General features: G+C 41.7%; 1 protein-coding gene across 3 annotated transcripts; it reads right to left on the bottom strand.

Moving 5' to 3' along the window:
• Positions 1-16,486: 16,486 nt before the first annotated feature.
• Positions 16,487-48,532, bottom strand: bmp4 (bone morphogenetic protein 4). 3 transcript variants are annotated; one of them, XM_068039156.1, is made up of 4 exons: positions 48,401-48,532; positions 19,163-19,282; positions 18,185-18,543; positions 16,487-17,529 (listed from the first exon to the last, which is right to left on the bottom strand). In XM_068039156.1, exons 3-4 carry the CDS (start codon positions 18,534-18,536, stop codon positions 16,691-16,693), a joined length of 1,191 nt encoding a protein of 396 aa, XP_067895257.1. In that variant the 5' UTR covers positions 18,537-18,543; positions 19,163-19,282; positions 48,401-48,532; the 3' UTR covers positions 16,487-16,690. The 3 variants fall into 3 exon arrangements, with proteins under 3 accessions (XP_067895257.1, XP_067895256.1, XP_067895255.1); XM_068039155.1 differs by lacking the exon at positions 48,401-48,532 and adding an exon at positions 21,071-21,221; XM_068039154.1 differs by lacking the exon at positions 48,401-48,532 and adding an exon at positions 20,099-20,184.
• Between the last annotated feature and the right edge of the window lie 23,557 nt (positions 48,533-72,089).

A 72,089-nucleotide genomic window follows, 5' to 3' on the forward strand; every position in this document is an offset into this window, starting at 1 on the left:
GGCAGTCTTGGCATCCCCATATTGGCTCAATGTCAGGGTCTCGACCCCTGATGGAAAATTCAGCCCATTAGCTCTGTTTCTTTCTCCACAGATGCTGCTTGGCCTGCAGAACATTTCCAGCATTTTCTGTTTCATTTCAGCTGTCCATCAGCTGCAGTATTTTTCTTTTGTATTAATGTTTTTAGTGATGTTGGTTGAGGTTTAAATGTTGGCCAGGACATGAGGAGAACTTCTTTGCTCTTCAAGTTAATGCTACAGATCTTTTACGTCCACCAGACAGGGCAGATAGGGCCTCGGTTTAACGACTCATTGAAAAACATCACTTCTATCAGTGCAGCACTCCGTCAGTACTGCACTGGCAACATCAGCCTGGACTATGGGCTCAATCTCTGGCGCGGAACTCGATATAAAATGGGTCCATCATGGACCCGAAAAGTTTCATGTAAATGTATTATTTCATAACGTATTTTACAACGTTGTTGAAGTATAAATCCTCCACAAATGTTTTAGAATCAGCCAATGAGATGGCAGCCTTGTGACTAATTAAGGCGCCATTTTTCTCATACGAACATACGAATGAGGAGCAGGAGTAGGCCACTCAGCCTTTCGAGCCTGCTCCGCCATTCAATAAGTAAATGGCTGAACTGATTACTCCATATTTCCACCTACCCCCGATAACCTTTCACCCCCTTGCTTATCAAGAATCTATCTACCGCTGCCTTAAAAATATTCAAAAACTCTGCTTCCACCACCTTTTGAGGAAGAGAATTCCAAAGACTCACAATACTCTGAGAGAAAAAATTTCTCCTCATCTCTGTCTTAAATGGGCAACCCCTTATTTTTAAACAGTGACCCATAGTTCCAGATTCTCTCACAAGTGGAAACATCCTTTCCACATCCACCCTGTCAAGACCCCTCAGGATCTTACATGTTTCAATCAAGTTGTCTCTTACTCTTCTAAATTCCAACTGATACAAGCCTAGCCTGTCCAATCTTTCCTCGTAAGAAGGCCCATTCCAGGTATTAATCTAGTAAACCTTCTTTCTACTGCCTCCAACGCATTTACATCCTTCCTTAAATAAGAAGACCAGTACTGTACACAGTACTCCAGATGTGGTCTTACCAACGCCCTGTATAACTGAAGCATAACCTCCCTACTTTTGTGTTCAATTCCCCTCGCAATAAACGATAACATTCTATGAGCTTTTCTAATTGCGTGCTGTGCCTTCATACTAATCTTTTGCGATTCATGCACTAGGACATCCAGATCCCTCTGCATCTCAGAGCTCTGCAATCTCTCACCATTTAGATAATATGCTTCTTTTTTATTCTTCCTGCCAAAGTGGACAATTTCACACTTTTCCACATTATACTCCATTTGCCAGGTCTTGGCCCACTCACCTAACCTATCTATATCCCTTTACAGCCTCCTTATGCCCTCTTCACAAGTTACTTTCCTACCTCTCTTTGTGTCATCAGGAAATTTAGCAACCATACCTTTGGTACCTTCATCTAAGTCATTTATATAAATTGTAAAAAGTTGAGGCCCCAGCACAGATCCCTGAGGCACACCACTCGTTACATCTTGCCAACCAGAAAATGACGCATTTAAACTAACTCTCCGTTTCCTGTTAGCTAGCCAATCTTCTATCCATGCCAATATGTTACCCCTTACACCATGAGCTTTTATTTTCTGCAGTAAGCTTTGATGTGGCACCTTATCAAATGCCTTCTGAAAATCTGTGTACAATAAATCCACTGGTTCCCCTTTATCCGCAGCATATGTTACTTCTTCAAAGAACTCCAATAAATTGGTTAAACATGATTTCCCTTTCACAAAACCATGTTGACTCTGCCTGATTACCCTGAATTTTTCTAAATGCCCTGCTATAATGTCTTTAATAATAGCTTCGAACATTTTTCCTAAGACAGATGTTAAGCTAACTGGCCTCTAGTTTCCTGCTCTCTGTCTCCCTCCTTTTTTGAATAAAGGAGTTACATTCACAATTTTCCAATCAAACGGAACCTTCCCCGAATCTAAGGAATTTTGGAAAATTAAAACTAACCCATCAACTATCTCATTAGCCACTTCTTTTAAGACCCTAGGATGAAGTCCATTAGGACCCGGGGACTTGTTAGCTCACAGCTCCAACAATTTGTTCAGTACCACTTCCCTGGTGATTGTAATTTTCTTGAGTACCTCCCTCCCTTCCATTTCCTGACTGACAGCTAATACTGGGATGTTATTTATATCCTCTCTGTATAAATATGGGTCAAACTTTCAGATACACATACAACAGTCAACAAGAAATCATGTATACTGAATCATGAGAGGGAAAATCTTACAGCATTGCCCACAAGCTGAAAATTGTCACCCAGATCAAGGAAAGCGCTACGTACACATCCATTTTGAAAAGAATTGGGACCACTGATTTAGCGCTTCATGTGCGGCTTAAAGATGAAGAGAAGTTGAGAAGGGTGTTGATGGAGATGATGCAGGTGGCCAAGCAAGAAGGAAAGCCTGAAATGCCAACAACACACCTCTCAACAAGGCCGTATACATGTGGTTCACCCAACAGAGAGCCGAAGGCATACCCGTATCCAGTCGTTATTCAAGTTCAGGCTGAGAGATTTTGCCACCAAATGAAAATCCCAGTCAAATTTGGAGCTAGCAAAGGATGGTTAGCAAAATTCAAGAACTAGCTTGGCATTTCGCAAGTTACTATATGAAGACAACAACGATCAGCGAACCAGCCATCCGCACCATCATTTCCTACCAAATTAAAAATTTTACACGAAGAAGGATGCACCGAAGAACAAGTCTACAACTGTGACGAGACAGCCCTGTAGTACAAAATGTTAACAGAGAAGACACTGGCGACAAGAAATGACATCAACAAACACCCGGATTTAAACAGATAAAGACAAGGCTGACCCTCATCCTTTGCTGAAACAAAACTGTCTAGACAAGCTGACTCTGCTCGTATTCAGAAAATCCTCCAAACCATGTCGCTTCCATCATCTAAACCTAAAATCACTACCATGCCAATACTCAAGAAGCGCCAAAGCCTGGATGACCTCATCAATTTTCGAAGACTGGCTCCATGAATTCAGACCAAATGTTAAAAAATATCTCAGACAGAACAAATTACTGAAGTAGGCCATCTTGCTGCTTGACAACTGCCCTGCAGACCAACTCCCAGAGAACCTGGTATCCTGAGATGAGAACATCAAATGCGTTTCAGGTCCTTACATCTGAAACATTAACTCTGCTTTTCTCTCCACAGATCCTGCCTGACCTGCTGAGTATTTCCAGCAATTTCTGTTTTTATTTCAGATTCCTAGCATCTGCAGTATTTTGTTTTTATTACATCAAATGCGCCTATCTGCCGAAAAACACGATGTCAAAAATACAGCCCATTGACCAAGGCATCATATCGACCATCAAAAGCAATCACAGAAGAGTAACTGCTACAACGCCAGGTCCGTACTTGGAGCCGACTTAGATAATGATGACATCAATGCATGGCTGAATAGCGACACCCAAGAAGCTACCAGGAAATGATGTCAGATGATCAAATATTGGCCAATGTAACAAATCTAAAACCTAAAGATGTCCAGCAAGCTGAAGATGATGCTGATGATGATGACGCCAAAACCGAGCCACTACCACCATTCTTACAGTTATCCACAACCTAGAAGAATCACTGAGAAGGTTGGAAGCCAATGAAAAATCAACTGCTGCAAGTGTGACACAACTTCAGGACATTCTACATCTAGCAAAGGCTGAGACAAGGAGTAAATGCGAACAGTTAAAAATTACTGGTTTCTTCAACATTTCCATCCATTCAATAATGACTGATAGTATATGTATATACACATCTATGTTACCAGAAGAAATAAAATTTAATTTATTTCAATTGATTGTCTTCATTTTGCTTGTTTTATTATTCTGGCTACTGGCTTGGTACTTTTGAAAGGAACTCATTATAATGTGGTCTCATCTATAACACAATTTTGTGATGTGGACTCCATGGACTGCGTTTATAGCGGGATCCCAGTGTACAACACAACAACAAAAGCCTGATGTCAAGACAGTCAATCAGAAGTGGACACCTCTTCATACGGGAATGAATATGGAGAATCTCAGTTGCATATATTGAGACTAGGATCATATTCCTAGCATCAAGTGCGCAGATACAGAATTAATGGCACTGCTCTAGTATATACTCATGCTCTTTTAGTTAAAGTCCTATGGTATAAAATAGATATATGTTATTGTGATATTTATTAGATATTGTGTGTATGTATGCAATATGTCTACAGATTTTTTTATGCTGTGGTAGGTGTAATGGCAGTACAGGGAGGTGAGCTGGTTGATAGTTGAGGGAGTGGCACTGGAAAGGTTTTCAGGGATTTGGTGCTAGTTTATACTGACTTGCATTTATGCACATTTAGTTCAGCACCAGCATGAGACCATCCCTTGGGATGGTTCTTGTTTTCACTGTTGCCAGTTTAAAGCTCAGAATTTACTCTGTTTAAAGTAGCAACAGGAGAAAATGACAGACACAAAAAGACCCTCTGGTTCAACACACCATTTCCACACCATGTGTATCACAATATATACACTCCATACTGCACCTTGGAGAGGTGATAAAACAGTTAAAAACCCAGTCCAATTTTGGGGGGGGAAATCTGATGATCTAATAATTCTATTCAGTACCTACCTTTTGTTAAATGTGATCTCCACCCCAGTCAAAAACAGGTCCAGTCCTCACTTGAAGCAATTCAACAAATTGACCTCCACCAAAAAGCTGGCAGCCTGTTCCAGAGGAACTCTAGAAAAAGATCCACCTCCAGACATCTGACATAAATCTGCCCTTATACAATTCAAACTTGTGACAACTGGTCCTCCCTAACTTATTTAATTGGAACAAACTATCAACTCAAGCACATTCTATTTTATTTATTCATTCACAGGATGTGGCATTTATTGCCCATCCATAATTGGCCTTGAGAAGGTGGTGGTGGCAACTGAGTGGTTTGCTAGGCCATGTCAGAGGGCAGTTAAGAGTCAACAACATTGTAGAGGGCCTGGAGTCACATAAAGGCCAGACCAGATAAGGACAGCAGATTTCCTTCCCCAAAAGACATTAGTGAGCTAGCTGGGTTTTTGCAACAATCCAGTAGTTTCATGGTCACCATTACTGATGCTAGCTTTTTTATTCCAGATTTATTTAATTATCTGAATTCTAATTCCCCAATTGTTATGGTGGGATTTGAACTCACATGCCTGGATTATGAGTCCAGGCCTCAGGATTACCAATCTAGCAACATAACCACGATGCTACCACCCAATGTAAAGGACTGAATTGCAGAAATGGGATCTATTTCCTTCATCATCTTATAAATCTCAATCAAATCACTCCTAAGTCTATACTTCCAGTCTATGGGAAACTGTCCTAGAGTACAGTGAGCAAAAAGTATTAAAAGTATGGGCAAAGAGCTTGCACAGTTAGTGTCCCATCCCCCTGAGGACCCTTGGGTGGATATCATCCAGCTAGGTTTCTCTATCTACTTTCAGGTTCTTAATTCTATCAAAAACAATATGTTCATCTATGTTAGCATTACTGGTTTTATTATCATCATTAAATTGTAACAGTTGAGCATTATCTTCCAAAAGTGAAGACTGATGTAAAGTTCTCATTTAATATTTCTGCCATACTCATTCAGTCTTCGTAACCTGTCCTTGACCACCCTTCAATGACCCTATACAGTCTTTGCCTGAAAGAGTGGTAGAGGCAGAAACCTTCATAACATTTAAAAAGTACTTGGATATGCACTTGAAGTGCTGTAACCTACAAGGCGATGGACCAAGAGCTGGAAAGTGGGATTAGCTGGGATTAGGCTAGATGGCAACTTGTCGGCCAGTCTGGATATGATGGGCTGAATGGCCTCCTTCTGTGCTGCAAATTTCTATGATTCTATGATAGTCCTGATTTTTCTTAAACTTAACTCTGCCCAGTTGAGTATTAGATATCTTCAGATTGTAGGAACATTTTTGTTTACATGGAATCATAGAAAAGTTACGACACGGAAGGAAGCCATTCAGCCCATCGTGTCTGCACCAGCCAAAAAAACTAGACGCCCAATCTAATCCCACCTTCCAGCAGCTGGTCCATAGTCTTGCAGGTTACAGCACTTCAGGTGCACGTCCAGGTACCTTTTAAAAGAATTGAGGGTTTCTGCCTCCACCACCATTCCGGGCAGTGAATTCCAGACACCCACCACCCTCTGGGTGAAAACGTATTTCCTCATGTCCCCTGTAATCCTTCTACCAATCACCTTAAATCTGTGCCCCCGGTAATTGACCTCTCCGCTAGGGGAAACAAATCTTTCCTGTCTACTCTACCTAGGCCCCTCATAATTTTGTACACCTCTATTAAGTCACCCCTCAGCCTCCTTTGTTCTAAGGAAAACAACCCTAGCCTATCCAATCTTTCCTCATAGCTGCAACTTTCAAGCCCTGACAACATTCTTGTAAATCTCCTCTGTACTCTCTCCAGAGCAATTATGTCCTTCCTGTAATGTAGTGACGAGAACTGTACGCAATACTCCAACTGTGGCCTAATCAGCGTTTTATACAACTCCAGCATTACATCCCTGCTTTTGTATTCTATACCTCAGCCAATAAAGGAAAACATTCCATATGCCTTTTTCACCACTCTATCTACCTGTCCTGCCACCTTCAGGGATCTGTGGACATGCACTTCTAGGTCTCTCCCTTCTTCCAACCCTCTCAATATCCTCTCTTTTATTCTGTATTCCCTTGCTTCGTTTTCCCTCCCCAAATGCATTACCTCACATTTCTCCGGATTGAATTCCATTTGTCGCTTTTCCGCCCACTCAACCGAACCATTGATATAATTCTGGAGTCTACAGCTATCCTCTTCACTATCAACTACATGGCGAATTTTTGTGTCATCTGCAAATTTCCCAATCATGTCTCCCACATTTAAGTCCAAATCATTAATATATACCACAAACAGCAAGGGACCCAACAATGAGCCCTGTGGAACACCACTGGAAATCGCTTTCCATTCGCAAAAACATCCGTCGACCACTACCCTTTGTTTCCTATCACTGAGCCACTTCTGGATCCAACTTGCCACATTCCCCTGTATCCCATGGGCTTTCATTTTTCTGACCAGTCTACCATGTGGGACCTTGTCATATGCCTTACCAAAATCCAGGCAGACCACATCCACAGCACTACCCTCATCAATCCTCCTTGTTACTTCCTCAAAAAATTCAATCAAGTTCGTAAGACACGACCTTCCCTTAACAAAACCATGCTGACTATCCCTGATTAATCCATGCCTTTCTAAGTGGCAGTTAATCCTGTCTCTCAGAATCAATTCTAATAATTTACCCACCACCGAGGTCAGACTGATCGGCCTATAATTACTTGGCCTATCCCTCACACTCTTTTTAGACAATGGTACAACATTCACAGACCTCAAGTCCTCTGGTACCTTGCCTGTATGTAGTGAGGATTTGAAATTAATCTTCAGAGCATCTACTGTTTCCTCCCTGGCTTCCTTTAACAACCTGGGATACAATCCATCCAGCCTTGGTGATTTATTCACTTTCAAGGATGTCAGATTCTCTAGTACTTCCTCTCTCATTATGCTTATTGTATCAAATATTTCACACTCCTCCTTTTTTGCTACAGTGTCTGCATCATCCCTCTCCTTTGTGAAGAAAGAGACAAAAAACTCATTAAGAACCCTGCCCACATCTTCTGCATCCACCTTGTACATCTCTGATAGGCCTTACCCGTTCCTTAGTTATCCTCTTGCTCTTAATGTACTGATAAAACACCTTTGAGTTTTCCTTGATTTTACCTGCCAATATTTTTTCATGTCCTCTCTTTGCTTTCTAATGTCATTTTTTACTTCACACCTGCACTTTCTAATTGCCTCTAGGCTTTCTAAAATATTGAGTTTTTTGTAACTGTCCTCAGCTTTCTTTTTCAGCTTTATCTTACCCTGTCTGCTACTATATACCAGGGGGCTCTAGATTTGGCCATTCCACCCTTTATCTTTGTGGGGACATGTCTACAGTATGCCTAAGGAATCTTGCTTTTGAATGCCTCCCACTGGTTTGCCACTGATTTTCCTTCCAAGTAACTTTATCCATTCCACTTTCACCAGATCACCTCTCAGCTTCATAAACTTTGCCTTCCCCCAATTTAGAACTTTTAAACCTGTTTATCTTTGTCTTTTTCCATACGTATGCTAAAACTAACTATATTATGGTCACTATCTCCAAAACGGTCACCCACTGCTACTTCATCCACTTGCCCAGCTTCATTACCGAAGACTAAATCTAGAATTGCCCCCCTCTCATTGGACTTGGACTTGTTATGTGCTGGCTAAAAAAGTTCTCTTGAATGCAATTCAAGAATTTTGTGCCCTTCACACTGTTTGTATCCCAATTGATATTAGGGTAGTTGAAATCCCCAACTATTATTGCCCTATATTTTTTGCACTCAGAAATTGGCCTACATATTTGTTCTTCTATCTCCCTCCCAGTATTCGGGGGGTCTATAGTACACTCCTAGTAGTGTGGCTGCCCTTTTTTTATTTCTGAACTCAACCCATATGGCCTCATTTGATGTTTACATTTGTTTACATCTTATTTGTCTTTGTACAATAAGATTTCAAATGACATGGGAGTGGGAGAGGTGTTAGTCTGAGCTCTTCCAATTGTTCTCAGTACATGCTAAATCTGATGTGGCAGTGAACTATACATTCTCGGCGAGTCCTACATTTGACTTCCAATCTATGCTGAATGTTGAGTTCTCAACTAGAGCTACAGTTAGCTGTAGCATCCTTGACTTAGGAAAGAGTGAAATCAATCAACATCCTTGCTCCTGATTGAAATTCAGGCTTGAAAATGCACATCTACAAGCATCAAATGAAGATAGGATCCACCTCAGCTCTGATACTCCATTTTCACCATTTACACTCTAGCTTCATACAAACAGAATAGTCATTTGGGTGAAATACTGGATGGCTGCAGGCACCATTGGAACTGAACCACAGCATGAGTCAGCACTTAGAAGAGAACACTACAAAAAATGATGGAGTAGAGCAATCTGTTTGTTCCCGTAAATATGCTATCAAACAGAAGGATTAGAAATCCATTTAGAAAGCTGAAGAAGAAATAAAATGTTCATTTAAGAAATCCAAAAAGAGTAAAGCAACAATCCAATAAATTATGCATAATTTTCAATGCACCAAGAAATTCTTTCAATTATGATTGGATGACTATTGTGTTAGAATTCAAGTTCAAATTCACCCTAATCTCACAATCTATTTCAGCTGATCCAATGGGCAAATCTCATTGTTCCTTGGCCACACTGCTGATGATTTTTTTAAAAATCTTGGATCATTTGATGTCAAGTGGAGGATAAAAGAGTCAATAAACTCCCAACCTAAACACCTTGCCTTTTGAACAACAGGGAACTGCATTATTTGTGATGGAGATACCAATATTTTAGACATCTCACCCTCCTGGATTTGAGATGAAAGGCCAACCAAAATTAAAATTATAGAATGGAAAGTTTTATTTTTTTATTCCACAAAAAGAGAAAATTATTGCTAACATACTAGTTCCTGTCATTTACTTTTTCACATGGTCTTTAACACTAAAGAATGTCCATTCATAATATTTCAAAACCCTTTGCCAGCAATGTTCAAGGGCAACTTCAGATAGTTGGTTCTGAATTCCTGACATTGATTAGATTGTGCAGAATTTTTGCCTAAATAGGCTCCTTTCTTAAAATTAAAACCTTATCTACCACCATTCCATCTGGAACATTTATACCCACTATAAAAATTCTCTCAATTTTTACTTTTTTTGCTATTGTTATAGAGTAAGGTAGTTCACCCTTAAATGACCAGGGGCAGCTTCAGTGTCTATCCACAGGTGTGCTTTTTTTTTTACCTTTATACAATGAACTGGCAGAGAAACCAGCTCATGTAGCAGGGTATTGCAAAATCATGCAGACTAGGCTTCACGTACAGTTGTAGTTCTACAATATATTGTTTTATTAAAGACTCCTTATTCACAAGATAGTTCAATGGATTTTATTTTTGCTAATTGTTAATGCTGGATGACCAGAACTTAACATAATACCTCAATGAGATGAAGCCGATCAAAGGCAGTCTGTAAACTTATCAGTTTGTTTTCCCCTGATTCTTCCTCTTATGAAATGAGTGACTAATGCTTGGTTATGACCCCACCATTACTGGCAGTAATCCCCTACCTTTCTGATGTATGCCCTAAATAATGAGTGTTGACATACTATCTAATTATGGAGGGGCATCACAGCTGAACCTGATCCTGAACTCACCCAAAGTCAATTCCACCAAGGTTCAGCAGAAAGCAATCAAGAGCCTGACCAATTTTTCCTGCTCTAATTCACAAGACTGAAGCTGATGGTAGTAGCTGAACACCATATTGGTTGAAACTGGCTAACTCATCACAGATTAGGGGGTCAAACTTGAACCTTCTGGGATGCATGGTACCACGCCATACCATACCTTGGAGAGAAATGTTTCTATTTGTGATGTAATGATTTTGATAGTATTATCGCATCAGCCTTTAGTTATTTGGCCAATAACAAGACCATTGTCATAAAATTGTCCTCTTAAAAAGGAATACTACCATTTGTAACCACAACTTTCATGCATTTGAAGGAAATGCTTGTTTAAAAAGAGCATTACAATATATATCCAGCTATATAATTTCTAAGGAACTAACTGTAAATTATATTTTTCAAAATAACAGCAGGAATAACCTCAAGTATGGTAACCCTTTAGTGTGAATATCATTATGCATCAGTGAAGAAGTGCACTGGCAGTCAGCCAGTATCCACATAAACAATTCTTGCCAACACAAAACTGAATACCACTCTAACACTTGTATGGAGTAATTTCAAGGTAGTGATCTTACCTTTCAGTTCAATTATAAATGAAGTGAGCAAAATTGTGATGTCTTTTGACCCTCGTAATTACATTTCTATTTCTACCAGTCTCTATAATATTATACTGTTTACACAGATTGTATCATCCATACATTGTTACAATGTATTTATAGTCTGCACATAATTGCATCAACAACACTTTTAATGTCATAAAACATCCCAAGGCACTTCACAGAGGCATTGTTAAAACAAAATATGACACTGAGCCACATAAGGAGATATTGGGAGAGATGGCCACAAGCTTAATCAAAGAGGTAGGCTTTAAGGAATGTCTTAAAGGAGGAAAGTGAGCTAGAGAGACGAAGAGATTTAGGGACGGAATTCCAGAACTTAGGGCCTAGGCAGCTGAAGGCAAGGCTACCAATAGTGGAGTGATTAAAATTGGAGATGCTCAAGAGGCCACAATTAGATGAGCACTGATATTTCGGAAGTTTGTAGGGCTAAAGGAGATTACAGAGATAGGGAAAGGTGAGACCATGGAGGGATTTGAAAACAAGGATGAGAATTTTAAAATCAAAGTGTTGCATAACCAGGAGCCAATATAGGTCAGTGAGTACAGGAGTGATGGGTGAATAGGATTTGGGGCAAGTTAGGACATGGGCTGTAGGGTTTTAAATGACCTCGAGTTTATGGCGGGTAGAATTTGGGAGGCTGGCCAGCAGTGCATTAGAACTGTCAAGTCTGAAGGTAACGAAAACATCAGAATATTTCCCAGTAATTTTTCCATTTAAGATGTCAATCAGTTATTGTGAGTTGTTTGGCATCAAAAGCCCATCATTCTCCAATATTAACTGACTTTTTATTGCCATGATGCAAGAACAGCCATTTTTCCCACAAGAAATTGATAGCAAAGTGTTTTATATACATTTACACAAAATATCAATGATCTGGGGATGTATTGCAAGCATTGGTTTTAGTCTGCCACTAACAGCAAAAACCTACCAAGAACCACATACATACTTGAAGTCCACCTCCAGCCATCTACCATTACCCTATATAAATTCTTATCAGCAAAGAATTGTCAAAAGACAAATGGTGCTTATTTTATTTAAAATGGCTCATTTATTTACTGACTCATAAATATGCATGTCATTAACTCACACATACTTTTCTAATCCATTTTTCACCAAAATGAATAACTGCAGGCATTTTGTTATGTAATCCATCATGTGGATTTGAATCCACCAAATTGGAAATTTTTAAATAACAACTAACAAAGACAATCATTTTATAGGTACTATGTTATTCATTTTTGGTCTATAATGTATGTATCATTGGCGCTGCATGAGATATAACTGGAAATGTATCATGCAGGCATTGCTTTCTCTTAATATTTTGTAATTTGCCACAAAAGGAAAATGTTAACAAATTAATATTGGTATAGAATTTAGTCAAAACACAACACAGAGGATCTCCCACAGTGAAGGCTGGTGAAAACTGAACTGAATGTAGGTCTGTACATACAGCTGCCTCTAGATATTGAGAATAACATGTTCATGAATAACTATGGCCACATTTTGCATCCGACACGACCGCTTCACTGCAACTGTTATCTCAAATCTGTATGAATAGTATTATACCACGTGGCTGGAACTCCAATTATTCAGCCCAGGAAAAACCTGGTACATGTGTGGTTACAAGCATGTGCCGGGCTCCTCTCCAATAGCTAAAGCTTAAACAATTAGAAATGGGGAACGTTGCAATGTCAGCACCGCCTGATCATTTAAATTTACTGCAGTTAGTTTTAAAAAGTGTCCTTAAGGTCCAAGGTACCTTCCAGGAAAGTTTTTACATTTGGTTTGATATCACACTAGAGTTATAAACCAGGCTTTACATTACTGTTTAAGATTCATCGAAACTGCTGGCGTTGAAGTTGTTTTCCAACTGAACTTAACAGTCTTGAAAATAAAATCTAAGACCTGATATTAAATAGAAGAAACTAAAGACTAATTATTTGTGGGATTTTGACAATTTACATGTAAAGGTTAAATTAAACAGAATTGGTGATATTTGACTGCATTCATCCAGATCCCTCAACTTTATTATCTGCAAGATCTCGGTGAAGCCTGATAAAATGTATCTCCAATTCATGCACAAAATTGTGGAATGCCATATACCCTTTCACCTCCACTATCATTATCTCCAGATCTAAACTCAATCCCAAACCATGTTTTTTTTTAAACAAAGGTGATAACTATTGTGTGATATTACAATTAAATAAAGGATGCTGCAAATTAGAGCATTTGTTTGCATTCTTCTTCGAGAACAGGGACAATATTTTCCCTGTTGGAAATGTAGCTGTTTAACAAGGGTGCTCTTGTTTGTGTTTGGATTAAACTCCAATTTTGGAATTACTTCCACCTTATATTACAAGAAAGTGATTTGTTGTTTATTGTTCATTAATTATGCAAATTAAGTTATCCGTGATAAAGGTCAGTCGAAAAGTAAGCTTAATTTCAATGCGTACTAATAATACAAGATTGTGCATCTAACATGTTATCAAGCAAATATTTCCCTGCAAAAGTCAACTGGGACAGTTTATAGTAACTTTGAAAGGAACCAACTTTCTGCATGTTGGAGCCTGTTGAATGGAATCAAATTGGAACAAAGGAGCGATTTTGAAACTGAAATGATTTGCAAACTAATAATTTGATTTGGGTGTACATATTTCTGTAGGCAAGACTAGGGAAAAAAATGAAACTCGCGCAGATATAATTTAACGAAGGCCAAAGCTGAAATACAAAAGTGTAATGTTACAATCAGTTAATAGCTTCAAACGTTTGCTTATGGCGCTAAGAAGTCTAGAGAGGTATGCACATATGCAGGAAGGCTGTCGCTTCATTTCCTGAAGCGTTTTAATAAATGTGTGCTTGTTTTCCATGTAGCTCAGAGAATTGAGTGTTTGGGGTAATGAGCTACCAGACAATTACCATTCCAGATTTTGTAATGGCAGGGCGATGTTATCTGAATGAAGCGTATCAGTTGAAATGTGTGTAATTGCACTGTCAACCAGCTGAAAAGCACTCCCCTTCAGCTTATTGCCACTTCAAAATGAAATTCTTTCTTCGGCATGGTTATGCCTGATATGCAGGCGTCAAAGAGAAGGCAGCAGGTCGCAGCCTCGGGCCATTCACCTTTCTAAGAGATAGTACATGACTGTTGGGCAGAAGGGAGAAATTATTCCTTTCCGGCCGTTTTTGAAACATTAACACTGTAACCTATAGGCTGGCTTCAAACAAAAGAAGCCATCTTCCTGGCACGGACAGTTGGAGATGATGGGCAACATGGATTTCAGTAGTGAGTGGCCCTCTTGCGCTGAAAGTGTCCTAGGAGGCTGAAATCTGGGGAGGCGTTGCTGGCTATGCAGCTGGAGCAGCTGTGGCAGGGTGGGTGTTCTCGCTGCTCTTATTCAGTGAAGCGGCACCTTCTGGATTGTTTCTGTTTGTTTTGGAGAAGATGATATATATAATTGTAGAAATAAGGAGCGGGGGCACCAAGGAAAAGAGGCCATGTTTGGAGATCGTCATCACAGGAGGGGGGAAGGGGGGGAACTGAAAACGCTTCTATAAAATTCAATTGCAACTAAATTTGACACAAGAATTAATTCTGACCCCCACTCAGTTTCCAAATCCATTGAAAATAATTTCGCTCCTATATTTTTTTATTCTAGACAGAAACATCAGGAATCAAAATATACTCTCCGGCATTGTAGGAGAGATCAGCAACAGTAGCAGGCCTGCAAAATGACTTCAACCAAGTTTTGGATTAAAATCTAAGTTTACAAGCTGGCAATCAGTGGGGTTATTGTCCTTGGAAACAGACATTCCAGAGCCGTTCATCTACAAATAAAAATGATTAGCCTGTTTACTAGTTGTTACTAAATATTTATAATTCATTATTTAAAAGTACGGCCGGACCACACACAAACTTTGAAGGTAGAAACCAAGAAGACGTCAACACAGAAAAGACGTCTTTCCTCAATCTCAGACTGCAAGCGGGTACTTAAGCAAACCAACTCGGCATTTTAAGTCCAGTCCTACCGTATTTTTATCTAACAAAGGCTAGAATTTGAATTCCTTTTAAACACTAAAGTAAAATGTATCATAATCCGCAAATGTTAAAATTACATTCGTTTTTAAAAGTCCACGTATAATTCTGATGCCACGTGACAAAACTGTCAAGGAATAAACTTGACGTACTGCTTCTATTCATTAAAAACACGAACAAAGTCACTTGTATGGAGAGACCAAGGCAGAACCAGACTAAAATAAGTTTCTAAATATTTCAGACTTGAAAGTCGATTTCCCTTCCCCCCTGCCATGGTATACAGTTTAAGAGATATGATGTGGAACGAAAACAAATGTTTCCTGAGGGAATGCAATCATCAAATCCTTTTTAAAGATTTATCCAAGTTGGCCACAGTTGAAAACTAACAGGGCCGTGAGTAAATTGCGGAGCATGGATGCCTTTGCCTGAGGGTCTGATCTGCTCTCTCCACCTGCACACTCCAGGGAGCGCAGGCTTAGGCAACTCTTGCAGTTTTCTTTTGGAGTTTTAAAGCCTGCTAGATCCCTTTTGGGCCTAACCAGTCTGCATTTCAACATCTCCAAAAAATTAAGCCTACATGCAGCCTTGATTAACATCTGCTAACCCTCTCGCTACCTCCCTTCCATTCGTTTGACAATGATTTGCTCGGAGGCAAAACCTCTTACAGTCGTGGGGGGGGGGGGGGGGGGGGGGAGAGGAGGACAGAGATGAAAGGATAAAATCCGTAATACAGTAAACCCTGGTGACAACTATGCTATCACTGAAAAGGGATTTCAACAAATTAAAGTTTAATCGTGGGAGAAATTCGGCTTAATGTTTGTTTAGATACAAGTGGGATCATTTTTAACAGGAATGTGACTTTATGGTATGGCAAGACGAGCTTTTTGATCTGCTTTAAGGTGTTTCTGCCAAAAGGGTCTGAAATGCCAGTGACATGAATGACAAACAGGTATGAAAACAGTAAAGCAGATCATGTCGTTTGGATATGAATTTCTCCACATCTTTTTCTACGCGACCCTCCTCTTTCGGGCTATTCACTGTTCAACAGTTTTTAAGCGAACCAAATCACCTATTTACACCTATTGTCTTCGCACAAGAACTGAATTTGTTGACATTTTTCATATGTATATGTTAACCTCCGTTCACACCTTTTACAAATCAGCTTCTCAACAAAAGAACGACAACGCTTAAAGCGCTTCCTTTGAGGGGAAAAAGGGGAACTCATTAAGTACTCAACCTAAATTTCTAATTCCGCATACACTTACACACTGTGAACTTAACTCTTAAAAAGGTGAAAAATAATAAATAGTACACTTAATGAACATTTATGAACATTTTTCTATATTCCAATTTAAACATATACATTCTAAATATACAGTTAACAAAGACGTTGTACAGAAATTTATTTTACGTTTAAAATATGACTCACTTTTATTTTCCTTTTATATGTAGTTATAAATATATTTTGTCAAAATATATGATCATATGGTCAACATTTGCACATAAGTCATAAATAATGTAATGATGAACGCCTGTTACGAATAGTGTCCAGACATTATTTCAAAAAAAGTCAATTATTATTATTTTTCAGCGGCACCCACATCCCTCCACAACCATCTCCTGATAGTTTTTCAGAACAACTTTATCATATTCGTCCAAGTAGAGCATTGAGATGGGACTGAGTTCTGTGGGGACGCAGCAAGCCTTGGGGATGTTGGCATTTACAGAATTGACAAGCGTTTGCACGATGGCGTGGTTAGTCGAGTTCAGATGGTCTGCCAGTGGGAAAGGGCAGTCCCCGTGACAGTAAAAAGCTTGGTAACCAGGCGGTGCCACTATCCAGTCATTCCAGCCCACATCGCTGAAATCCACATAGAGAGAGTGCCTCCTGCAGTGTGATTTGTTTTTCTTGCGCCTCTGGCCTTTACTGCTGCGTTTCACCCTCCGGGTTAAAGCGTGTCCTTTGCCATCGTGGCTGAAAGTTACAAGTAAGGGTCTGAGCTGGGACCAATCGCCCTGCCTTTGGTGCAGCGACCTGCTAATCCTTACGTGTGTGCCTTGCCGGCTTTTCGTCTGGTTGAGATGGATCACCTCGATCGCCAGACCGTGGTTCGGTTGTTTCTGCATGGTCCATCTCAGCACCGCCGGGCTCACGTCAAAGCTTTCCCATCGTGTCCTGTTCTGGTGGACCAGCCTGGTATCTAGGAGTCTGGTGATGAGGTCGCCCTTCTCGCTGGGGGCTCTCATAATCTCATAAACATTGATGCGATGGAATCCGTCCTTCCAGTTCCAAACGCTGTCGATTTGCTCTCGGTACAGCCTCAGTTCTGCCGAAGAAAGCACCTCGTTCTCGGGCACCACGCTGATATTAAACACAAACCGAAGCTGGGAGTCTTCCCTCTGCCCTGGCATCAGCTCCAAGTGTTCTGTTACGCAACAGAAATGAAAGACAACCCTTAAAATCTTGATTCGCCCACGGAAAATAAAAATGCCTCTGGACCAAAATAAAATACCCATAATTTGATAAAACCAGACTGAGGCGAGACCAACACAGATAACTCCTATCTTGCAAAACTAGAGCTCGACCAGAAACTTGTGTACAAGAGAAATTCATGCAAACTACAGTTCCCTTACCGAGCTAAAACACTAGCTGCGAATGGCGGCTGGGTTCAGAAAATATTTTTTGTCACCTGCCAGAAACCTCCTTCCTCCCCCTCCAATATTTACAATGAAACATGAACTATAAACAGTGCAAGTTGGAGAAGTCTAGAACTCCATATAGATACTGAAGCCATTCATTGATGTCAAATAAGCTTTTAATTTAAACACTTTAATACATATAATCCATGTTTTAAAATTACATGCATCTTTGCATGATGTCCTAAAGAATACAGGCAACAAACTTCGGCTCCTGGAGCTCTAATGTTAAACAGAAACCCAATGAAACGAAATAAGTTGCTTATGCATACATTTTACATTAATCTCCCGCCATGTTCTGTTAGTATTGCTCCAGCTATCATAACTGCTCTAATAAATACAATTATCTCAATGTTTCTCGGACAGTGATTGCAGGTCCAGTACCTTCATGGTGAAAGCTCCTCACGGTGTTGGCCCGGCTGGTGGATCTCTCAGGATATTCGAAGTTAATGTCGTGGGCGACCTCATCCCCGGACTGCAGCCTGTAGAGATCCAGCATGTACTGGGGGACGAAGGCAGATCTGCTGGGCTGTGGGCGCCGTTGCAGTCCGAACATGTTGAGTAAAGTGGCCTCGAATTCCCGTAGCAGTTCATGGTTTTGCGGAGAGCGACGTCCACCCGCCTGGTTTTGCTCAGCAAACTTTTTCCTCCCTTCCTCTGGTATCAGACTAGCATTACCTCCCAGTAAGACTTGGCATAATAAAATTACCATCAGCATTCGATTACCACGAATCATGGTGTCTCTGCGGAGCAAAACAAGCAACAACAAAAAACCCGAATGAGAATTACGAGTAATCTTCAATCAACGCCCCAGAGAGAGAGCGCACGACAGAGAGAAAGAGAGTGAGGGAAGAGGTATAATTACTTGGTCTCACTCGGTTACAGTTAAATAGCCCATAATCAGCCAGATAGCACCATCCTGTTACTCTTTGTGTTTTCACTATCTTAGTAATTATCTTAGGCTGGTTTCTTTGGAAGCAACAAGCTTAAAATCCTGTAACGGGCATCTCCCCAAATGGCTCATGATTTTTGAGAAATGGAGAGAAAATACACACAAAATTCATCCTCAGAGTTTTATTTTAAACGTGTTCACACTTTCACATTGACTACTTTCATAGCCTCGGGTCTGTCGGTGCAACATTTCCTTAATTACTTCTTGACAAGCAAGGCACAAGTGCAAACCCCCCCGAAACAGACTCTCACCGAACACCGAGCTATAATACATCATGTCGGGAAGGATTGCAAGTACAAGAGAGGAATCAAATAACTGGTTAAAAACACACACACGCACATCACTACAGTAAAGCAGGAATATGAAATCCCTCCCAATCTATCAGAAAAGTATAAAAAAGGTCTACTCACTGACAGAAAACAAGGCAGATGAAAACAGTCCATGATTCTTGACAGCCGATCTTGGACAAGTTCTTGAAAAGCTCAGGGACTCTGGAGCTAGCTGCTCGGCTACGTATTATCGAATCCCTCCTGGAACAACATTTGAATATAATGAGCAGAGTCTCCGCTTCCTCTCTGCGACGTCAGCCAGCCCCGCCCCACTGCCAATCATTCCATGCGGCCCCGCCCCCACTGCCAGTCATTCCCCCGGCCCCGCCCCCACTGCCAATCATTTCCCCGGCCCCGCCCCCACTGCCAATCATTCCAGTCTGCCCCGCCCCGCTGCCAATCATCCTCGCCGGCCCCGCCTCGCTGCCAAACATCCTTGCCGGCCCCGCCCTCACTGCCAATCATCCTCGCCGGCCCCGCCTCCACTTCGGCGTTCTCAGTCCGCCACTGAGCAGAGGCCGCCATCCACCTGTCAATCACCAGGCACGACCCCGCCTCATGAGGCAATGCAATGCAAAATCCCGCCCTCCCCCACTTGACCAGAGGGTCTGGGGGAGGAGTCCGCACACCTGTCAATCAGTGCGGGGCACAGAGCCCAGGACTCGATTCTGATGAAACAGTATGCAGCGGGGATAGCGCCGATTATGAATAGTGCTCAGCAGCACAGACACATGGTATACCAGCAAACGATCTGCTGCAGACGGACACGCACACGATCATCGAGTAGCATCGGATCCCGCGTGAAATTCCACCAACATGAGCCCACAGTAACGCTTCGTCACACAGAAGTACTGAGCCTCACACAACACAACATGCAGTGGAGGATCGTGTACATTTTAACACACTATTACAGTCACTAGATGCCGCAACCGCAGAATCTGATGTCAACGTGCACGCATTCAACCGCAACACCCAATTTCACAAACTTAAGTTCACGATCTGCAAACAGCCTCTCACCAGCAAGTTTCGTGCACAAATCCAGTCAACAAGCACACCTCCCATATGAAAACTGCTGTAAGTTCTTTAATTGACATATTAAAAGTACGAAGTCCGGTATCTACAGCAAAACATAAAAAATCCCAATTATCTATGAAACGACCACCAACACCAACTTTCCCTAAAAGCTGTTATCAAAATGCTCCTAAAATGCTTGCAAAGTTTATACTGCTATCGCCCGAATTCACCATCAGAAAAGCGATGCAAATCTCTCAAACGTTTCACAGATACAAAAGGAAATAAGTCAGTAAACGTCAGCGCATTTTTTACTTCCAGGTAGAACATGAAAATGACTCATTGGTTTACCGATGTTTACAATTAAAGCAGGCATCTTACCTCATAAACATGAAAGCACAACTTGCCAGATATTGCCGAAGCTACATTACTGTAGTCATTAGCAATTTTGTATTACATACTTGCTAACATTAAATTACATTACAAAACTGACTTACTAAAGATCTAAGCAACAATTTTAATATTTTATCGCATCAAAACACGTTTAAGGTGTCATGAATATTTTATGTAAGATCTTAAAAACACAAGTTGTCTCATCGCCAAAAATGCAATATTAACCGTACTACATCGAGCATAGCTTTTGCAATAACCTTTAACTTAATATAAGGTGTGTTTCTGGCACTAAACTTTAAAATAAGTTAAACCAGATAAATTATTTTGGAATATTAGTGAATCGATGCTCTAAACACCGTCAACTTTGATAAATACATCCAGACGAAATATGTGCTTGCTATGAAGTGAAGGCTAACACTAGCGCCCTCGCGTTTGTTAAGTGGAGCACGTGTGGTTACAATAAGGACCAAATATACAGCTGAAATAACCATTGTCAATTTATATTGACTGCAAGGTACAACAATCTCAGTATTAACACAAATATGGTCAACAATAATGTCTTAATCAAAGTTAATGACGACTCACCATAGATTTATCGCATATGTCACAAAATAATTGCATCGAATTCATCTACATGACTATCGCTAGGTCATACTTGACAACATGTTTGGTCCAATAATTCAATTTATCTGCAACGGACTGGATAAACGCGCGAGGGAAAGACGCACACACACAAAACCCCATATTAGATCCATTTAAAAAAAAGTTGGAGCTATCAGTCAATCCGAATAATATGTGGCCGCCCAGTTCATGCAATTTGTTGGAAAGTATGTACGTCATTGTGGTATTTTAACCCAAGTTCATAAAGCGATCTCTATAATATTTCACTTCCTTCCTGCTGAATTGGATAATAATTGTACATCCAACAAGCCACCGGAGATAAGCGTGTGAATACCGTGTAAATATAAAGTACCATGTTTCCCCCATACAGTTTTCTTTATATTAGTTCAGTATCGTTTTTATTAGCTTTGTTGTGAACAACACGTTAACTCATGGCTTGGGAATATAAGCATTTTATTCAGAATCCACTCATATGTGATTGAGTTCTTCCGGAGCGACAGAAATATCTTGAGAGCAAAAGAAAGTACATTGAAGGAAAAGGGAAGACAGAAACTGCAGTTACAAAGGCAATTCATGGCGATGGAAGAAGTAACAAAGTTAAATACAGAATATGGTAGAAGTGTATGGAAGACAGTTTTGCTCGGCACCAGAAATCGAAGTATGATTAATGAAGGTGAAAGAAGGCTTTAGACGAGATGAAAGTATTTGCTTTTAAATGTCCTAAATAATGGGAGTCGGTAAAGTTTGAACTGGATGGCTTGGATCCACAAGATAAATTTGCAGAATATATAAATTAGTTTGGATCCACAAGGTAAATTTGCAGAATACATACAAAAGTTTGGAGTCTACTGCAGAGCAGAGACAAATAATTGCCACTTATTCCCACCAACGTCTTTACTACTTTTAAATATAGGTCACGTTTACAGCCATTCTTAGGGCTAGTCAAAGGAGACACTGATGAATCCTTTATTTTTTAAATTGTGTGTAAGGTTAGGAGAGGAAACTAGGGCTTGAGGGTAAAGTAAAATGATCTAAAGGGTCATAATGTTCCACAGTAAATATACTTCACATTCTTTTTAACATATTTCTTCGCATTTTTCCCCATTGTTTTCTTCCATCTTTACTTTGCAGATGTAATGAACATTGGAACAGGAAACATAAGAATTCATAGATGTTCATCTGCAAGATTGAAAACCATTGCTGATGATTAAGAGTACCAGTCAATGTGAAGCTGTTACTTAAGATAATCAAGTACTGGATTGAATCTTAAGCATATTTAACTATAGTTATTTAAACAATTTTATGTAATTATTCAAACCCTGGAAATATCATATGTAATTTTTGGTATCTTATATCTAAAATAATGATGCGTTTACACTGATGCATTGAGAAGTTTCATAGAAGAGCAGCAAGAAGGAATCTAGGACTGAGAGCTCCAAGTCAGTAATATTTACTCATATTATTCAGACACTTAGAAATGAACTTGTTTTCATTGGAGGAAAATGGAATGAGCAGGAACCAGCTCTTCAAAATGCAGAGAGGTGTGTATAACAGGAAGGTTATTCAAATTAGACTGCGAGTGCCAAACATGAAGCTACAAAATTACACGTGAGACTGGAGATTAGATATGGAGAGTAGACTCCATGCCTCAACAGTTAATGCTATGTTAACATCTTTGCAAAATATCTGTATAAATATTGGGTTAGGAGTGGAATTAAAAATAAGGACATTTAAATAACTATGATGAAATATTCTATGGAAAATGATATTTGATTATGGAAATTAAACCAACTGATCAATGATAGATAATATAGATGTGGGGTTGGATGTGCTTCAATTGATTTGTCTTGGGGTGTGGGGAACAGGGAGAAACATTACAGAATCTTTCATCAAGAAGTTAAACAGGTTCTGTAGAATCCATATGAGTTGGTTACATTATATGGCTTGATGTACCAAATAGCCTTGTTCAGTGCAACAACTTCTACTCAGATAGTGCCTTTAAAATTGTGGGGCAGGGTAATCAACACAGACTGGGAAATAAGAGGAGGCAGCTTGGTCAGGTGACGGGAGGCATAATTAAACAGGTAAGCTTCTAATGATAATGGGACGACTTCAGGAAGAGAATTTCAGGAGCACAGAGCCATTCAGATTCTGATTCAGTTGAAGATTCTGCCTGTGGTCATGAATTGGTGGGAGAAGGGACACACTGAGGTCCTGACTCAGAAGAGCAGAGGGCAAGACCTGGAACATAGAGCAGGAAAATGATGCAGAAGTAGGATGGAGCAAGGCTGTGGATATATTCTGTAAATTATTTATGTTTTACATTGTCATGGTACAAGGCAATCCATATCTGGGAGGTCAGGCAGGTAAACGTCTCCTAGCCCCTGCCAATGCTATATCGAGCTACTAGTGCATGAGGCCATCTGGGTAACCCTACACAAGAACATAAGAAATAAGACATGAGTAGGCCATACAGCTCCTCGAACCTGCTCCACCATTTAATAAGATCATGCATGGTCTTCTACCTCAATTCCACTTTCCTGCTGCTAACCCTATATTTTTCTCTCTTAAAGAAATTCAAGGCCTTGCCATATAAAGAACCATGGATTATATACATATTTGTTTCTTTGTACACATCAGATATGATGTGCTACTGCATTGCCCAGCAATTCACCAGATTTGTAAAGAGGCATAGCCAAAGCTGTGTTTAGTGACTTGATAATGTAATGGTGTCATAGATTGCAGCTGCCTCTCCAAATTAATTTTCAAACTATAATTCAAAACAGAAATAGGAGGCCAGTGGTACAGCAAGTTGATGCTCCAACTTATTACACTACTTTTGTAGCCTTTACATTGGCAATTCCTCCACAATTAAATTAAGTTCTCAGTCCTATTGCTAAGATGAATTGCCAATGGTTGATATCAAATGTTCAATTTCAGTGCAAGCTCTAAGCTAAGGCAACAAATATTGAAACACGAGGATTCTTCAATTGAGAGGATAGGCAGGCAAATTCCACATGGGCCTCTGCCAATGCTGTTGGATACAGAGTTTCTGCTTCCACCCAAGAATTAGCATTAGCAATTCAGGAAATTGATGCACAAAGTTGCCCCATCCAATCGATATGAACTTCAAATGCTCACTAAGTAACATTTAAAATTGCATTTCCTAAATTTTACTTCAAATTCAACATGTGAATCAATTCCTCAGGTGTAACAGTTAACAATTTCTAGCACACAAAGCTGTCAATGCATACACTGTCAGTTCTAACACCTCCCGACATTTTCTAGATGATGACAGACTCTGATGATGTCCACACTCAATTCATCCAGTTAAAAAGAGTCCCACTCTTGCTATACAAATCTTGTCATAGAGAACATTGTGTAATATGGTTATGAATGGGGATTCCAACATTACTTGAGGACAGAAAAAAGTGCTATTCAAAGTTATCAGACATTGTGGAACCATCACAATTTAACTAAAGCAAGACAAGAGGTGGGTGTGCAGGTGTATCCAGGATGAAGGTGTCAATGATAGAGGTGAGACAGTTGTGGGGAAAGCAAACAGAAACATGTTATCATGAATGGCAGGCCACAAGAATAGATCAGAATTTGAGGGAACACTTGGGAGTGAGGTGAGGTTGCTTTTTCCAGAGGTGGAAAGTGGCAAAAGAGAGATAGAAGGTGTGGTAGAGGGTGACATGGCAAAGGAGCCAGAGGAATAGGGGGATGGTCCTAGGTGAGATTTCACAATAAATTCAGGCATGGGATGATGGAATGTGAAACCAGGGAGTTATTCTTGCTAAGGGGGGGTGGAGGGGTGAACAGTAGTGTGCCAGTTTACAGTCAAGCCCAGAATGTCAATTTACTCCTCCAGGTTAAGGATAGGAACAAGGAGGTCATGTTGACAAGTGAGCAAATATTTTGCAAGCTGTTATAGAATGGAAGGGTGTTTGGTCATTCATTTGTTGGGTGGAATTGGAGGGAAAAGGCAAAAGCAGACTCACTGTGGGGGTGAAACAGGGCATTCGGTGAATAGGCTGTGCAGTGGGGGAACCGCTCAGATTATTTCCAAAGGAGTAACATCAGTTTAGGAGATGTTAGGAGGGAGGATTAAAATAGATAAAGAGAATCTTAGTCTGCAAATTCTTCCTGCAACTATTAATTTCCATCCAATGCAAGTGGTATACTACATGATAGAGTCTGGTATTCTAAATTTCCACCCCTTTTTCCAATTGGTTAAGCCCACTTTGGGCTCAGTTTCAATTGATCAATATTTATGCATAAAAGTACACACCAGCACAAATACATCACAAGGTAAACAGACATTTCATTTTAACAATTTTCTTTAACAATTATGGGTAATTATTCAAAACATGTAATATGTCGCTTTAGCATTTTGTTTTGATCTGATTTCCGATATATATTCCAAAGGACACTATCTGAACCTTTGTCAGTTTAACTTATACAGAGTACTAACTTGATATTAGTGATGTGACAAACTTTGATGGGAGAAAAAGCTCATAAGATAAAAGTAATTTAAAATTGGAGACTATTGAAAATGAAATATTATGCTAGTTTGGCTGAGTGGTAGCACGTTTATCTAAATCAAAACTTTGTAGGCTCAATTCCCTCTGCATGAATTTAAGCAAACTAACTAGGCTTGCACTTCAACACAGTACTGAGGGAGGGCAGCATTGTCAGTGGGTTTTCTCTTTTAGATGTCTACCTTTCCAGATCATAGAGTTATAGAGTCACAGGCTAGCATTTAATGTGGAGGCAGTGGCCCTGTCCACTGGCTGGAAAGTTGGGGGTGAGTTCATCTCCTCTGGCCCTGGAAGCCATGACATTATTTACGGTCCTCAGGCAATTAACTGCCTGCATACTTCTGCCCCTTGATAGCAGGCTGTCCCGCCTCCAAGAGCTGCCAGCCAATCAGAGGACTGACAGTTCTTCAGTCCCAGCAGTGCCACCAGGTGTGGTGACCACTGTTGGGTTTGAACTGCCCTCTGAACAGCACTCAAGTGCAGGTAGGTGGGGCTGGGGATCACCGGGACTAATCAGGCAGGCCCCGGCGAGGTGGGAGGTAATTGATCATGAGGGCACAGGGCTCTTCCAGCAGGGGCGTCACATCGCTGGGAGGGGGTCTCCGTGAGGCACTGGATGCCCAATCAGGAGGGATCCCCACACCGAGCCCTCAGATGACTGCCAGGTTTTACTGCACAGCCTCCCCAGGTGACGACGTGTCCATCTGCCACGGCAGCGGGAAGAGGCTCTTATGTGGCCATTAATTAGACACTTTGGGGCTTCAATTGAACCAGGGGCAGGAGGGCTGCCCACCACCACCCTGGTGCTGCTAAAGTACCAGGGGTAGGCGATGGGCATGGAACTCCCCTGCCTTCCAGCCCACTCCTGGGGGTGGGTGGGGGGTGTAGAATTAGAGTCATTGAGAGATACAGCACAGAAACAGACCCTTCGGCCCACAGAGTCTGTGCCAACCATCAACCACCCATTTATACTAATCCTACGTTAATCCTATATTCCCTACCACATCTCCACCTTCCCTCAATTCTCCTACCACTACCTACACCAGCAGCAATTTACAATGGTCAATTTACCTATCAACCTGCAAGTCTTTCGTTGAGGGAGGGAACCAGAGCACCCGACGGAAACCCACACGGTCACAGGGGGAACTTGCAAACTCCGCACAGGCTATACCCAGAACCAAACCCAGGTCGCTGGAGCTGTGAGGCTGTGGTGCTAACCACTGCACCACTGTGCCACCCCTCTGGCCATGCAGTCATTTATGGTGCAGAAAGAGGCCATTCAGCCCTTCAAGTCTATGCTGGCTCTCCCTAGAGCAATCCAGTTGGTTCATTCCCCCACTGTATTCCCATAACCATGCATGTTTATTTCCCTCAAGTGCCCATCCAATTTCCTTTTGAGGTTATTGATCATCTCTGCTTCTATCACCCTCGTAGGCAGCGCGTTCCAGGTCATTACCACTCGCTGCATCAAAAAAGTTCTTCCTCACATCCCCCCTGCATCTCTTGCCCAAAACCTTAAATTCTGTATCCCCTAGTTCTTGTACCATCAGCTAATAGGAACAGTTTTTAATTGTCTACCTTATCTAAACTTGTCATAATTTTGTACACTTCTATCAAATCTCTCTCCTTTCAACAATCCCAGCTTCTCCTTGTAACTAAAATCTCTCATCTGTGGAACCATTCTGGTAAATCGCCTCTGCGCCCTTTCAAGGATCCTCACATACTTCCTAAGGTGTGGTGACTAGAACTGGATGCAATACACTGGTTGTGGCTTAACCAGAGCTTTACAAAGGTTCAGCATAACTTCCCTGCTTTTGTACTCAATACCACTATTTGTGAAGCACAAGATCCTATATGCTTTGTGAACCACTCTTTCAATATGTCCTGCCACTTTCAAAGATCTATGCACATGCACCCCCAGGTCTCTCTGTTCCTGCACACTCTTTAGAACAGTGCTATTAAATCTATATCGCCTCTCCCTATTCCTTCTGCCAACATGCATCACCTCACACTTCTCTGTATTAAATTCCATTTGACACTTGTCTGCCCATTCTGCTAGCCTATCTATGTTCTGTTACAGTCAATTTGTATCATCCTCACTGTTTGCCACTCCTCCAAGTTTGGTATCATCAGCAAATTTTGAAATTTTACTCTGTAGTCCAATATCCAAATCATTTATATATATCAAAAAACAGTGGTCCTCACACTGACCCTTGGGGAACACCACTGTCTACAACTTCCAGTCTGAAAAACAACTGTTTACCACAATTTGCTATTTTCTGTCCTTAAGCCAATTTTTTATCCAAGCTAACATCAACCTTCCCATTCCATGAGCCTCAATTTTGTTTACCATCCTTTTATGTGGCACTTCATCAAATGCTTTCTTAAAATCCACATAGACAACATCCATTACATTCCCTTTATCAACCTTCTCTGTTACTTCATCAAAAAATTCAATTAGATTAGTCAAACACAAATCTGTGCTGGTTATGCTTAATTAACATAAACCTCTCCAAGTGCCTGTTGATTTTTTTCCTGATTATTGTTTCTAAAACCTTGCCCACCACTGAAGTTAAACTGGCCAGCCTGTAGTACTAGGAATGTCCTTACACCCTTTCTTGAATAAGGCTGTCATATTTGCTATCCTTCAATCCTCTGGCACCTCCCCAGTATCTAGGAAAGATTGGAAGATTATGGCAAGCCTTTCCACTATCTCCATCCCAGCAACCTGGGATACAAGCCATCAGGACCAGGTGAGTTAGCCACTCTAAGCATAGCCAGCCTTTGTAGTGCCTCCTGTCTCTCAATTTTCACCCATCCATCGCCTCTACCATCTCTGCTTCTGCCGATATTTTGTCAGCATCCTCTTCCTTCGTAAACATCAATACAAAGTATTCTAGCCTTGCCCTACACCTCTAAGCATATATGACCTTCTTTGTTCCTAATAGGACCCTTCTTCTTAGGCAGTCCCTCGGGATCGAGAATGACTTGCTTTCACTCCGGTACGATGGGTTCTGAGATGGCTGCTAAGTCCAATACATGATCTACAGGCTCTGCCACATGAGGGGCAGGTGGTGCTTGAGAGGTCAGGTAGATGAATAGTTTGGAGGTTTGTGCGCTCCCTCCGATGCCTTGACGTCGCCTCCGCATGTTTCCGATGAAGTCCCTCGAGGTGTATGATGTCTTCCCGAATTAGCTTTCTCCATCTAGGATGGTCACAAGCGAGGTACTCCCATGAGTCAACAGGGATATTTGGTCTTTTCAGAGATGCTTTGACGACTCTGCCTCTTACTACCCACTTACTATTTACATGCCGGCAGAAGATTTTTGGGTTCCCTTTTGTGTTGGCTGCCATTCTATTCTCATATTCTGTCTTTGCCAGTTTTATTTTCCTCTTCACTTCCTCTCTCAACTTATTGTATTTGACCTGGTTTTCACTTGAAGAATTCATCTGCATGCATCGTACACCCTCTTTTTTTGTTTCATCATGTTCTCTATCTCCCTTGTCATCCAAGGAGCCCTGGCTTTGGGTACCCTACCTATCACTCAGGTTAGAATGTACCTAGCCTGTACCTTGAACATCTCCACCTTATAGCTCACCTATTGCTCCATTACAGTTTTTCCTGTCAATCTTTGGTTCTATTTTATCCTGGCCAGATCCCCTCTCTTCCCATTGAAGTGAGCCCTTTTCCAATTCAGATGTCCTGCTTTAGATTGTTCCTTGGTCTTCTCCATTACCATCTCTAAACCTTATGATACAATGATCATTTTTATCCAAGTATTCCCCACAGACACTTGGCCCACTTGGCCCACCTCATTCCCAGCACCAGATCCAGCGATGCCTCCTTCCTAGTTGGACCAATAACATACTGGTCAAGGAAGCTCTTCTGAACACATTTCAAAAATACCTCTGCTTCCTTACCCTTTACTCTAACATTATCCCAATCAATATTTGTGTATTTAAAATCCTTCAATATCACCACTCTATAGTTCTTTCACATCTCTGTAATTCCCCTGCAAATTTGCTCCTCTATCTCTCACTTATTTGGAGGCCTATAGAATACCCCCAGTAATGTGATCATACCCTTTTTGCTTCTCAATCGAAGCAACTGGATTCTGTCCTTGCCCCCTCAAGGACATCCTCTCTTTCCAACACTACAATGTCTTCCCTAATCAGTACTGCCACTCCACATCTCTTTTTTCCTCCCCTAACTTTTATGAACACTTTGTATCCTTGAATATTAAGCACCCAGTCCTCACCATTTTTAAGCCACATTTCCGTTATTGCCACTACATCATATTCCCACATGATTATTTGTGCTTGTAGCTCACCAAACCTATTCACCACACTTTGTGTATTTACATACATGCATTGTAAACCTGTCTTTGTATTCCTCATAGTTCTTTTCAGTCTGCTCCTATCTAATATGGTACTACTCCCTTCTCTAGTACTATCCAACACTCGCACTTTTGACACCTTTTTTCATTTTTCCACTGCTATCCCTCTGATAATTTAGTTTAAACTCTCCCCAAACACACTCGTGAACCTCCCCGTCCTGTTGAGATGCAACCTGTCCCTTTTGAATAGGTGCCTCCTGACCCAGAATTGGTCCCAATGCCCCAAGAATCTGAAGCCCTCCCTCCTGCAACAATGCCTCAAGCCACCCATTGATCCTCTCTATCTTCCTACTCCTACTCTCACTGGCATGTGGCACTGGGAGTAATCCAGAGATTACTACCTCGAGCTCTTACTTTTTAACTTCCTCCCTAGCTCCTGAAAATCTGTCCGTAGGACCTCAATACTTGCTCTCTCTGTGCCGTTGGTACTGAGATGTACCACAACTTCTGGCTCATTCCCTTCCCCTTGCAGAGATTCTGCACCCTCTTCATGATGTCCTTTAACCTGGCACTAGGGAGGCAACATACCATGCGGAACTCACAATGAATATTACCGAAATGCCTATGTGTCCCCCAACTATGGAATCTCCTATAACAACTGCATTTCTACTGTTCGATGTTCCCTGCTGTGCAGTCCATTGCCCATTGGTGCTATGGTTTAGACTGCACTCCTTCAAGATGTTTTCACTCCCAGAAGTGTACCAGTTTGAGAGTGGCACAACCCTGAAGACCCCTGCAACTCCTGCCTCTTACTACTCTTCTGGATGGGCACCCATCTACCATCCTGAATAATCAGCATCTGTGGGGTGACCACCTCCTGGAATGTACAATCCAAGAAACTCTCATCTTCCCTGATGCTCTGCAGTGACTCCAACTGCCCCTCAAGCTTGGAAATCCTGAGCTCAAGCTCAAACAGCTAGAGACACTTCCTACAGATGCGGTCTGCTAATACACCTGAAGGGTCCTGAAGTTCCCACAGGGCACAGGAATTGCAAACAACAGGTCTCAGCTGCCCATCCATGATCTAAAATAAAAATTCTATTCCCTCTTTTAGTCCGTTATTTAAACTAATAATTTTAGTTAATGCCTCTAGACATGCTTTGTGCTAATGCCCTTATTAATTCACTTACTGTTATATTTACACTGATTGAAATTTTGAATTTCCTACCTTGAAATTTGTACTAATGTTTAGAGAGAGAAAAAGAGAAATACTTACCAACCAATTACTTACCTGCTTTCCTGTGACATCACCTTTTGCTATTTTTTTTCAGAACCCCTAGCTCCTTTATCCTTGCTGACAGAATCTAGTTACTTTGATTGAGAAGCAAAAAGGGTATGATCATGTTACTGTGGGCATTCTATAGACCTCCAAATAGTGAGTGAGAGATAGAGGAGCAAATCTGCAGAGAAATCACAGAGATGTGAAAGAACTATAGAGTGGTGATATTGGGGGATTTTAAATACACAAATATTGATTGGGATAATGTTAGAGTAAAGGGTAAGGAGGAGGAGGAATTTTTGAAATGTATTCAGAAGAGCTTCCTTGCCATCTCGCTGCGCTCTCGTTCTTTGGCCTGCAAAACAGATGAATGCAAAAACCCACTGGCACTGTTCAAAGAACAACAGTGGAGTTCACTTGGTCTCTTAACCAATATTTATCCCTTAACCAACACCGCCACAATAGATAAATTGTTCATTTCACTTCATTGGCTGTAAAACACTTCGAAATGTCTGCTGGTCTTGAAGAGCATTTTGTGTGGAAATCGACTGCTCTGTTTGCCTGTATAACATTAATGAACACAATCAATAGTAGTTCATTGGCTGCGAAGCACTTTCAGACATCCTCTAGATATGATAGGTGTTATATAAATTATTTTCCTGTTATGCTGCATCAGAAACACGATTAAGACTTTTGAGTTTTGAGTGCACCTCCTGAACTCAGGTCTAAATGTGAAAATTACTACAGGCAAATAAAATGGTAGGTGAATTCAATCTCAGTAAGTGTGAAATGATACATTTTGGTTAAAATAAAACTCAGTAATTATGCTGAGTAGGCGCCATGCTCTGGAAGCGATGGTATATCTCCAGTATGGGCTTACAGTATATTAGAAGTAACACCTCAGACTGATAAGGAATTAAAAAGTACTGATAGAATTCTAGGTTTTATCAAGTAGTACAAAATATAAATGCCAAGAGGTAATGATGAGCCTATGTAAAACCTTAATAAGATTCACCAAGGTTCTGCCCAGTATGAAGAAATACAAGTTACAGACTTGAAAAATTAGGGCTTTTTTCATTAGAGCAGTATAGATTATGGGATGAAATGATAGAACTGTTTTAAATTATGAAAGAAAGGGACAGGGTAGAGAGGAACAGAATGTTTCCATTAGTTAATGAGTTTGGTAGAGTAGTGGTTACCAGACTAGTAATTCAATGGCTTGGGCTAAAAATCACAGAATTCAATCAAATGAATTCAATTCCTACCATGGATGTTTGAGAACTTAAATTTGCTTCAAAAAAAAGTCTGGAAATAAAAAGCTGGTTTCAATAAAAGTGACCATGAAACTGTCACATTGTTGTAAAAATCCAACTAGTTAACCTAATGTCCTTTTGGGGTGGATTCCTGTCTCCCTTACCCAGTGTGACTTATGTGACTCCAGTCCCACACTAATATGCTTAACTACCTCCGAAGTCAACTCAAAGTCTAGCAAGCCACTCCGTTGTATCAAACAGGTGCAAAGAATTGGACTACAGCAGTTCAAAATGACAGTCAACCACCACCTTCTCAGGGCAATAAATGCTGGCCTTGTCAGTGATGCTAACATCCCAAGAAGGAATTAAAAAAAAAAGATGTGGATACAAAATTGACTGCAAGAGGTTTAGAACAGAAAACAAGCAAAACTTCTTCATACAGCGAATTGTGAGGCTGTGGAATTCACTTCTAGGTTACTGACTGAAGCTGAAACTATGTTGAAATTCAGGATTAGGTTGAATAGGGCATAAAAGGATGTGGGCCAAATGTAACTTCAGTATAATTCTAAGCACATGATTTATTGAGTCAAAAATAAATGTTTACAATCAGAAAACAAGGGTCGGATTTTCGTACTTGGGTCGGGACACCGACGACTGGGGCATTTCCAGATCCCGACCCCTGACACATGCTATTTTTAAGTGCAAAATAAGTAATTGGCCTGGGAGTGAATCCGGTATCCAATCAGAGACAGGAACGGGGAACTAAATCTTTAACATAATCTTTAAAGGTAAGCGGCAGCCATCACTTGGTTTGCCACTGGCTATACAAATGGGTCACCAGGGATCTTGGAGGGCCTGTGTGGACATGGGAACATGTCCCCAGGCTGCACCCCACTATTCTGATGCCTCTTTGGATCTTCTAATTGATGCTGCATCTGAGAAGAGAGAGGTGTTCTACCCAGCCTTAAGTAGGAGGAATTTCCCCAATGAGACCAGGAGAGTGTGAATTAAGCTGGCCACGGAGGTCAGAAGCTGGGAACCCAAGAGAAGGATCAGGGTGCAGTGCAAGAAAAGGTTTACTAATTTATTACGATCTGGTAAGGTGAGTGGCCAGCGGCAGCCAGTTGAATGGACACAAACTCTCTAAGCACTAGAATGAACACGAGAAGGCCTCACACCAAGTCCATACATCACTCTCACATTATCAGTTTACGTGTGCACTAGCTGCACAGAGACGCCCAGATAGGGACATCACTGAGGGGGACATAAGCTCACTTAAATGTCATGCCGGAAGAGATGGGGGGGGTGGGGTGGGTGGGTGGGAAGCATATTTATGGATCTTTCTCATCTGACCCTGCAGCAGAAGAAAGCCCATAATGCAAGGGAGATGGCCAGAATGGGAGGTGGAGTGGCCCAGCTCCACACTGTACCTTCAGTGGAGGAAGTGGTGCTGGAGATCACCAGGGTGCCATCGCAGCATTTGGTGGGGGATGGCGAGATGGGAGGCCATGAACAGCAGGGTCATTGGATAGATCTTTCTTGAGGTGAAGGATATATAGGTGAAGGGTATGACCAATGCATACTCTGGATCTAAGACCACTGTCATATAAAGGACTGGATGTGCTGGGGCACTTGTTGATTAGAGTCACTTCTCATTACTATTGTCATCTGCCTCCCACAGGGCCAGTTGCAGAGAAGCTTCCAAGGCAATGCTTCATTTCGGCACCGACATCAATGGCTGGGGAGAATTCCACGGAAACTGCACCATCATAGCTTGGTACCCTCCATCAGCACAGATACACTCGCCTCGGTTGGGCGACAGATCAGTGTAGAAAGTAGAGCGCTGGGTGCAGCACATACCATGCAGGAGGAGGAGGGTGAGGCAGAGTCAGCTGTCTCCCTTGGAGGACGGAGGACAGACACAGAGATGCTTCATTGGGAGAAGATGCTGCACCCTGGGTGTCACAAACAAGAAGGACCTTCCTCAAGAACCAGAGGCAGATAAGTTCCCATTTGTTGGAGTTCACTGAGGCCTTGTAGAGCTAAGGGCAGGTAATGGAGGAGTCCATGCTACGCTTGTGCTCTGTCATAACTCAGGGATTCAATTGCATGAACTACTGCAGAGAGATTGGGCAACCTCTTGGAGAGTGAAATGCAGCACCACTCTGAGTGGGTACAGGAGCAGTGAGCTGATATGCACAGAAGGAGTGAAACTTTCTGCAGCATAGACCGTTCAGTGTTGCTGAAGGCACAAAGGTCATCGGACTGGATGCCAGCTGTGTTCCATCCAACAGCTGCTTCCAGCAGCAGTATACGAAGGGGCAACTCTTCAAGGGGCACCAGCAGCACCATTGGGACCCTTGCCCCTCTCAGGACTCAGAAGCCATCTATGTGCCAGGGCCCTGTGACAGGGGCAGCCCCTGCCATGACGCAGGCGTGGCAGCCTGTGGAGGGACCCCTATAGGAGGACAGAAGCCAAAGGCATCTCAGCCACTGGCACAAAGTAGGCAGCAGGCAGCCTTCACCTCATCCTCTGCTGCAGGGGAGCACCCTGTCGAAGTATACAGGACAGGAAGGCGCTACAGTGCTGATTTCATCTCCTGGGTCACCTGGGTGCTAATGATCATACTTGTCTTTATTTTCTAATACCTCACTATACAAATCTCTTATCATCACTCAGACATGTGTGTTGTTGATGTGTCCTCTCAAAAGGAGGAATGCCACATTGTGGCACGGGTGGCGGGTGCATGGAGACTGCGATGTGCCCAAGCTTTTCAATGTTGGAAATATGTAAATGGAGGAAAGCTCCATAAGCATGTTCACGGCTGCCAATGGAACCTCACAGTCTAGCATCTCAGTGGTGTAATAGATCTGTATGTTGGAAGATTAGTAGTGGGCTTCTCAGCTGCAAGAGTTAGGTGGAGATCAGGTGAAGCACAGTTGAATCAGCGTTGGCCTTGCTGTCATTCCAGCCAGCATTCCCCATCCTGTTCCTCCTCTTCTTCCTCCTCCAGTGCTCCTCTGAGTTAGAATGGCATTCCTGCTCCTCCTCCTCATACATCTCCAGGCTTCTTTGCATTGCCGTGTTGTGCAGGATGAAGCAGATGTCCACAAAATGAGACACTCTGGCTGGCTTGTACCAGAGGGCACCACCAGACTGGTCAAGGCAATGGAAGAGTCTCTTCAAGCCTGTTCCATAAGTGTCTGTGTTAGGAGATAGCTCATGTTATAGTGCCTCTCTCCATCTGTCTGTGGGTCTCAAACAGGCATCAGGAGGCTCTTCCTGAGGATATAAGCCTTATCCCCCAGCAGCTACCCACTGTGCTTCTTTGGCGTCCTGCTATCCGGGAGGTTGCATTTACCGCAGCTCATCCTGGCTGCTCTGTCCAATGTTAAGGTAGCCTGTTCCCATCTGGCCTCCATCAACTGGGCCTTGAATATTCACCAGGCCTTCCAGTTGCCACAGTGATGCCAGTGGGCTCACTTCCCTCTCCACTTTCCTGCCACTGTCCACTGTGACATTAAACTCTTCCAGCGGCAGCAATATCCACACTGAGTCACATCTGAAGCAGCTGAACTTTATTTGCAGCCTATGAATTGATTTTTCAGCCCTTCCTATCCTCCTCATGGCCCTCAACACTGTTCACGTCTTCACAACCCTGTCGTGTTCCCCCATAGCTTCTTCTCCATGCGCAGCCCTTAAAAATTGCTCGCTGACACTGAGAAGCCTGTTAATGAGCTCTTCAATGAGCTCAACAGGCAATTAATTGGAGGCGAGCACCCGATCCATTCTCTCCCTGTTGGCAACACTTTGAAAATAGCATCGTGTTCCGGAGGCAGCAGGACCCAGTGCTGACCTCCGAGAAGGTGATATTCAAATCACGCTCACTGCCATTCCTGCTCTTAACAGGGATTGAAAATTTGGCTCCAAGTTTAAATCTGCAAAACAATTTTTCAGGCAACAGATTAAAGTAAATAAACCTTTTTCAAGTATAATGCCAGGAGGAGTTAATATGCATTAGCTGCTTCTTCAGCAACACCTCACTCATGAAATTTTATTCAGGTATCTGTATGTGATGCAACTGATACTGTACATCAATATTGGCCTTTGGTATGGAAAAGATAAAGTGCTCCCTGTGTGAAACGGGGAAGGTGGTTGTATGCATGATATCAGATGTACCTGATGCTAACCTTGTGGTTTCTGGGTTTTATTGGATTTAACCAAATTGTGGAATTCATATTTTGCAGGTAATTATTAGGTTTAACCCTAACATCAGAAGACTTACATATAAATCACTTGAAATTAGAAATTTGGAGAACCAAATAGAGACATGAATTTTAAACAATTATCTTAAATCTCTTAACACTTTTCATGCTGATCAAAACATTTTCCAATGAACAAATTACACTAAGCGTTTTTTCAATACTTTACAAAAAGAAAACATTAATAGTAAGCCTTTACATTAATTATGTACTTAAATTATGGCTATTGAATAACCATCTCATATTGGTGCTTAATATTCAAGGATACAAAGTGTGCGGAAAAGGTAGGGAAGGCTAAAAGGGAGGTGGGGTGGCAGTACTGATTAAGAAAGATATTGTAGAGTTGGAAAGAGAGGATGTTGTTGAAAGAGCAAGAACAGAATTCATTTGGTTAGAATTGAGCAGCAAAAGGCAAAAGTATGGTCACGCTCCTTGGTGTATTATCGGCCTCCAAATAGTGAGTGAGGGACAGAGAAGCAAATCTGCAGGGAAATCACAGTGTTGTGCAAGAACTATAGAGTGGTGATATTGGGGGACTTTAATTACCCAAATATCGATTGGGATAATGTCAGAGTAAAGGGAGAGGATGGGGAGGAATTTATGAAATGTATTCAGGAGAACTTCCTTGACCATTATATCGTTCCAACTAGGAAGGAGGCATTGCTAGATGTGGTGGAAGTACTCAATAGATCTGGCAGCATCTGTGGAGAGAGAAACAGAGTTAACGGGCTGGATTTTATGTCGGGCGGATGGGAGCTGGCCACCGACATAAGTCGGTGGCAAACCTGCTTCCGCCGAGCCCGGTGATCCGTCCCGCATTTTACGGGTCCCCGGGATTTAATTGTTCTGAGGCGGGACTTCCACCTGCTTGAGGGAGGAAGTCCCACCTCATTGAGCTGCCAGCCAATCATCGGGCCAGCAGCTCTTAGTTCCAGCAGCGCCATCAGGAGCGGTGGCCATTGCTGGGACTGCAGCCCAGCCGAGGACATGGAGCCAGGAGTGTAGGTAAGTTTGGGTTGCCTCGCCGGGGGTAATTGGTCTGGCCCCGGCAAGGCAAGGGTGGTCATTTGGGGGGAAGGGGGGGGGGGGTGTCTTAGGTCCTGGGGGGTGGTTGAGGAAGCGGGGGCGGTCCTCAACTTTCACTGGGTGGCCTTTCCTGGCTCCAGGACACCCACTTGCCATGAGTAAAACCCCCGTGGAGGCAGGTGAAGGCCCTTAACTGGCCATTGAGTAAAGTGGGGTGGAGGCGGGAGCAAGTTGGAAAGGCCTTCCAGAGCCTCCCACTCTATTTTACGCTGCCCCCCCCCCACCCCCGTCCCCCACCACCATCCGGCTCGCTGGGGTGACGTAAATTCCAGCCAACGTTACAGGTCCATGGACCTTTCTCCTGAAACATTAACTGTGTTTCTCTCTCCACAGATGCTGCCAGAGCTGCTGAGTATTTCCAGCACTTTCCGTTTTTATTTCAGATTTCCAGCATCCGCAGTATTTTGCTTTTATATTATTTCTAGATCTGGTGCTGGGGAATGAGGTGGGCGAAGTAGACCAAGAGTCTGTGGGGAACAATAGGGTAAGAGTGATCATCATATCCTAAGGCTTAAACTAGTAATGAAGAAAAGAAAAGAACAATCTAAAATAGAACTTCTATATTGGAAGAGGACCAACTTCAATCGGATGAGAAGGGATTGAGCCAGGGTAAAAAGGACTGACAGGCAAAATTGTAACGGATCAGTAGGTGATCTTTAAGGAGGACATACTTCTGGTACAGGCTAGGTACATTCCACAAGGGCAAATGGTAAGGGGACCAAAGGATGATAAGGGAGATAGAGAATATGATGAAACAAAAAAGAGGCTGTATGATGCATGGCATGTGAATTCTTCAAGCAAGGACAAGGCCGAAAATAAGTTGAAAGGAGACGTGAAGAGGAAAATAAGACTGGCAAAGAGAGATAATGAGAATAGAATGGCAGTTAACAGAAAAGGGAACCCAAAAATCCTCTACTGGCATGTAAGTAGCAAGAGGGTAGTAAGAGGCAGGGTGGCTCCTATTAATGACAAAGAGGGTGATATATGCTTAGAGGCGCAGGGCAAGGCTAGAATACCTAATGAGTACTTTGTATTGGTATTTACTAAGGAAAAGGATGCTGATAAAATATCAGTAGAAGCAGAGATGGTAGAGGGAATGGATGGGGTGAAAATTGATAGGCAGGATGTACTGAAAAGGCTGGCTATGCTTAGAGTGGATAAGTCGCCTGGTCTGGATGGCTTGCATCCCAGGTTGCAAAAGGAGGTAGGAGTGGAGATAGTGGAAGGGCTTGCCATAATCTTTCAATCTTCCCAGATATGGGGGAGGTGCCAGAGGATTGGTGAGTGACAAATGTGGCATCCTTATTGAAGAAAAGGTGTAAGGACATTCCTGGCAACTACAGAACTACAGGCTGGTCAGTTTAACATCAGTGGTGGGTAAGGTTTTAGAAACAATAATCAGGAAAAAAATAATAGGCACTTGGAGATGTTTGAGTTAATTAAGTACAGCCAGCAAGGAATTGCAAAAGGCAAATTGTGTTTGACTAATCTAATTGAATTTTTGATGAAGTAACAGAGATGATTGATAAAGGAAATGCAATGGATGTTATCTGTCTGGATTTTAAGAAAGTGTTTGACAAAGTACCACATAAAAGGCTGGTTAAGAGCATTGAGGCTCACGGAATAGGAGGATCAATGTCAGCTTGGATAAAAAATTTGGCTAAGCACAGAAAACAGTGAGTCATGGTAAATAGTTGTTTTTCATACTGGAGGATGATAGCCAGTGGTGTTTTCCAAGGTTCAGTGTGAGGGCCACTGATTTTTTAATATATATAAATAACTTGGATATTGGAATACAGAATAAAATTTCAAAATTTGCCAATAACGTCAAACTTGGAGGTGTGGCAAAAGTGAGGTTTATACAAATCGACTGCAACAAGACATAGATAAGCTAGCAGATTGAGCAGACAAGTGGCAGATGGAAGTTAATATAGAGATGTGTCAAGTTATGCATTTTGGCAGAAGGGATAGGAGAGGCAATTTAGACTTAATGGCACAGTTCTAATGAGTGAGCAGGGACAGAGGGACCTGGGGGATTCGTGTGCATAGATCTTTGAAGGTAGCAGGACATACTGAGGAGTAGTTAGCAAAGCATATGGGATCTTGTGCTTCATGAATAGTGGTATTGAGTACAAAGCCAGGGAAGATATGCTGGACTTTTATGAAGCTCTGGTTAGGCTACAACTAGAGTATTGTGTCCAGTTCTGGTCACCACATTTTGGGAAGGATGTGAAGACCCTTGAGAGGATGCAGAGCAGACTGAGCAGCATGGTTCCAGGGATGAGGAATTTTAGCTACAAGGTTAGGTTGGAGAAGCTGGAGTTGTTGTCCTTGGAGCAAAGGATATTGAGGGGAGATTTGAGAGGTGTACAAGATTGTGACAGATTTAGATAAGGTAGATAAAGAAAAGCTGTTCCCATTAGCTGATCTAACAAGGACTAGGGGACACAGATTTAAAGTTTTGGGTGAGAGATACAGGGGGGAATGTGAGGAAGAACTTTTTTGCGCAGTTAGTGGTAATAACCTGGAACCCGCTGTCTACGAGGGTGGTGGAAGTGGGGACAATCAATGATTTCAAACAGAAATTGGATGGGCAGTTGAAGGAAATTAACTTGCACGGCTACAGGGATAGAGTGAGGGAATGGAACTGACCGAATTGCTGTATAGGGAGCTGGTATGGACTCGATGGGCCAATGGCCTCCTTCTGTGCCATACTAATGACTCTATGACTCTTTCATAGTTATGGATATGAATAGAGGATAAATACGATTGCTTGTCTGTTACGATATGTAATCAGTAACACATAACTACAAATGGATACATAAATTATACTCAAGCTTTCACTGCAAACACTTTTTTTGCCAATTGGTACAGTATAGTGGTAAAATTTGTGATAGTCATGTGGAATTCTCATAAACTAGCAGGCTATTTTAGGACAATATAACTTGCCACTAATTGGACAAATATTTCCACATTAAACAAAATGAATCAGGATGATGCTGTCACAGTAGTTTAAACTACACTGCTCTGTTTCTATCATCTCTTAGTTTTAGCCCTTTGGTGAACTGAGAATTTCCAAAAAGCTTTGGTGCCTAGGTGCTCTCCAGATCCAACCTATGCAGCTTCAGAAACAGTTAACATCTCCGACAAGAATGTCTTAGCTATGCGCAGATTTCCCTGTATCCATAAGACAAAAAACCCCCCAGAAAAAATGCATGGTTAAAAAGGTCAGGGTTACACAATGAACTTTGAAAGCCACTACGAATTTTAAATTTCCTCTGTAAACACAAATATGATGCACCCTGTAGACAGAAGATGTCAAACTCCTCATCTAGTTTTGTTTAAACACAGAGAGTCCTACTCTTCCAATTTCCATTAAAAACTCCTGATTTCCTTAGGGGACAAAATGTCTGAAGGGTGCATTGTAGCAGGAGGAGTAATTCAGAGCCATCAAAGTGTGTGTCTGATGGGCAAGCCTCTATCCCGGAGAACTAGTTTAGCCCCTATTTAGAAATTAGTTGCAGCTCTTGATATCAGATACAGCAGGAATTTAAATGTCTAAGCAAAAGAACCAAACTAACTACAAAGCACCAAATTTAAAAAAAACTATAACAAGTGCTGAAACATCTTGCTAAAGTAAACAAGCTGAACTTGTTCTGCCTACTTCAAAATTTGCTTCTGTTCATATTATGCTTCTCCTTCAAGAGGTTTTATTGTTACTAATGGTGAGTCAAGCTATCAGAGATTAGATTCCTGATGTAAAAGATTATCTCTTGAAGCAGAGGTAATTCCACAACTATTTGAGGCTTTAATAACTGCTTCAACCAGTTATGTAAGGTTCACAAGAAATACATCTTCACCAGGGTAACAATACCTCTTGCTACAAGAGCAATTACATCACAGTTACATATCTCTTTGGCATTTTAGCCGGTAAATACTTAATGCTCAATAGATGTTTTCTATTTTTGTGAAGAAACTCATGAAATCACATTGATTCTCCTGTTCATGAGCACAATGTTCACGTTCAACTCTTTTTGTAACAAAATAAATGTTCATAAAACCACAATTAAAGTTCACTGATAAGTGGTATTAATATAACTATCATCACACAAAGAGTGCTAAGAGCTTCCATAGCGGCACACTGGCGCAGTGGTTAGCACCGCAGCCTTACAGCTCCAGCGACCCGGGTTCAGTTCTAGGTACTGCCTGTGTGGAGTTTGCAAGTTCTCCCTGTGACTGTGTGGGTTTCTGCTGGGTGCTCTGGATTCCTCCTACAGCCAAAGACTTGCAGGTTGATAGGTAAATTGGTCATTGTAAATTGCCCCTAGTGTAGGTGGTAGGAGAATTGTGGGGATGTGGGAATATGGGATTAATGTAGGATTAGTATAAATGGGTGGTTGATGGTTGGTACAGCCTCATTGGGCCGAAGGGCCTGTTTCAGTGCTGTATCTCTCTATGAATAAATGATTTAGTGGTACAGGTACCATATAAGCTGTGCCGAGTAGGTTCCAGGTTTGATTTGTGGCCAGTGCTGAATTGGATTATCTCAATGTACTTGGCTCAGGAGGGGAAAAAAATCAGGCACAGTTTTCACTTGTGTTTCTATCCAGTGACCCTGCTGGAAAGAGCACTTGTGGATGAAGGGTGAAAATCATTATGATATCCTCAACTGAAATCGACTGCCAAATTTGCTATTACATGATTATTTGTATGAATGTTTTAAATTTATATCTTTCAATGGTTTTTAGTTATTTAATTTGTGTTAGTGTACACATTAGTGTGTGAATGCATTTGGTGTTCTGTCTGTTATGTATATTTGTGTGTGATGATACATTTACTTCCATCTTACCATGTGAATGACTGCTATGTGTTTTGTGATCGGTTGTAAATGTTGACTTTTGTTTCAGAAACACCATTAAAAATTAGATTGTTTTGTTTTTGTGTGTATTTTGGTGCTTAGAGAGAAATATGTTAAATGTTCACTCTTTGGATGTATGTGTGGTGTTGTATGTAGTTATATTTTCTTTTGTTCTGATGGACTGTTTGTTTTATTTTAGGTGCACTTATAGTTTCCTGTGAATTTTTCATTCTTTTTACATTCTGTCAGAATTTGGTCATTTGACCTGTGGAAATTCATGTACACAAAAAGAACTGCCTATTGGGGAAACAAGTTTGATTTAATTTCAACGTTGATAATTGGCTGCCTATGTACACGGAGCAGGGGTGAGATCATCATGGCAAGATTGATTGTCCCAGTGAATGTTGACTGGAAGTAATTTCTAGTGCTGAAGAATGTTTGAGTGGTGTTGGGAAACATAGAATAGATGCCTGATTATGGCAGCAAAGATGGCTAGTGTCTTTGTCATGATGTCCATGGTCCTGACAGTGATTCACTGTTAAGTTTATTCTGGATGCACTTGGGTGCCATAGATTGAGTGATTGAGGCAGAAAAGGTGGCAAGAATGTCATTATGAAGTTGTGGGTGGTAGTTCCAATGATGTCTAATTGCTTGAAATGTCTATTGTTGAAGACCCTTTGATGAACTTGCACATCATTGAATCAGTAATTGATTCAAGCTGTAGCATTAGTGCGTGTTCTTCATGATATTGTACATGATAGTTCAAGTGAGCACCACTTCCAAGAGATGTCTACAATTGAAGCCCTTTTGAAGGGCAGATGCATGATTGTGGCAGCAAAAACGTCAAAAATGTTTTTGTCACAATGTCGGTATTGATATGTTTGCCATTTATCTACTACATCAGCAAATGGATTACTTTAGGAATCAATTTACAGCATGTTCTTTATTGCAAGCATCTTACTACTTTGACATTGTGGTTTCAAAGAAATACTGTTGATCCTGCAGCATACTGTATCCTTTACCAGGACTTTCCAAAATACCATGTTTGGAGTGCTTCAAAGACCTGGAATCCATGAAAGAGAGGCCATGATGATATGTTGTATGTTTCTCATTTATGCATCAAAGGGTGAGAGGTACTATCTTCAGATGCTTTCAAGTCACATTACAGGTGCTACAAATTTTAAACATTTGCTTCTGGTTAATGACATTCAATTTGCAGTTTCAAGCAGGTAGTTCAAGAAATGGGTTTGCTGGAAGAGAATAAAGAATGGGACACTTGCCTTAGAGGGGCTGGAAAAATGCACAGTGGTTGTCAATTAGTCCTTCATTTGCTATCAGTTCTTCTGTTTCATAAACCTGTTGACCCACCTAAGTTGTAGGATGATTAAAAGGTTACCCTGTTTGAGGAATTGCTGTTTGAAGTTCAATAGCTTGGAAACAATCCTGTACTGCCGTTGCCTGAGTGGATCATAAATGAAGCTCTTCTGGATATTGAATACATCTTGAAAGTCAAGAGTGGAGGCTTTCTGATTTTCCTGAGATACCTGTTGAATCATTAGGTTTTTTTGATCTGCCATGTTCTGTTGGTGAAAATTGTTATATGACAGAAATAAATTTACTAGATTATCAAGGAGTTCATTTGCTTAAGGTAGACCAGTAGATGTACACAAAGCTGTTGGTGAAGTTTACAGAAGTAGGAATTATCACTTAAGAACATAAGGAATAGAAAGAATAGGCCATTCGACCCATCGACCCTGCTTCACCATTCAATAAGATCATGGTTCAGCTACACCTTCCCACACTATCCCCATTTCCTTTCGCGACAAAAAAGACTAATCGATCTCTGTCTTGAATACTCTCAACAACTGAGAATCCACTGCTCTCTGGGGTACAGACTTCGAAAGCTTCACAACCCTTTGAGTGAAGAAATTTCTCCTCACTTCAGTCTTAAATGGCCAACTCTGTATTCTGAGACTGTGACCCCTAATTTTGTAGATAGTCCTGGTGGACCTGGAACAACATTTCTGTACCAATTAGATCTTGTTGCGATATCAGCTAAATGTTAACTTGCTCTTGCTCTGGTCTCTCAAATATTTGCTGCTCTGTTGATGGCTAGGGATAAACTGCACAATATACCTCTGATTGTAAATGCGAGTTCAACAAGTAACCTTCCATTCGGATTAAATGCAGCAAAACTGAACAAGCTTGTGAAATTTACTGTTTGGTATGAGGTATGTATGGCTAACAGATCTATTTTTGAAGCTGTTGATGAAAGTTTGCATGTCATAATGAAACAAGTTTCAGCAGAACATAAACATGTTCCTTTGTTAGGAAGGATATACCATTTAGAGGTGACTTTTGCCAAATTCCTCCTGTCATTCCAAAAGGAACTCATCAACAAATAGTTTGTTCTACTCTTAATTTATGTCATTGGGCTAGTTTTTGTGCCATGCAGCTTTCAATGAATTTGAAATTCAATAATGGCAAGGATGCAATGCAGCTAAGCAGTGCAACTTTGGAATTTTGTCACTGAAGAGAAATGGAATTCCTTGAGCTTGGACATGATTTCATTCATGTTCCTGATGAAATCTATTAGATAAATGAGAAGCTGGAAGATCTGATTGGTGTTGTGTTCTCTGAACTTAATAGCTGCAACAATAAGGAGTTAATTAAACCTCAAAACAATGTTGCCAATATGATTAAGGACCCTGTAATGAAGTTGGTTCCTGGTAATGAACAATGTCTACTTCATTACTGACTGTCATTGAAGAGACTTAGAATGCTGTGTTTCCTGTGGCATTCCTGAATACATTGTCATCACCAGGAATACCTGTTCACCACTTGTATTGAAAGGTTTTCCAATCTTTTAATTATGGAATTTGAAGCCTTATAAAGGCTTTTGCAATGCCATATATTTGGTTTGTTATGGATTATTGATGCAGAGATTGCTCATGTCAGCCACAGTGGAAAATGTGTTCATTCCACATATTTCTTCAATTCCACTTAACTCTTAGTATGCCGTTGAGCTTTAAAAGTTGCCTGCTCCCTGCCAAACCTGCATTTCTCATGACAATCAAAAAATCTCAAGGACAGATTATGTAGTACATTGGACTATATTTGCCGAGTCTGTTTCCTCATGACCCTGCTTTGTCTTGTGTTTACTTTCATGGTGTTAGAATGTCATGGGTTAGTCAGTGAGGGAGTGGGTGGGGGTGGGGGTGGGGGTGGGGGGAAGGGAAATATTTAGGAAAAGTTTAGTCTTCCATTACATTTTCCATTGAGTTGGGTTGTCTTTGAAGAAATAATTCAGTTTTCCTGTTTACAAAAGGTTTGTGGAAATTGTTATATCCCCCATCTGTTTTGTACCATTTTGTAATTGATGATTCAAACTTTCAGGGACACAAAGATTTAAAAAGATTTTTGGGAAATCAGCTCAATAATTGACATTTTATGTCCAGTAATTGTGAAGGTAAATGCTTGTTCCTTGCTCATGAAGGTAATGAATATTTGTAGAAATCAATTTCCAATTGTATACACTAAAATAAAAGCAAAATACTGTGGATGCTGGAAACCTGAAATAAAAGCAGAAAGAGCTGGAAATATTCAGCAGGTCTGGCAGCATCTGTGGAGAAAGAAATGATTTTCTACTCCCGCTGCTGGGAGCGGGCGAAAAAAATGGCGGCCCGCACGTGCGGCCACATGCTGCCATGTTATTGCGATCTTCCTCACAGCGGCCCAGGATAATGAGTCAGTTGGCCCCCCACCCGCCCCAATTACGTGGAGGGGGCGGGCTCTCCAATGCCAGCAATGGTGTGAGCTGCCTGTGAGCAGGCGCTAGCTCCATTTTTAAAGGGCAGCCAGTCCTGCCGGATCATTTAAATTTTTAAAGGGCTATCCCCCCAATGTACCGCTGATACTTCTATCGCCCCTTCCCCCCATAACAATTAAATTCAACATTTGCCCTCTCTGCCCCCAAAACACTTACCTTCAACACGTGACCTTCCCCCCTGCAAACTGATCAAAGTGCAGAGGTCTCCTCTTTCCACCCTCCCCTATACACACGCCCCTACCTGCCCCACTGCATTAAAAATCATATGTTCCCCTATTTCCCACCACGGTGGCACCTGAAGTGAAGGCGCGTGAGTGCCGGCCGCCGTTCAGAAGATCGTGGCCCGAAGCTAAGGTCACTGTTGATTTTATTTAAATGCATTTATTTCATTAATTTAAATATGTTAATCCGTGGCCCAGCAGCAGGGGGGCCACCACGGAGCCTCGCCGTCATCGGGAAGATTAGGCCCAGCACTCCCGGTGTCGGGCTCCGTGGCAGACCGCTGCCAGAACGATCTTCCGGGCCCCTCCACTACCGATCCCAACATTGGGAGCCCAGTAAATTCCGGCCAATGTTTCAGGTTCTGATGAAAGGTCACAGACCTGAAACGTTAACTCTGTTTCTCTCTCCACAGATGCCACCAGACCTGCTGAGTATTTTCAACACTTTGGGCTGAATTTTATGTTGACAGTGGCCGTAAAAAATGGCGGCCCGCATGCGCGGGCTTTACTCTGCAGCACCCTACAATATTAAACATGGCAGCTCATTTACACGGCCGGGACAGACTGCCCCATCCCCCCCGATGACATGGCGAGGGTGGGTGAACCTTCCCTGGCAAAGGCGTCAGGCACCATTGTGCAGGCGCCGACGCCATTTTTAAAGGTACCATTTTGTTTACATATTTAAAGATAATGGCATTGTAAACTAAATTTTAAAAATTAAATAAATGTTTCTAGCCCCTCTCTCCCATCCCCCAATTAACATTCACTTCATTCCGTGCCCTCTCCCCCCACAAAATACTTACCTTGTGTACCTGACCTTTCCTCCCCATTAAGTTCACAAACTTTCATCTTTAACCCTTCCCACCATCCCCTCCATCAATCTATTAGTTTGACCCCGTTCCCCACCAACCCCTTTACTGCAATACTTACCCGCTCTCTTCTCCCCACAAATGTCCCGGATCGGATCTCCAAACGAGATCTGAAGGCGCATGAGTGCCGACCACTGGGTATAACATCATAACGGGACAGACAGCGCGAGTGGGCGAGTATTTAGTTCTTTAATTTTAATAAATTTAGATATTTAAATTGGCCTCCCATCGCCGAGCAGCCAGGGGAGAGGTGGTGAGCGCCTCCACGAGGCCTTACCACTACCGGCAATGTTGGGCCAGGCCTTCCCAGCGTCGTGGCCCATGGCATGGGGGTCCAAAGACATTTTCTAGGCTCCTCAGCCATGACCCCCGACATCGGGGGGGGGGGGGCCTGTAAAATCCAGCCCTTTCTGTTTTTATTCCAATTTTATACAGTTTACATATTTTATGTTGCAAGTTTCTGTCTGTTCATCATTAATCTCTGCCTATCCATTCAATATTTAATAATGGCGACTGGTGTGATGGCTACTTTGAAAATGTTTGAATTGGCTGTAAGTGAATGGGAACTGGTGGATTTCTTGAAGAGATGCAATCTATTCTGCTTTTGGAGTGAGAGGAAGACACTGATGACTGTTACGATTGACCATATAAAGCTGGTAAATTAACAATTATTGAAAGTCATTTTGAACATTTCCTATAGTACAGTGGAGAGGTGATCATTAAGATCAGTCCTCAGTATTTGTACATCACATACCTTACTCACATTGTGTGTTGCCTGTTCAGTATTAATCGACTCGATATTTTTACGCATTACAGATGATTTGCTCAAAGATTCAAATATTTGTTTGGTGAATTCTTTGGGCTGTGTCCAATGGTAAAATGGTGCCTGTAAATTAGAAGACATGGATATTGGTAATGGCACTTGTTATATGAGAAATGACTGCAACCGATTGACTCTGATTGATGTTATCTTGAAAAAGATGGCAGTTTCTAAGATTCTGGACTGATATTTGCTGAAAGGTCTTGAAAATTTGCTCATGCTTGCTTCAGAAGTAGCATTTTCAATGTTTAAGGTGCCTCACTATGTGACGCACAATAATTTTGTTTTTTTTTAGATAAAGTAAGCAATCTGACCATTTATTTCTCAAAAGTCACTCAAAGTGCTTCCCAATTTTTTAAAAAATAAAAAAAGAATGCTGGAAATACTCAGCAGCTCTGGCAGCATCTGTGGAGAGAGAAGCAGAGTAATATTTCAGGTCATTTCATCTGAATTTATTTTGTCCAGCAGCCATTACTTCCTCAGTAACTGAAACTTTTGATATTCACAATAAGGGTTTAAACAATTTTTAAAATTACACACTTCACAATAATAGGATTAAATTTTACCATTGAATTAATTATTTTGTTGTGTCTTTTTGAAGACCTTAGTGCCTCTCTAAAACCTGGGCTTGGACTTATTATTTTTGCCCAGAACTACTCTTGTAGCTGAATTTAGATTATGCAGTCTAGCATGTGCTCTGCACCTAATTATCCAGCTTATATCAGTACCATTCAGTCAGCTATACTAACAGAATATTTTACTTTAATTTTCAGCACTTTTTGCCCTGTAGTTTTTCTTCAATAATTTTGATAAACAAGGACACATTTCAAAGGTTTTATGAAGATAAAATTTATACTGTGTATTGTGTGTCTGTGTATGCATCTGTTTGTCTGGGTATACGAATGAAAGCAAGCAAGAAAAATGACAAGTAAATGATTATATACTTTTTGTAGCTTTTATTTTGTGTTCTATAAACCTTGGAAAGTATATTGAACGAAGGGAAGTTGAGATGAGTCAGAGGGCAGTATTGAAAACGTCCCTGGGGTCAAAATGGAAGAAAGAGTGAGAACGTGCTTTCTCCTTTTAAGTTGGTTCAAATTTCAGAAAAAAAATCAACTGAATTGTGAAACTACTTAATTATCTTCACCTGACAGAAAAAAAAAATCAATGCTAATCGCGTACATTAGTTTCTCACATGTGAGAGAGTGAGGGAGAGAGAAAGGCAGCCTGGCAGGTTTTTATCCTCATTCTAATTCGATTTCATTTTACAAGTTGAATTTTGACAGCATGCAAGGTCCCTTTAAGGGAAACGGAAGGGAGAAAAGGAATGAAAGAAGGGAAACATACTGAAAATGAGGGCCTGTGGCCATCCTTGAGGGAGTGGATGGAGGGTTAAGGGTGAATTGAATGACAAATGAGCAAGAAGAATGAGACTATGCAGAGACTGAGCAGATAATTGAAAGAGGTAAGGATTGTAATGGTAATGAGGGTCGTAAGAAAGGTAATGGTAAAGAAAGAGTGAAGGGGACACATTGGGAAGAATCATGAGTGTTTGGAGCTGCTGCTGAGAGCCACATTTTCCCCAAAACCTCACTCCAAATGCAGCTACTAATTTCTCTTTTCCTTGCCATGCCATTGCACTCTTAATTTGAACCTTGTATATAGCAGAGAAGGATGAGGGGTTAGGAGGTGAGATATTAGTCACAATGTACCCAGCCTCTGCCCTGCTCTTGTAGGCACAGTGTTGATATAGCTGGTCAAGTTAAGCTTCTGGTCAAAGATGAACTACCCAACCCTCAGGATGTTGATGGTGGGGAACTTAATGCTGAACACTGTAGAATCCTTCACAAACAGGCCCACACCTGATCTTATGACAAATGGAAGATCATTGAAGAAGCAGCTGAACGTAGACTGAGGATGCTGCCCTGAGGAAATCCAGCACTAATGTCCTTGGGGTTGCAATGATTGATCTTTCAGTAATCCTAATAATATTCCTTTATGTCAGGTATTCCTCCAACCACTGGAGGACTTTTATCCTTGACCCGTACTAACCTCGGTTTTGCTTTACTTGGTGGAATGCTGCTTTGATGTCAAAGTTAGATAGTTTTATCTCTCCTCTGGCATTAAGCCTTCATTGGAACCTTCTATTCTCCTTTCTTAAAAAGTAATACATTTTCCTACAAAGAAGTTATAATTGTTGCTCTTGGGAGACATTCAGCTCTACAGCTAGATGGTATCAGGGCCTATTGCCTTTGATGTTTTATTACACTCAGCCACTTAATATAACATTGAATATACCAAATTGGCAGGCCATTGGTATCTAGATGGTGGGGACCTTACAATGATGCACGATGCAGAGGAGGATTGCCCACTTGGCACTTTTGGCTAAAGACATTGACAAACATTTCAACCATGTCTTTTAAATCGATTGGTTATCGACCACAATTCTCAACTGAATATGGTAGAGATACAAAGCTCTGATTTGTTGGCTGTGAGATCACCTAGCACTGTCAGTAGCCTTTTAACAGTCTCACCAGCTATGTCCTTCAGGACTAGACTAGCTCATTCAATGATGAGCTACTCCCAGTATTGCACATTTAAGTCCTGAGCACTTCTTCCCAGTCATGTTCAACATGGAGCACTGATTCATCAGTTCAGGGAAGTAGCTGTAATATGTATAACATATTTGACTTGAAGCCATGAGACGTCATGGCGTCCAGAGTCAATGTTGAGGACACCCTGGTCCACACCCAGAGATATATATCACTGTGCCTTAACCCATGGATTGTGATGCAAGTGTTACAATCAGGTGAGGAAGGGTCGCAAGGCTCCCCTTCTTATCCTTCTCCTTGTTTGATCGCGATAGGGTTTATTCCTTTTAAAACAGTAGATGTGATTACCACTTCAGTGAGTGCTTTACCTTTTTCCTTTGTCGTGATTGTAAAAAAACCAATCAGACAGGTTTTCTTGAGTTCAAACAAGAAAGAGGTGAGTTTATTGTACGAAAAAATCTAAACCCAATCTAGATAAAATAATAAAACTACACTATACTTTCACTCACATACACATATGAGAATCACACACACAAATAGAGTACAGAATGATAAGAAATAGTCTTTGGATTAGAGACCAGAACAAGTAAAAATAATATACAGTCTGTGGAGTCGGGTAATTCTATTGTCTTCCAGCTGAAGTTGTGTTCTTGAAGTCTCTGGCTGGAAGGAGTTCATTTTGTGGCTGGCCCACCTAGCTCAGGTTTTTCTTGGAGACAGAGTTGTAGATGGCTTTCTTTCCTGAGGTCTCTGTCTGTACCATAGTTACAGATAGGTTTCCACAGTTACAGATAGGTTTCAAACTTGCGGTGTTATCTGGAGAGACAGAGCGAGAGACACACAGTCCCTTTGGGGTCTCGTCTGGTTACCATTCAAAGCTTGTCTGCTTCAAAGTCTCAGGAGCTTGTCCTTTTGCAGAAGACTGCTAGTTTTTCCACAGATGGGGAGGCGGTCACATGATTGTCCAGTGTCCTCATTTGCAATTTAATTAAATTCAAGTCTAGGTATTTTCAATCTCTCTCATGTCTCATTGTTTCAATATTCACCCCCTGGAGGTATGACTTCACTATTAATGGTCCAAGATGGCTTTGAATGTTTTGCCATTAGAAGCGAAGCTGTTAGCTGTTTCCAAATTCATTGTCCTTGATGCATCTCCAATTTGATATCCTGGAATGAGAGGTATTTCAATGCAAATTGTGGTGACCATCTTGGCTGCCAGCTTTTTAAAAGTTAACTGTAGGATTGCAGCTCCTTTTTAAAAGTTTAATGTCGGTTTCCAACCGATGAATTAAAAATCCTCATTTGGTATAGCATGTTTTCTTGACATCCTAAAGTTTTCTCCCATTATGCCATGTAATTTTTTATCACTCTGTGAAGAACTATGTCCTTTCATCACTCCTAAATATGCCTTTTACTGTTAGACCCCAAGTCTCCTTGTCCAAATTAAAGTATGATATTTGAAGTAATATTCCATATTTACATTTTCCATATGACTTACTACTTTACATAGCTCTATAGGTCACCTTACAGACACCTCGGGGTTATTTTGGCTTTATGTGATAATGTTAAATGGCTGCCAGTGAATCAGCAGTCTGTTTTGCATCTCTCCTAATTTTTATTTGCATTAACTCCAGAGGAGCTTCAATTACGTGGATAGATTGGAGAAGTTGGGACTGTTTTCCTTGGAGAAGAGAAGGTCGAGAGGTGGTTTGATAGAAATATTCAAAATCATGAGGGGTCTGGACAGAGTAGATAGGGAGGAACTGTTCCCATTGGTGGAAGGATTGAGAACAAGAGGGCACAGATTTAGGATAATTGGCAAAAGAAGGAATGGAGACATGAGGGTGAACTTTTTCAAGCAGCAAGTGGTTAGGATCTGGAATGCACTGCCTGAGAGTGTGGTGGAGGCAGGCTCAATCGAGGCATTCAAGAGGGAATTGGATTCTTATCTGAAAAAGAAGAATGTGCAGGGCTACAGAGAGAGAGGGCGGGAGAGTGACACTAAGTGAATTGCTCCTTTGGAGAGCCACTACAGACATGACGGGCCGAATGGCTTCCTTCTGTGCTGTAATAATTCTGTGATTCTGTGACTCGGTTGCACTGTCGAGAGACATAGAGAGAATCACAAAATCACAGAATTGTTACAGTGCAGAAGGGGGTCATTCGGCCCATTGTGTCTGGATTGGCTCTCCTAATGAGCAATTCACAATGCCTTTACCCGCCTTCTCCCCATAACCCTGCACATTCTTCCTTTTCATATAATAGTCTAAATCCCTTTTGAATGCTTCAATTGAACCACGTGGAAGAAGCGCTTATATTGCTTGAAACCAGACCTGGCTCATGCAAAGCACACAACTATATCTTGTGAGTTTCATTCAGCTTGGCAACAAATGGCTCCTATTCTTTCCATCCAAAATAACAGCATTTCCCAAACAAAAACCAAATGGAATTACAAGAAATATTCAAAAGATGTCAAGAGACCTTTAAAGAGAAACATTTCTAAAAGCAGACATAAAGCAATGTTCTTTTACATCTCCCCTATAAATGTATAATTTCCATATTTAGTCCTAAATATATAAAATATCCACAGAATTCACAGGGATGTTGTTTGCCATTACAGATGTTGCAGGGATGTCCCTCAAACAATAGTGCTGCACAGATCCGTAAACACACAGTTGTATCGTATCAGCTGAGGAACAGGATGATGTGGTCTTACCACTGCCATCAAGGGCATGAATGTTCTGCATTTTAAGAACAAAGTCCAGCCAGTCTCTGTGAAGAGGAATCAACCCTACAAACCTCCAAAGCAACCAGCATACATATTTTTGTGATACAATGCGGAAGAAAGGGAGGATACTTCAGCCTTGTGGTCGGTATTTATAGTTGCATTACCCTCAGACTTCCTGGAGCTGCAAGAAGCAGGAAAGTTCCAATTTAGTTTCTCATTGAAAGAAATACAACAATGTCATCTATACTGCCTTCAAAAAGATGGCTGCATACTGAATGAAATGTATACTACTATATAGGCTGTTGTTATACAGTGGCTAATTGACATAACTCATCTCCTCCCAAGCACCCTGCTCTGTGCTTTTCACATGTATCATAATGTTCTTTTTTCTAATTAAAATAATCTTCATCTTGGATACGAATGCCTCAAAATGATGAACAACATTTGTCCAGATAAATTGTTCAAACTGAAAATGAATTCAAAAACTAAGTTATGTAAATTAAAAATGAAGAAATCTATATAATTCAAAGTCTAAATTAAATGATGCATCTTCATGACAGAAGCTGCCTGACCTGCTGAGTCTATCCAGTGTTTTCGTTTACAGCATCTCCTGTATTTCCTTTTGTTCATGTTGCTTAATTCACTGCTACTTGTCTTCCAGGAATGTCCACCTTGAAGATGTTCTGCTCCTCTTTAACATGATTTCAATGTATTTCTTATATTCTGTTCAGCTTCTTGCGATCCCTTTTCTTGTTTGTGTTTGATCACATATTTGCTAAGACCTGCTTTCACAGCCATATCTTTTTCCTCAGCACGTCTCCAGCTCACTCATTCGACATGGTCTCCAGCTTAAATTTCATCCTTCCCGTTTCAGATCCATCTACAATCACCAATATCCTTGTGATATTAAACATTCCTCGAATGACTGCTTTCACCTCTTCACAAGATCCACCCTCAAGTCAATGGTATTGCTACGGAAACCCACATGGGTCCTAGTTATGCTTTTTGTGATTCCAGTTCTACTCAGATTCCCTGCCTGACCCCTTTTTCTGTTATATTGATGAATGACCATGTTTGTTTTGCTTTCTGCCCTCATTTGAATCTAGAGAACTTTGTTCATTTTGCTTCAAATTTCCACTCCTTCCTTATCTCAATGAGGTCCATTTCTTTCTCTTCCCTTCCAAGCTCTGGGCTGTCCAACAGCTGTTACAAGCCCACTGACTTCCACAACTATAATAAAAGCAAAATACTGCGGATGCTGGAAATCTGAAATAAAAACAACAAATGCTGGAAATACTCAGCAGGTCTGGCAGCATCTGTGGAGGGAGAAGCAGAGTTAAGCAGAGTTTCAGGTCAGTGACCCTTCTTCAGAACTGGCAAATATTAGAAATGTGAAAGGTTTTAAGCAAGTAAAGCTGGAGTGGGGCAAGAGATAACAAAGAAGAAGGTGTAGATAGGACAAGGTCACAGAATAGCTGACCAGAAGGTCGTGGAGCAAAGGCAAACAATATGTTAATGGTGTGTTGAAAGACAAAGCGTTAGTACAGATAGGGGGTTAACGGACTGAAAACTGAACAGCCGCAAGTACAAACATGAAAAAAACTGGGTAAGCAAACTGAACAAACGAAGAGAAAATAAAATAAAATAAACACAAAAAAAAATAGAAAAATAAAAAATAACTAAAAATAAAAGTAAAATGGGGGGCCTGTCACGCTCTGAAATGATTGAACTCAATGTTCAGTCCGGCAGGCTGTAGTGTGCCTAATCGGTAAATGAAATGCTGTTCCTCGAGCTTGCGTTGATGTTCACTGGAACACTGCAGCAATCCCAGGACAGAGATGTGAGCATGAGAGCAGGGGGGAGTGTTGAAATGGCAAGCAGCTGGAAGCTCAGGGTCATGCTTGTGGACTGAATGGAGGTGTTCCGCAAAGCGGTCACCCAGTCTGCGTTTGGTCTCCCCAATGCAGAGGAGACCACATTGCGAGCAGCGAATACAGTATACTACATTGAATGAAGTACAAGTAAATCGCTGCTTCACCTGAAAGGAGTGTTTGGGGCCTGGGATAGTGAGGAGAGAGGAGGTAAATGGGCAGGTATTACATCTCCTGCGATTGCAGGGGAAGGTGCCATGGGAAGGGGATGAGATGGTGGGGGTAATGGAGGAGTGGTCCAGGGTGTCATGGAGGGAATGATCCCTTCGGAATGCTGACAGGGGAAGGGAGGGGAAGATGCGTTTGGTAATTGCATCACGCTGGAGGTGGCAGAAATGGCGGAGGATGCTCCTTTGGATATGGAGGCTGATGGGGTGGAAAGTGAGGACAAGGGGAACCCTGTCGCGGTTTTGGGAGGGAGGGGAAGGGGTGAAGGTAGAGGTGCGGGAAATGGGCCGGACACGGTTGAGGGCCCTGTCAACCATAGTGGGGGGAATCCTCGATTGAGGATTAGACTTCTTCCTACCCAGCTTCCTGTAAGGATAAAATTCCCTTCATCCAATTTCTCTACCTCCATTGCATCTATTATAACTTGCCACCTTCTACACCAGAGCTTCTGAAATGTTCTTCTTTTTCCTCAGCCAAGGATTCTCCTCCACCATAGAACAGTGGCACAGTGGTTAGCACTGCAGCCTCACAGCTCCAGTGACCCAGGTTCAATTCTGGGTACTGCCTGTGTGGAGTTTGCAAGTTCTCCCTGTGTCTGCGTGGGTTTCCTCCGGGTGCTCCGGTTTTCTCCCATCAGCCCAAAAGACTTGCAGGTTGATAGGTAAATTGGCCATTATAAATTGCCCCTAGTATAGGTAGGGGAATATAGGGACAGGTGAAGATGTGGTAGGAATATGGGATTAGTGTAGGATTAGTATAAATGGGTGGTTAATGGTCGGCACAGACTCAGTGGGCCAAAGGGCCTGTTTCAGTGCTGTATCTCTAAATCTAAAAAAAAACTAACTGTTGAACAAGTCCATACGATTTCCCATTCTTATGCTCTTATCCCTTTTCTCCTCTCTCAGAACAGTGATAGGGTCCCTTTTGTGCTCACCTACCATCCCACCAGCCTTCACACTCAGCAGATCATCATCTCATCTTCTGCCATAGCCAAATGCAATCTCACCATCAAAAACATCTCCCCCCTCTCCCTCAGCAAAAAGGACCGATCCCACTTGACACCATTTCACTTTTCCATTTGTTTCCCTGATGCTAGCACCTTCCCATGCAAATACAGGAGAGGCAAAACCTATCCATTTTCCAACTCCCATACCAGTGTCCAGACCCCCAGACACTCCTTCAAGGTAAGACAGCAATTTAAGTGTACTTCCTCCAACCTAGTATAGTATATTAACTGCTCACAGTACACTGGGGAGACTAAAAGTGGAGATTAGGTGATTCTTTTGCCAAACACCTCCAGTATGTCGCAGGTGTGGCCCCAAATTCCCTACTACTTGTCAGTCCAATTCTCTGGCCCATGCCCAGAACAGCACCTCATTTACCTTCTAGGCACATTTCAGTCCTCTAGCCTGAGTGACCTAAACAACTTCAAACCTTAACTATAGTTTCCATTGTAGTAGATACTGACAACAGGGTGTGTTTGCCAACAGTTTTTTGGGAATGGGGAGGCAGGCAGGTTGCTGCTATGGGTGGACACTCCCAAAGTCCTTTTGACTTTGTTGGTAGGGTGATCTGCATCCCTGCTGTCAAACCTTCTTTTCTTCCACCGGACACCTGGGTTACTGGAACCTGCACCAATTTGGAGGATGCAATGATGACTGTTTTGAAAAGAAAAGGGACAGTACATAAGGAGAGAGAGCCATTGACAATGTCAACTAACATGGGTATCAGGTAGGTAGGAACAGAGGCTGGCGATGTTAGAGGTGGAAGTATGTGACTTTAGTGATGTGATGTGTATGGGGCCACAAGCTCAGCTTGGGTCAAATGAGACGGTAAGTTTAAGATCACTAGGGAAAAAGTACTGAGCAAACTATTGGGATTGAAGGCAGACAAGTCCCCAGGGCCTGATGGCCTACATCCTAGGGTCTTAAAGGAAGTGGCAGTGGAGATAGTGGATCCATTGGTTATAATATTCCAAAATTCCCTGGATTCGGGGAAGGTTCCAGTGGATTGGAAAAATGCTAATATAACACCTTTATTCAAAAAGGGAGGGATGCAGAAAGTAAGAAACTATAGACCAGTTAGTTTAACATCTGTCGTTGGGAAATTGTTAGAATCCATTATTAAGGAAGTAATAACAGGACATTTAGAAAGTCAAAACCCAATATATCAGAGTCAGCATGGTTTTATGAAGGGTAAATCGTGTTTGACTAATTTGCTAGAGTTCTTTGAAGATGTAACAAGTAAAGTGGATAATGGGGATCCTGTAGATGTAGTATATCTGGACTTCCAGAAGGTATTTGATAAGATGCTGCACAAAAGGTTAATACACAAGGTAAGATCACATGGGGTTAGGGGCAATTTATTAGCTTGGATAGAGGATTGGCTAACCAACAGAAAACAGAGAGTCGGGATAAATGGGTCCTTTTCTGGTTGGCAAGATGTAACTAGTGGGTTGCCACAGGGTTCGGTCCTCGGGCCCCAACTATTTACAATCTATATTAATGACTTGAATGCAGGGATAGAAGGTACTAGAGCCAAATTTGCAGATGACACTAAAATAGGTGGGATAGTAAGTTACAATAAAGAAATAAGAAATTTACAAATGGATATGGATAGGTTAGGTGACTGGGCCAAAATTTGGCAGATGGAGTTTAACGTGGATAAGTGTGAGGTTATCCATTTTGGTCGGAAGAATAGAAAGGCAAATTATTATCTAAGTGGAGAGAAACTTCAGAGTGCTTCGGTGCAGAGGGATCTGAGTGTCCACGTGCATGAAGCACAGAAAAGTAGTATGCAGGTGCAGCAGGTAACAAGGCAAATGGAATTTTGGCATTTATTGCTAAAGGAATAGAGTATAAAAGTAGGGAAGTGTTGCTGCAACTGTACAAGGCATTAGTGAGACTGCACCTGGAGTATTGCGTACAGTTTTGGTCCCCTTACTTGAGGACGGATTGAGTAAGTTTAAGGAGGAGATAGACTGATTTTTAATTAGTAATGGGTTGAAGGGTTATGGAGAACGGCAGGAAAGTGGAGTTGAGGCCAATATCAGATCAGCCATGATTGTATTGAATGGCGGAGCAGTTTCGAGGAGCTGAATTGCCTACTCCTGCTCCTAGTTCTTTTGTTCTTATGTTCTTATCAGTCTGGTTCAATCCGAGAAAGTTGAAAGGGGGATAGCATTAGTGGAAAGGGTACAGAGTTTGTGATGAGGCTAAAGATGTTGGCTTCAATCTTCCCAATGATTAATTGGAGGAAATTATGGCTCATCCAAGACTGGGGCCCAGATTTTATGCTGCAGAAATGGCCAGCAATGGAAGTGGGAAGCTGTAAAATTGCTGGGGCACATCCCCCTGACATCATCACACTGTGCCTAATTTTATGAGCGGCAGATGGGAAGCCATGTGGGGATGCACGTGCGTTTTTGAAAATAGCAGTTGACAGGTATTTAAGCTTGTTAATGAGGCTATTGACCGTGATATATCAGACTCTCCAGTATTTAACAGAGAGCACACAGGGGACACAGGGGGTCAGCACCTCGGAAGCTTTTAAAGGGTGGCAACGGAGTGGCAGCTGTTGCTGTTGCTGCACTTGGCAATGGTGGAGTAAGGCTTTTTTTTTTAGTTGGTTGAAAAGGGTTGGGCAGCCTTGATGAGATCGTGCTCCTGGCAGGGGGTTCGCTAGAGAGGGCTGGAGGGGGAGGATTGGGCAGCTTTGGAGCAGCTATTGGTAGGGTGTGCCAATCAGACTGGCAGTGTGCAAGTGCCATGGGCATTGTTCATTCCAAAGGAGGGTCCTCCAGTGAGGAGGAGAACCTGAAGGCGGACAGGTGCGGGCACACAGATCGGGACAGCAGAACCCTACTGGCCACCTGCACAGGTAGCCTCCATATAGGGAAGCGGCAGAAGGCTACAGAGGAGATGGCCACCCCACCTGCCACCCATTAATTAGCTGGCTGGCACAAGATTCCAACAGGAACAGGAGTCAGAGTGGGAGGGCATTCGCCACCCACTTCTGGTTCCACCTTTCCTTTCCCTCCAGGTGCTGTGAAATCCTGGTCTGGATGTCAGTCAAGCAATTTGACAGCTCAGAGGTAATGCAGAGGTCGAGAGAGATAGTGGAGAGGTAGATTTGGGTGCCTTCAGCATACATATGGAGGCTGATCCAGGTCTGTAGATGATGTTGCCAGTGGGTAGCATTTAGTGGTGGCCAAAGAGAGATCCTTGAGGGACTTCAGGAGGTACTGGTGCTGGGGTAAGGAGTTGCCATCACCAGAGATCTGGCTAGATTTGATAGTCAAGAATGAAACTAAGTCATGGCAGTCCCATTGAGCTGGACAACAGAATGTAGAGGAGGATGTGTGGCCAACCATGTCTAAGGCTGCAGAGACCTTGAGGAGGGAAAATACAGCATAGTCACAGAGGATTAGCATTATTTCAGTGCTGTCTTGAGGTCCAAGCCTGATTGGAGAAGTTCAAACATGGAGTTTTGGGAAAGATGGGCATGCATTTGAGAGGTGCCAACATGTTCAGCGAATTTGGAGAGGAAAAGGAAGTTGGAAATGGAGTGTTAGTTTGGAAGGCAAGAAGGCTTGAGTGTGGTTTATTTTCAAGTAGGAGATGTCTTGACAGGGGGAGGGACAGAACCAAAAAAGGGAATACCATTTTCTGAGTCTAAGCAATACTGGACAGAAAGGACAAGACTTATAGACAGGAGCCAGTGGCACAGTTTGTGAACAGGCAACCTTACGGTCATGAAAAAGTTAATGGGGTAGAAAAGCATCTTCGGCAGTGGTGTAAAACGGGCACTTCTGAATTGGTGCCCTTTTTATCCTCGCCCTGATTCCCTTTTCTGCTTCAATGCGAAAGAAAATTGGGCAGAGTTTAAAACAGGCAGTTTATTCATTGTCATCTATTTTGTGTTCCCTCCCAAGACAAATTTCCACTCCCAAGTGTTTTCAAGTTACAACCTAATTTTGTGGCTGGATAAAGAAAAGGAAATCTCCCAGATACAGCTGTCTGACTGAGAAGGAAGGAAATCTAGTAGAAATTTAACTTCTTAAAATCACTGACAATCTGCCTTTGTGATACTCAATTAAACGCTCGAGTATATGATCTGAGGTTTCCACGTAAATGTCACTGTATTCAACATTGTCTTAATCTTGCTCACTTTAGATTCCCATCTGTTGGTGTCACTGTCAGTCTACCCTGCCATCTGCTGCTGCCACTACTTACCTGTCCAATGAGGTTGCTACTAGCCCAGTCCTTTGTGTCACCTGTCAATGTCTCTATAAACTAACTCCCAGTCACACCTGCTAGTGGTGCCAATGGCCCATTCTGTATTGTTGGTGTTGTATATTGGGAGGAACTTGTAAAGAATGATCGACAGACACCAAGGTAGCCAGATCACATGTTTAATGATGTCATCACTGGTCATGCTCATAACAGGAATACATTAACTGCTTCACCCTTTGAAAAAAGTTAATTAAGTATTTACAGGTACACCAATGTCAAAAACAAACAAATCTTTCAGAAGATGCACAACTGGCAAAATAACAATTGACTCTTTTTCTTTAAACAATATCTATAAATCAATTTTAACACCTCATTTATGAAATCTTCCTGATCTTCTCACAGGTTTTGGTATAGATTCTGGCTTTAGACTGTCTTGTTTCAGTTCAGGATTTACAAAAGATCTTGTTTCATTTTCTGAAACTGGTATTTCAGACACCGAAGTCTGAACTGGTTCACACTCTGACAAAAACTTGCTATCAGGAAGGCTATGCTCAAATTATGGATCATCCCTCACTGGGATCATGTGATTTACATGGCCTCTTTCAAATGGTCAAGTTGCCCATGACCATGGTTGTAAAGGAGTTTTTGGTGGCTTATTCCTGCGGTTTTGACAAATGGTGCATCTGGTAACCAATGACTCTAGATCACTATCTAGATCAGGCCAATAAATAAAATTTCTGGTTATGGATTTCATGCTAACTATTCATGTCTGTTCAATATGAAGTTCTGCCAGAATTTTGTCTCTTAAAGAACTAGGTACTTCCACTTTGTGACCCCATTTAATGTATCCCTGTTCGCATGACAACTCATTATGTCGATTGTGGAATGGTTTCAGTTCGTCATCTGTACACCAGTCACACTCAGTCCAATCATTCAAAGTTTGTTTGTTGACTCTTTTTGAGACTAGGTCTTTCTGAGTTTCAGCTACAATTTCAGTTACAGTGATTGGAAAGTCCTCATCTACAACTCCTATTGTGAAGATTGCACCTTCACAGCCTACTTTTGAGTCTTTATGCAGCAAACACATCAGCTATAGCATTCTCCTTTGAACTGCGATACTCACTGTTGTAATCGTGGTGTGAGAGAAGCACAGCCCACTGCTATATCCTTGACGCGGCCATTGTAAATATTGCAGACAATGGAGCAAGAATAGCTTCTAGGGGTTTATGATTTGTTACTAGAGTAAAGTTTCAAGCCAACAAAAACCGGTGAAATTTTTTGATTCCAAAGATGATTTCCAAGCTCTTCCTTTTTTATCTGCATGTAGTTACATTCACTCTTGGTCAGGGTACGTGGTGCGAATGCTATGGGCTTCTCTTGACCATCATCCATGGCAGGCCTGATCACTGCTCCAACTCCATAGTTTAAAGCATCATATGCTAGCTTCAGGTCATGATTTGTGTTGTAGTGAATGAGTAGTGCATCACTGGTCAAGCTTCTCTTCCATGTATTATACGCATCTTGTTGTGCTTTAGGCCATTCCCATTTCACTTCTTTCTTCAACAATTCATGTAGTGGAGCTAACACCATCGCAAACTCAAGTCTAACCCGTGAGTATTATTGGACAATGCCTAGAAAAGTTTTAAGCTCAGACATATCTTTTGGCTTTGGGGCATTGACTATAACCTCTATCTTCTTTTTCACTGGCAGTAGTCCTTTGTCATTGATTTTCAAGCCAAGGTACACTACCTCTGATTGCACAAAAACACACTTGCTCTTTTTCAACTTCACATTGTGATCATTGAGACTTTTAACACTTCATCCTATACTTGAAGATTTCACACATTGTCCTGATTACACAAACAATGTAGCTCTCCTTGGAAAATCTTATCCATTGTAGCTTGGATGATTTTTGGAGAAGATGTCACACCATAGGGCAGCTTCGTGTAGGCATGTGTGTTTATCATGAGATACTGCTGACTCTCTCAATCCACATAAGCATGGGACAAATCCAACTTTGTAAATAGCTTGGATCCTGCTAACTCCACATACTAATCCTGAGAGGTTGGTAATGGATACTGCTCATCGTGCACTGTCTGGGTCTGATTGCAACTTTGTAGTACCTGTATAGTTTTACGGTTTTGTCTGACTTGGGCACTACTACAATTGAGGTTGCCCAATCATCATGATAGTTTTCACTAGCACACATTCCTCTCTAGCTTCTTTAGTTCCTCTTCAGCCTGGGTTTTGAGAGCATAATGAACTGACCTAGCCTTGTCCTATACTCGCTTTACATCAGGCCTAATTCGGATGTACGCTTTTACACTGATTATACCTTCATAGCTATCCCCAAAAATGTTGCTGTAACTATGCAATAGTTAATCAAGCTTCTTGGTCATCTCAGCTTGGAAAACATGCTTCCAATCTAATTTCAGCTTTTGAAACTGTTGTGCTATTGCTTTCTTCAGCAATGAGGTACTAAACAATCCTGAGCTGAATGATAGTTAAATACTGGGTTCTTTAATGTAAAGTAACAAGTTTACAAGAGAGCTCATTCATACACGTGTGACTGGGTGACCAACATGACTCTAACTGCTATATCACATGTTGTTTGACATAATTTCCTGTGATGATGTATGAAGTACTCAAACTGTTAAAGTGATATCACAACATCCCCTTTCCTTAAATGGAAATACACAAAAGATAAACTATGTACATAATGAAACAAGACCATTTTGAACAATATTTACATATGCATTGACTCTTATGTTCTTTCATCAAGTGTCTCTGCAACATACAGGTGGTCTACTGACTCAACCTGATCTTTTCACTCTGTAGCTTGGTTGCGAACTAGATTTGTCAATTTTTTGTCTTGATCTGTATGTGTATTCTGACAGTCATCCTGTGCTTGAGCATTACACTTGTCACTTTTCTTCGCTATGATCTGCAGATTTGAATGTGAATGTGTTCCCGAAGCAATAGGGTTGTCAGGCACAATGTTGCTAAGTAGTTCCCTCAGCTGACATCTGTTTCTTCTTAATACTGCTCCATTTGGGGTGGTTATTTCATATAACCTTGGCTTGTTGAAGATTTTGGACACTTCCGCAGGGAATCATGTCTTCTCTTGCACATGGATCACTCTGACATTCTGTCCAATCTGAAACTGTGGTAGTTCCACGCCTGCATGCTTATTGTGTGCAGCCTTCATCTTTTCTTGTTTCGCCTAAAATTTGTCCTGGATTGATGAAGGTTTCATGAAATGATGACTTGGAAGAGTTGTCTTGATTTGCCTTCCAAATATAGTTTCCACAGGTGATGGTAATTCTGTGTCAATTGGCGTTGTCCTTAGGTGTAACATGGCTACGTGCAGATCCTGTTTAGTTTCTCGACACTTCACAATCAATGACTTGACTGTACGTACCATTCTTTCTGCTAGGCCATTTGACTTAGGGTAATGCAGTGATGATGTAACATGGTTCACAGTCCACTTGGCACAGATGTCTTAGAATGGTTTGGCGGTGTATTGCGGGCCACCATTGGACACTATTGGGGGCCCAAATAAACTGAAGTTTGTGCTGATAGCAACTGATGCGATAGATGTGCCCCTTAATTGGCGGTTGATGGGGAACTTGGAGAAGTCAGTTATCAATAGAAAATTGTCACCTCTAACAGTGGCTATCCTTGACCAAGGATGTGACAGAACATTGTGAGGATGGAGTGGCTCTTTATGTTGGATTGGTTGATGTTCTTGGCATACATCACATAACCGTACCAGTCGCTCGATGTCACTGTTAATTCCTGGCCAGTAGACTGTTTCATGTGCAAGTCTTCTGGATTTATCAATGCCCATATGACCTTGGTGCAACTGTGAAAGAATGTCAAGATGAAGCGTTTGTGGAATTAACACTTGTCCTCCTTTGAAGATAACGCAACTAGATATCCCCAATTCATCCCGGTATGGCCAGAAGGTTCTGAGTTCTGTAGGAACCTCTTATATTGTGTCAGGCCATCCTATGACAATCAGTTGCCATAACCCCTTTACAATTGGGTCTTTGGCAGTCTCTTCCTGTAGCTTTTCACGTTTCCTTTGTACGAAATGCATCAAATCTATGTGGTATACATCTTCCAGCTCTATGTTGACTTTGTCAGTCTGGACGTCTAATGGAATGTCTTCACATTTCATATGTCATGTCATGTCATAAGTCACCATAAGATTCCCAGGCTAATATCTGACCTCACAGTTGTACCCTTGCACCTTGATTAATAGCCGTTGTAGTCGGGGTGGTGCACTGGTAAGTGTTTTTGCCATATCATCGCCAATGGTTTGTGATCCATCTCAACTATAAAAAGCTTGCCAAGGAGCTAAGTGTGAAACCTTGTGATCCTGAATACCAGTGCTAGTGTTTCCCTTTCTGTGTTGGAATAGATGGCCTGTGTGGGCGATAAACTTTTTGAACCAAAAGCAATTGGACAACAATTCTGCAATAAGTATGCTCCCGAGATCTTTTGACGAAGCAGCTATTTCACAAATGGTATCTTTGTTTGAGTCATAATACTGCAAACATGCTTCTGTTGACAGTGACTGCTTCAGCAATTTGAGTGCATGCTGGTGGTCCTTGTGCCAGAGGAATGGCATATCCTTTTTGAGGAGTTCCTGTAAAGATGAAGACTTCTTGGAAAAAATTGAGATGTAGGGAGCCAGGAAATTAAATAGACCAAGACATCTCTGTAAGTCTTCCTTGTCTTGTGGACTAGGCATGGACTGAATAACCTCTACCTTGCTGGGATCCGGTCTTATGCCTGTATCAGAGTAAATGGAACCAAAAATGTTGATACGGCTCGCGTTCATGGCACAGTTCTTGCTGTTGAATACAAGGCTGTTCTTTCTGGCTGTTTGCATTAGGATGTGCAGATTCCTGTTGTGCTCTTTTTTTCTGCTGCCCATAACTGCTATGTCGTCTGCAATACAGACACATCCAGGAATGCTTTCTGTAATGCTGTCCATACATTGTTGAAATAAATCCTGGCTTACTGATGGACCAAATGGTAAGTGCAAAAACAATATCTTCCAAACGGAGTTCTGAAAGTTGTTAACTCCTGCTCTTGCAAGCTTTGGATTTAATTCTTCCAAAGTGGGGATTTTATGAGGACATCATTTTAACGCCTGGTTCAGCCTTCTAGGGTCTAAACTTATGGTGCCGTCTTTTTTGATCGTAGCTGTTTTAGAGCTGCACCCAATCTGTGTGCTGCTAAACACACTGTTATGACCAGGTGGGAAGGGGTCTAGGGGTTCCCTCTCAGCCTTTGCCTGGTCTAACTGTAACAGGGTTTATTTTTTACAAACACCGTGTTTTTAGCTCGCCGTCAGTGAATCCTTGTTTACCGCTTTCCAATTGTAAGGCAAAGAAATCAATTAGACAGGTTTTCTTCGATTTAAACAAGAAAGATAGAAGTTTATTAATCTTAAACTCTAATTTGGTTAACGACGACGAATATGCGACGCAACCACACTAGCATGCATAAGCGATAAACGCACACGCAGATAGAGACAGAAAGAATAGAAAGAATAAAGGGGAAAGGTTTGAGGCAATACCTGGTAGTTATTTACAGTCCTTTGAGTTCAATGTGGAGTCTTTGGTTGCCGGTAAGTCTTGCTGTTCGTTGGGGCCAAGTGCATGCTTTAACTTATTTTGATGTAGGAGTCTTTCCTCTCTTGAGGAATACGTGTCTTCAGTGGGCCCGGAGGCCTGTGAGAAAGTGAGAGAGAGCTCTATTGTTCCAGGTTCAGTTACAATCTGCAGTCTCTGTTCAAAACTGTCATAGAGAGATACAGCACTGAAACGGGCCCTTTGGCCCACTGAGTCTGTGCCGACCATCAACCACCCATTTATACTAATCCTACATTAATCCCATATTCCCTACCACATCCCTACAATTCTCCTACCACCTACCTACACTAGGGGCAATTTACAATGGCCAATTTACCTATCAACCTGTGGGAGGAAACCGGAGCACCCAACGAAAACCCACATGGTCACAGGGAGAAGTTGCAAACTCCGGGTCGCTGGAGCTGTGAGGCTGTGGTGCTAACCTATGTCCTGTGAGCACAATTCAAACCTCCAAGTTGACCAGCAGGTTAGTCATATGACTAAGTTTTTTCAACAAACTCTTGCGTTTGTAGATTCCAAAGCTCTCAGTGAGGTGGGGGGGAGGGGGTGGTGGTGGCGTGTAGTGCTGTCTCTGATGTGGATCAACATTGCGCTGATCAATCTCTGTTAATTGAGTCAGTCAGCAATTCTTTTGTCTCTCCAAGCACTATCTCTTAGTATGCAAATGTTCTTCCAGCCACTGCTGATCTCTTTAAACAAGTCATCTCTTACTCCAGCTAGAGTTTAAAATTGATGTTCATATGACAAAATTAATATGCCTCATTCTTGGCAGGTGGGAGTCTTCATGACAACACCAAATAATTCCTTGCCTCTCCATTGTATCCAGTTTGGCTTTCAGTTTGTCCTTGATGTGGACAGTACATTTCTTTGGTGATTTTATAGAATGAACTGCGTCATCTCTGACATGTAGAGTAGCATCTCCTTGAAACTTCCCAGGGTGTCATAACAGTATGGAACATTCATTGCAAATCCTGGATGGACTGAATGGAGTCACACCTAATTTTGATTGTGTGTCCTTGACACACTACTGATCTCATGGATTGTCACGATTTGAAGCTCACTACATGCTGGTAGCCCTGCAACTGCTGGACCGTTGGTATTGACTATGCAGAAGACTTGCTGTGACTATGTAGAGTTTCCATACCTGCACTCAAATGCTCCCATACAGTTGATTGGAGAATAGTTGTACACAATGAGTCTTGCCTTTGTAGGTTGTATCATGGCTTCCCATCTTGCTAGGTACATATTCTTTAGTGTTCTCAGTGGCAAAATATTTGCACTTGCCCCTGTATTGACCTTGAGTCACAACTTGTGCTGGTCACTGTTTTCTGGGCATATGATGGTGATAGTGGTGAATGCTTCCTGCTGTGTAACCACATCCATCTGTGTCCAACTGCTACTGTGTGAAAAGTTTCTTCACCTTCAGTGCCCTCTTTAACACTCATGTCCTTGTCTATCTCATGGACATGTCTCTATTTAGATTGACCTCTTCCGATTGTATTCCGGTTTCTCCCAAAAGGTGTTGTTTGTTTCTTGTCAAGTCATGGTCTGCTGTGACTTCTGGTCAATTTTCCATTACTAGACCTCCTGCACAGCCGTTCCCAGTGCCCTTTCTTACCACACACCTTGCAGTTATCCAACTAACCTGGACAATTTCTTGGTTGCTGCGTCAGACTGCACTTGCCACACATCTTGCCCTGCTGAGGTGACCTGGTTACATCACCTATGGTTGTTGCTTCAAGTGTTCGTATGCACTGCCTGTTTGCAGCTATGGCCTCAAACTTCCTTCCTTCTTTCAAGAAACTTTTGATGTCATACCCTTTTTCTTTCTTTAATAGCTCTTCCTGAAAGGCTTCTATCGGGGTAGACACAATGACCAATTCCATCATCCGCTCAGATAACTCCATTTCCAAAAAATCACAGACATTTCCTTTCTCATGGCTTCTGCTGACAAATTGATCGATGGTCTCCATGCATTGCTGTCTGTATTGCCATTAGTTCCAGATGATGGACTCTAAAATTAATCTTGACCTTCAGGTGCCCTTCTAACATAGTCCAGAGTCTCGCTGGGTCCTTCTGGTCCGCTTCAGAAAGTCCTGTGGTGTTGATGCAATGGAGACCTTTGTTGCTGATTGTGATTTTTATTTTGATTGCTTGCTTGTCAGGCTTTGTGACAGCAAGATACAAAAAGCACAACTCCATGCATTGTTTGAAGAGTTGGAATTCATGGCGGAGATCTTGGGCTTTCCAATTCATTGACAGGTATTTGATAGCCATAGTGCCAAATTACTTGCTTATAAGAATTCTAGCTGGAGATTTCCCCTTTTTAATGGCTTACTCTTTCTTTTTTTGGAGGCTTTCCCTGAAGGGAAAAAAATTTGCAGGTTTGCTGTACTTGTACTGTTGGACCTCAGCCACGCCCTGTGTTCTGTGTCTGCAGCACTGGCTTTCAGCCTGCATTTGGGGTCACTCGGCCCATGACATGATTATAACGGGAAAACACATGGTGCACAATAGGTGCCGTTCCGCAGCCCGGTTGTGAACTGACTCTACTCGGTTTTCCCGAGCCCCTTTCTGCCTAATTACTGCCTTTTTCTGCCAGCCACCGTACAAATAAACAACCCACTTTGTGTACTCACACTCTCCTGAGCACCAATTTCAGTGGACAGTCGTCAAACCTGACAGTGTCGTGCTGTCGCCGCAACCTCCAGCCAGGTGTCGCATTGTCCTGTCTTTGATGGACTCCAATGGGAGAGATCACTGTTCCCAATGTCTATTTTGAGATCGCTGTTCCCATTGAACACCGTTGCTGACCCTCTCTGCAGTACTGCTACTTCAATGCATTCTGCTGCCTCCATGCTGTGGTCTTCAAATACACATCACTGCCACTGCTGCCACCATATTATGTTATTGCTTTCTTCAGCAATAAGGTACCAAACAATCTTGAACTGAATAGTAGATAATACTGGGTTCTTTATTGTGAAGTAACAAGTTCACAAGAGAGCTCTATCATACACGTTTTACTAGGTGACTATCACGACTCCAACTGCTATATCACATGTTGGTTGACATCACTTCTTGTGATGATATATGAAGTACTCAAGCTGTTAAAGTGATATCACAACAGAAGCCAGTCTTTGCCTATTAACATTGGTTAGTTGACATATTTCGCTACAAAAATGGTAACTTGAGAGACTTGCCCTTATATTGGATATTGCACTGCATTTGTCCACATGTTTCTAACACCTCATCAGAATAGGTTTTCAACTGAACTGTGTTCTCAGTTAGAGGTACGTTGCTGAATTTGCTCTCAAATGTCTCTCTGCTCATAATGCAGCAATTTGCAACCGTATCGATGTATGTGTCGATGTCCTGTTGATTTATCAACACCTTTGTACAAAAGTCTGTCATTTGAGAGATTGCTAGTGGCATAAATGTTGCACAACTCTAGCCCTCTTGCTTAGGCACTCTGGATTCACTTCAAGATTGTGAACTCCACCCTTGAAATGCTGCTGCTTTCCATTACTACTAGAAAGATTTCTCTTTCTTGCTTTGGCCTATCTTTTGGCAATTAAAACATTTGGCATTCCTGTACTGACATGCCTGTGCTGTGTGGTCAGCATTACAGCGATAACAAGTCACTAAACTTTTAATAGCCGCACTCTTCTGATCTGGTCTCCCTGCTTTAGACTTGGTAGAAGCCTTCTTGGTAGAAGCTGTACGAGTCACTTGCAAAGGACAAAATTTCCGAGCATTCTTTGATGCCATCTCCATGGTAGAAGCAATCCTACACACTAGCACAAACGCAAGATTTTGTGTGTTTAGAAACTGCGACTGGATTCTTTCATCCACCAATCCACACATGAATCTGACTTGTACTGCACGGTCTAACAATGTCCCAAAGTTGCAATGTAATGATATGTTGCAATGTAGTGATTCTTCAGTGCCACAATGTACTTGCCAACTGTTTCGCTACTTCTCTGGTTTTTGGTTCCAAATTTGCAGCTTTCCACTATCTCTAGTGGCTTAGGATTAAAATGTTCCTCCAAGTTGGTGACAATTATTTTGAATGGCACATCTTTTTTCCGATTCCGGGCCAATCGCCATTAGCAAAATGCTTTCTTGCACTGAAGAATTGCCTATTTTGAGCCTGGGCCTCTTCACGTTCGTCTGTGAGTTCTAATATATTATTAGCTCTGAAAAACATGTTCATTCTTTCTGAATGGTTCTTGAGCTCTATCATACATTCCTAGCCTTCTGATGTACCCTGTGTGCAGCCTATTTGTCCTGTTTTCAAATGTAACAATGACCCAGTAAACACTTTAATGTGACTGTCTGTAACAGTGATACAGAACCTAAGTTAGCCTAATCAGAATAAACTCACCAAAGCCAGTGGAGTCGGTAGTTGAATTAGAAGGACTCTAGGACCCTGCAGAATCCATTCACCTGAGTGCAGCCACACATTTTCAGAAACAATGATGATCAACACAATCTAGTCAAACATCTTCATCCTAGCAAGTAGGTCACTAGGAGTGAGCTTATTTTGTTCATCACATTCTCTTCTGCTATTTGTTGCAAAAATATTTGCACTTTAATCCCATCCACGTCGCCAAAATCTGTTGTGTATTGGACGGATCTTGTAAAGAAGGACAGGCACCAAGATGGCCAGATCACATGTTTAATGACATCATCACACACTGGAAATGCTTATAACATAGGAATACATTACAGTTGGCTGCGCTGTGATCTAAAATGGTGTGACTTCAACAATCTGGTGTTTCCTCAACCATCATGTGAATAGCACAAATGCTAGTCAAAAAAGCTGACCATCCACTCCAAAAATGGACAATTGCCAACTATGCAGCCTACAGTCAATGTGCAGCTGTACTACAGGCACTCACTATTACACCACATGAGATCAGCTAACTCAGCACAGACTGGGGGATACAACCTAGGACTTCTGGTCTATATTGGTCATTGGATAAGCTGCTGTCACTTTGGGAGCCCTTTCTTCTAATCAAATATTACTCTAAAAATGGTAGTCTTTTATTTATTTATAAAATAGCTGGCTTAATAGCCACTTTGCTATTAAAATAAACTATGAAATCTTTCCCAATTGTTTTGTAGATGTGGTTTTAAACATTATACAGACAACTGTGAAAGTTCTGCAGCCTAGTGGTTCTCCCTGCGTTTGAAGAAAAGATGAGCAGCAGGGCAGGATGGACCCCACTCTAGGCATTGCAGAATCAAAAAATAAATCAGAAAATGGCAGCTTAGATTAGGTTGGGAGGTATTGTGAAGTAAATAAATTGTATTTATTTTAAGAGGTATTGTCTTAAAA

Source organism: Heterodontus francisci, chromosome 9, assembly GCF_036365525.1.
Source record: "Heterodontus francisci isolate sHetFra1 chromosome 9, sHetFra1.hap1, whole genome shotgun sequence".
NCBI classification, from domain to species: domain Eukaryota; kingdom Metazoa; phylum Chordata; class Chondrichthyes; order Heterodontiformes; family Heterodontidae; genus Heterodontus; species Heterodontus francisci.

What these genes read in the sequence shown, in the direction of transcription:
- bmp4 (XM_068039154.1), bottom strand. Translation starts at nt 20,175, where the DNA reads ATGTCAATTAAAGAACTTACAGCAGTTTTCATATGGGAGGTGTGCTTG. An exon ending in ATCTGCCTTGTTTTCTGTCA is followed by an intron (nt 18,544 to 19,162) that starts GTGAGTAGACCT and finishes TTTGCTCCGCAG; the next exon opens with AGACACCATGATTCGTGGTA. An exon ending in GAGGAGCTTTCACCATGAAG is followed by an intron (nt 17,530 to 18,184) that starts GTACTGGACCTG and finishes GTTGCGTAACAG; the next exon opens with AACACTTGGAGCTGATGCCA.